The sequence below is a fragment of the Oreochromis aureus genome, linkage group 3 (assembly GCF_013358895.1).
Source record: "Oreochromis aureus strain Israel breed Guangdong linkage group 3, ZZ_aureus, whole genome shotgun sequence".
Lineage (NCBI taxonomy): Eukaryota > Metazoa > Chordata > Actinopteri > Cichliformes > Cichlidae > Oreochromis > Oreochromis aureus.
In genome coordinates, this window is record NC_052944.1 from 91,200,591 (window position 1) to 91,272,679 (window position 72,089).

Here is a 72,089-nt window from a genome sequence, read left to right on the forward strand (position 1 = left end):
CATGTTTTGAGTGCTTCCTTTACATGTGTGTGTTCCTTCTTTTTCCCTTCAGGCTTAGAGGGAACACGTTCTGCCGGGTGGTGTAGGGTCCTAATTACTCCAAGTTTGTGTTCCAGAGGGTGGTGGGAGTCAAAGAGGAGGTACTGGTCCGTGTGTGTGGGCTTCCGGTAAACTTCGATGTTGAGGTTGCCATTTTCTTCAATGTGCACCGCGCAGTCCAGGAAAGGCAAGCAGTTGTCCTTTGTGTCTTCCCTGGTGAACTTGATGTTTTTATCCACGGCGTTAATGTGCGCAGTGAAGGATTCCACTTCTTGTGTTGTCTTCAAGCAACTTAAAGAAGTCCAGACGCTTTTCTTTCTAAGCTCCTTAGACTACAATGACCTGGATGACTGAGAACCTCCACAGACATGTTACAGGTAGTGATTAGTGATGTGTCCTGTGTGTTGAAGCGTTGAATCGTGTGTCGGGTAATCTCGGGGGCGGCGTCGCTACCCGATCCGTACTGGAAACCCGATCGGTACCCCGCATGCGCAAATCTTACGTCACTTCCTCTCTTTGCCAACATTGCGACATTCAAAATATTTGAATGATACGGTTAGCACCCAGGTAGCTCCTAGCGTTTCTCAACAGCTCTGCCTCCTTTTTGACTACCGGGACATTTAAACAATGGATAATCTATTTACAAATTCATGCTTTTCTCCTCAACACAGAGCGTCCCCCGATTGAACAACAGTGCCGTAAAATAAGAAGAACGGCTAACGGCTAACATTAACTAATTACAGAGTTAATGTTAGTTAGTTAATGATAATAAATAACATTTGAGCAAAGTAGAACTCCTGGAGCACTTTCAAAATAAAAACTCAAAAGAAGCTACACCTGTGAGTTACACATTATTTTCTGAAATTCATAAAAGTTTTCAGGCAGTCACGTGTGCATGTCAAAATGAAGAAAACCCCTTTTTTTAACTCCTTTTCAGCTTCTGGCATGATGGCATTTCAACTATGTAATGAAACACACCTGAGTCAGAGGTGAGCAACAGTATTTATCAAAAGAGGTGTCATGACGCTCCACCTGACACAAACCACAAAAGAGGTTGTTTTTATTCTCACTAAAGAGAGACACACAGACGATCAGACTGAGCTCAGACCAAACTAGCAGCTTCCTCTGAATGAGTCCAGCTACACTTGAGCAGCAAGTTATTCAGTTTTTCAAAGACAAAGACATTATTTTGGATAGCAAAAACATAGCTGCATGTCATACTATTCCACAAAAACATACCAAGATGCCAACTATCATACTACAAGTTGTGAACAGGAAATATAAAGTTGAACTGTTAAAGAAGTTAAAGGGAACGACGTATATGTGAATGAGCATTTCACCAAGAGAAATGCTGAAATTGCACGACAGCCAAGACTATTGCAGAAGGAAAGGCACGTCCAAGATACCTGGACCAGGAACTGTAAGGTATTCATTAGACTTAATGGGACACCAGAACAAGCTAAAGTAATTGTTGTCAGAGACATTGCAGATCTTGAGAGATTTAAAAAGAAATAGAGTTGAGTGTAGAAAAGAATTGCGTTGCTGACTGTGATATGAACAATATCTGATAAGTGTGAGAAAAATAACTATGCATGTGAATGTGTGGACAAAAAAAGAAGGCAAAACATGGAATATTTTGGATCTCATCATTTTAAATTTTATGAGTTGGACAATAGTATTGATCCAGATATCCACCTCTATCAGAATGTTGATATGACATGTGAATATTATAATGGGGAAGAGTTGGATCCCAAGATAAAAGGTTTTTCATTAATCCACTTTAACAGTCGGAGTCTTAGTGGTAGCAATTTCAGAAACATGGTTGAATGACGACAAAGAATTGCAAGATGGACTAGAGGGCTATGAAATGTTTTGGCAAAATAGGAAGAATAGAAGAGGAGGAGGTGTTGCTATGTTTGTTTTTTCGTATCTTAAATGTAAAGTTACATGCACCTGCACAGTGCCTCAGAACTTGACTGCTGATGTTGTCAGGGCTGGGTGAGCTCCTCTCTCTGATCCTCCTGGCCACTAAACTTTCCTCCCGATTTCACCTGGATGATCAGCTAATCCTGTGGATATTGGACTTTTTGACCAACAGGAAGTTCAGGTCAAGAACTCTCTTCCCGGTCTCTGTTCCACCTCCACTGGCTCCCCTCAGGGCTGTGTGCTCTCCCCCCTGCTCTTCATCCTCTACACTGATGACTGCAGATCCACACAGCTCAACTGTCACCTGGTTAAATATGCTGACGACACAGTTCTCCTGTCACTGCTTTCAGGCCCCTCACAACACCACAGGCCCACTCTTCAGGAGTATGTAGAGTGGTGTGACAGCTCCAAACTTGAACTGAACGTGAGCAAAACCAAAGAGATGGTGGTGACCTTCTCCAGTAGGCAGAGGGATCTGGCTGCTTCTGTCACCACCACCATCCACGGGAAGCCAGTGGAGGTAGTTGAGGACTACAAATGCCTGGGAACCATCTTTGACAACCTCCTGAAATTCTCTGCAACACAGAGGAGATTCTCTGGAGGTGCCACCAACGGTTATACCTCCTTAGGAAACTCAACTCCTTTGGAGTCAGCACAGCCATCATGATGACTTTTTACTATGCCTTCCTGGAAAGCATAATGACCTTCTTCATCACCTGCTGGTTCCACTCCCTCAGCCTTCAGAACAGGAAAAGACTGCAGCACACTGCATCAGTGTGCTCTAAAATCATTGGCCTGTCTGTCAGAACTCTGGCACAGGTTTTCAGCCAACAGGCCCTTAGACAGGCAGCCAAAATCATCAACGACCCCTCTCACATTCTTCACCCCGCATTTCAATGGCTCCCCTCTGGGCGACGCCTCCTACAGACTGAGAGGAGGAGAGCCACCTTTGTCCCCATTTTAACTCCAGCCGATAAGAACATTTCCCACACCAGAAACATAAACTACACTTTATACTGCCAACACTTAACTAACTTTTGCTCACTTACAGTTCTTTATTCACCGTGTATTTATTATCTCACTCTTATTGCCTGTTTATGCCCTGCTATATGTTAATTGCCACTTGGGGATAAATAAAGTCTTTCTGATTCTGATGGTGCAGGGCATGCAATTCAAACACAAAGGATGTTCAAGCTCACTTTCATGTGTTACACAAGCTATGACAAAAAGATTATGTTCAATATACTCAAAAATTAAGTTAAGTAGTGTTTTTTTGTGTGTTCATTAATATTTTTTTTAAGTATACTTGACAAAAATGAATTACCTCGTAATAAATTGCCCTGAATGATAAAGACAAATGACAAGCACAGACTTCATATATCTTCCCCGCTTGTTACTAACACCCATGTTGTCTGTTTCTTAGAAACATGTCTGAGCTTATTTGTGTGTGTGTGTTTTTCCTGATTTAACAGCTTGACTTCCATAATGATTTGAATATTGTTAAAGAGTATTCACCTTTCTGTAACCTTGCAGAGGCTTTTCATTTGGTGCCACTGCCAAACCTTTTGTAGACTGTCTAGACTGACAAGTGTTACATTTTCAAAAATTACAGATAAGCCTGAGTACGGAAGGTAAGGTGATAATCAATACACTGGTTTATACTGTAATAGTTTAGAAAAGTGTGTTTACAGCATTAGCTTAACAACATGAATGCAATAATATTATTAATTAACATTTATTAAAACATTACCATAACATTACCATAACATTACCACATTACCTTCACTTTAGTTCACTCCCTCCTGATGTCCTCATTTGACAGTAAAATATACAAAGAACTCAAACAAAAACCTTGTTAAAAGTCAGTCCCAGTCAGCAGATGATAAGATGAGCTGCCCGGTAAGTTACGCATCATTAATTTATTAATGACAAAACATATAAAATTATGATTGATGATTGAAACCATTTAAAGACACAATAGACTTTTAGATATTCAAAAGGTATAATTATTTTGGATATACACACTAAACTCTATATTAAGCAACTTATCAGACTGAAGATAACAAACCTACACCTCCAGGACACTGGGGCATGCAGCTCGGATCACAGCTGACCCTTTCCACCTTGGACACAGTCTGTTTGACCTGCTCCCCTCAGGCAGGAGGCTCCGGTCCACTCAGACCAGAACCTCTCGCCATAAGAACAGTTTCTTCCCCTCTGCTGTTGGACTCATGAACAATAACCATATGACTGGTCCCACCAGAAACACATGACCTATATTGTGTTCGCCGTATCTGTTCCATTTTTGCACCGATCATCACCCGCATTAATGTATATATCAATCTGCTTAGCACTTTTCATATTTTTATATATTTTTATTTTTTAATCTAAGTGTCTGTCTTATAGTATGTTTCCCACTAAGTACTGCAGCAATTTCCTAATGTTGTAAATCTGTTCAATATCTGACAAACCCTTTTCTGATTCTGATTCTAAATGATAAAAATGGGTGATAAAAATGACAAAAATAATCATGATGACTATATTTGTTCTACAGAAGCAAAGAATGGAAGAAACCCGTTTAGTGCTCATCCTGCTGCTCTCAGGTCAGTAATATTAAATATTAAACATTGAAATATAGTTTATAAACTTACTGAGACAGATTGATGTCATTTGGGTAATCAGATTAATTTTTTTTTTTAAATGAATGTATTTATTAACACATTTACAACAATGACAGAGAGAAAATCTTTACCTCCTTATACCACAATACCTGAATTCATATTGAATTGTGTTACTTTTGCAGCTATTTCTATGATAGCTATTAAACTAAATAGTTACTGTGGATTACAGTTATTAACAACAGCCAATGTATCCTGTATTGTGCCAGTCCTAAGCCCAGATAAAATAAGAAGACTTGTACCAGGAATGGCACCTGACATAAAGTCACAGTCAAATATGTGGATAAGAAGTACATTTCCATACTGGGTTCTTAGCGCTCTGAGTTAACATTTCCCAGCACCAGTGCTGTTGATAAGCTCAGTGCCATTACAAACTGCTGGGCTTTGACAAAGGAGGTAAAGGCAGTATGGTGTGAAGAGTAGAGATTTTGAATGTAGGGACTAAGACTGTAAAGGGAAAGCACTGGCTGATATGTTGCAGAGAATGAAGGTGCATATGGTCCTGATCAAAAGTTTAAGACAACTTAAAAAATACCTGCTTAAAATACCTTAAAAACTTAGTTTAATTTCACATATTTATCTCAGTTATATCGCAGCCATCTTTAGAATGTTTTGATTTGTGGGGTCAATTTGACCACAAACATAAAAGAGGGTTTTTTTTATGTCTTTTTGATAAAAGACCTTGTCTATTATCAGTCACAGGTTCTTGCACTAACATTATGCACACTGTTTAACAAATTGTTTTTATTTCTGTTTTGAAACATCACATGACTTTTTTTTATAAAAATATATGACAAAAATTAGGCATTTACTGTAATGAATTTATGATTAAAAAAAAGCCTATATCATCTGCAAGCTGTAAAAAGAGTCAGCTAGCTGTTGTATTTAGCGTTTTAATGCTTTGAATGTATTTCTTCCAAGAAAAAGTCAACTTGTGAGATAATTTCGTGTCATGCATGGAGTTTCGCCCACTTTTTTTTGCAGTTGTTTGCTTTGAAATATGAGATTGAGTGGAGATTCATTGAAAGCCCAGGAACACCGGCTAGTGTTGACCATTACCTATGGAAGAAATATAGTATCATCAGAATCCAACTATTTTTAGACATTGAATTTATAACACTGAATTTTTATCCTCCAAATTTCCCTGCAAAAATATTCACCTGCAAAATTCACCTGCAAAAATTCACCTGAAAAATTCACCTGCAAAATTCACCTGCAAAAATTCACCTGCAAAATTCACCTGCAAAAATTCACCTGCAAAATTCACCTGCAAAATTCACCTGAAAAAAATTCACCATCAAATATTCACCTGCAAAAAATTCACCTGAAAAAAATTCACCATCAAATATTCACCTGCAAAAAATTCACCTGCAAAAATTCGCCTGCAAAAATTCAACTGCAAAAGTGTTGAACTTAAATGACCCAAGCCAGAGCAATCAGCACTAGATCGAGTCGAGCGGCTCTCAGCCAATTAAATTACGCTGTTTGATCACATGACACCGTTAGCCAGCAGTGTGTCTCCTGAAAAGAGAGCTGTTTAGAGGTGAGTGATTAAGGCTGTATCCCAATTCAGGGCTGTATCCCAATTCAGGGTCTGCAGCATTAAAGTACGCAGCCTCAACGATCCTCAAGGGCCGCGTACTCAAAGACCGCTAAGGCCGGAAGTGCGAGGCTCGTGAAATGGGACGGTCTAGCCTCCGTCGCGCTTCCCAGGTTGCCTAGCAACCATAACACCAACCGCTGGAAACGTTTCGTACAGCTTTGTTTGACAGAAATGAAGGAGAACATATTTTTGTTCGTGTGTTTGTTTCTACACGAGCTTTGTGTGATTTAATAAGTATCTGATGCTGAGACCACAGGACTGTAAAACATGATTGTTGGCCTTCATTTCTGTACTGAACAGTCATTTAAGATTAGCTAGTAAATAACAATTAGCTAATGTTGTTCATGAGACTAAAGTCAGTGTAAATATGATATGGCCAATATCATAGTTATTATATTAATCATAAGTTATTGCAGCAGTGAGTTTGAACTCTCAAATCAAATCACTTCTATTGTCACATCACATGTGCAGGTACACTGGTACAGTACATGTGATGTGACAATCATGTGAATGAACTCTGAGTCAAATACGGAGCTTCAGTAAAGATTCAAGTTCCAGTTATTTATAAGTCCTGTCACCTTAAATCTTCACTCAAAGACAAATATCTTTGACAGTGTATATGTAGATGTATTATATATGAGACAAATGTTTGTTTAATATGTTGGCATTATTACATTTGGCTCAATGCTTGCATATATGTGTAAAAAGAAAACGTACGAGCTGTGAAAACTGTTTCTGATACAATGAAGATCAGACTGATATATTAAATATTCCTTTATTGGGTGAGAAAATCAGACCATGTCATAACTGCTTTAAGTCATACAGAATAGATATCAGAGCCTTAAACAGGCTGACTTCTGCAAAATGGGTCAAACTGGGCAGAAAGTCTACAAACACATAACATCCTTATAGAATATGATGTAACACTATAGATCAACTTACCTCAGAATATATAAAGCATATAAACAATTACAGCAATATGATGCAACAAACACAGCAGTGCTACTAATCCAAAATACTCAAAGCTTCATAGAACTGAAACAAACATTTATTTTTGCTCCATTCTGCTGCTGATACATACTTTAGGTTTCTGAATATTAAACTTGTTGCTGCCTTTCATAGTGTGTAACTTGAAGGCCCTGAGTACTTTCTCCCACACTGAAAACACTGGGATGATAACATTATTTGAACATTACCTAATAAGACTGATTCAGGACAGACAATTAGTTATGTTAAACTTTCCTAGCAGTCCTTCACAAACAGGGAACAGTCTGTCTATTCTCTCCATCTGTCAGCTGCTGCTGCCTCTTCCTCCTCCTCTTCCTCACACACTGCTGAGTTTGTCCTGGTGGATCATCAGGGGTGCAAAGCCTCACAGATGATGTGCAGCAGTGGGTCCCTCAGTCTGTCCTCACTCTGGACACTTGCAGTCGTCACACATGGAAATCAAATGTGTGATAAGCTGCAGGATTCAAACACAAGTGTAACTTATAAATACATGTTCATACTTTTATTCCACAATCAGAGAGAAAGAAACAGAGAGAGTGCAGGACAGACAGACAGGTGACAGTCTCAGGTGTATACACTGCTACAAAACAGCACAAGAGAAGGAGGATTTAGTGTTTGTGTTATTACGAGTGCTAAACAAGAAGAGTTCCAGATGGTCCAGTGGACACATGTGTGACTCCTGTGATTAAAGCATCTTTCTTTCAGCTTAACGAGTGAACCGTCAGCTCGTTCAAACACACGTTAAAGTCCGTTTGGCTCGACACCACCGAACAGAGGCAGCAATATAACATAGCTAACATTAACAGTGCAGTGAATCCTGCTTGTGCCGTGATATTCAGGACTGCAAACAGAGCAGCATCACTGACTTTCAGCTTGTTGTGTTTGTGGATTTATGACTGACTTTAATTATCCATAAAATCATCACATTCTCTGTAAGAAAATCAATGAGTACTAAAAATGTGCACCTTTACCTGTGTGTTTTCTGGAACAGGAACAGGGTGATATCTGTGACCCAACTCCCACAGCTGGTTGGGACTCATGTTGTTTTCTGTTCGCAGTGGATGGTTGTCCCATCCACTGCAAAATGTATTAAAATCATCCTCCAGTCGAGGAAGAAAGACGTAATGGCAGCAAAAGAGGTGTGCAGCATTTGAAATGTCAAGAAGGTCTTCTTCCTCAAGGTTGTGAAGAACATCGTAGTAAAGCATGTAATGGCCACCCAGAGGTCTCTCCACAGTCGCTCTATTCTGAAATAATATATAAAAATATTTAATTAGGTATGGCCTTTCTTTGGTGTGTATGAGAAATTCCTGCTTGTTTCTAACCCTACATGAAATGTGTGCATGACAACAGTAATAATACATTATCAGGGCATGTAGGAAGGACCCAGGCATATCACTTAAAAGGTGCCAAAAGGGTTGTAATGATCAGTGGCAACAAATGAGATGACAACCAGACCATTAACACAGAATGAACATTCAGGGAAGGAAGTAACAGACTGGAAAAGGTGTGTGAATAACTAAAAATAGGGCAGAGTCCTGAAGGCTCTTTGGGGTTTGTAGGACCTGTCCAATATTTTCTTCCTTGAGGGTAAATAATGGAAATTGAAAGAAACAACAACAACAAAAACACCTGACACATATCAGACAATATATCCTGCTGGATAGGGCACTGTTCTCTAAAGACATTTTACTATAAAACTTTTTTCATAAAGCTATACCCTTTAAATGTTTATGTATTTTAAATAATGGAAATAAAGCTGCAACACCTTCCATCTTATGTCAGAAACATTGGAGGTTGACAGTATTTTATGAGAACAAACCTTTGATTGTGCTCACTCATTCCTGAAATAAAACTGCCTCTTCCTGTGCCATGAACAGTAAACATCAGCCGTGCAACCTCCACATTTTCCCCATCCGTGGTTGCCACGAACCCTGAAAACAAAGAAAAGTACCCCAAAACATTCGAAGCTTTAAACAAACTTAGATCTGACAATAAAGAACAACATATGCCTTAATCAAAGTGTTTAAAAAATGTAAAAGAATCCTTAAAATCTTTGATTGCTACTGCTCTAGAAGGCATAAAAAAAAAGTCTCATGAATGCACTTTCCAGCATGTGTCAGTATGAAGTTTAACACAGCTGTTAAAACATTTTTCAGGATTTAACAGGATAGTAACAATTATTTAGATTTATTGAATTTGTAGGAAATTACACAAGTGCCATCTTGTATCATTATGATCTGTGTAAAGAGACAATTTTAAGAATATATTTGCAAAAATACGTTAAAGTTGGAAGTAACTGGCCAATGTTCCACTCTTGAAGATCAGCTGTGCCCATTTGTTGCACATTGTGGGAATGGAGAAGTTGAGGCCCTTGCAGGCTACCCACAATTTTCCCAAACTGAGCGACCCAGCTAATTCAACACCTTTACCAAGCAGTGCTGTTATGTAATTGGATACAAGGGGTGAGATAGTAATATTTTCCTCCTTGGTTGTAGCTCCCTGACATTACAAGGGTAATCATTTTATGATGTCGGGTTCAGTGTTACACCAGGATTTCAAATACAATATCATCATCAATAAGAATTAGTATTATCATTTCAGAATTGTAGGTAACCACTTTTAAATGCCATAGACTACTTATTTGTTTAATTTGATGTATTCTCTCTAGGAGAATGCAGAGGAATATCCTGTTTAACTTATGCTATCTGTTTAAGTTTAGATAGTATTTGTAAAGATATTGACCATATCCTTTTCTGAAAGTGTGGATATAATGGATGGGGTAAGGTACTGGCATGCCACAACTTTATAGTTGTTAAATTCTGGGTACAAGTATACATGCCCATCTTGTACATGTTTTTAATATTATTATTATCATCATCATCATCATCATCATCATCACCATCCTACCCAATTACATGTTTCTTTTACTCAGGTTATGCTGTTTTAATGACTTTACAGTATAATTTACACTGTATTCCTTCAATTTTCCCTAATTGTATGTTATATTAATCCTATATTTCCGTTTTAATATTTCTAATGTTTGCCTTGTTTTCTTCACTGCCTGGTCTGCCTCTGTCTCGCCTGTATGGATGCATTTACACCTAAATTTCCCCAACAAAGGATGTTTTAATTCACCACTATTTCAGTGAAACACGAGTCACCCATCTTCCTGATACCGGTCTCGAGTTTTTGGTCACCAAAGCACACACCAACTTCATACTGACGGACATATCACTGCCCTATTCCCGCCTTGTCTGACCGTGTTTTGTGGCTTTGGTTCACTTCACCTCACTCTTCCCCATTCTTGTCATTAAATCAAGCCGTTCTGCAACCATGGCAGCCATTCACTCTATGGCTTTATTCATGGTGTATTTTACCCTTCACCAAATGCCGTTCTCGTTTCCCACATTATATTTGCAGTGTTCGTCTATCTATCAATATCTGCGGAGTATGGTTTTGTACCGAGTATCCTATTTTGTAGAGCACAGCATGTAAAGGTTAGCTCGGTTAGCAGGATGCTAGCATGTAGCGCTTAGTGAGACACGCCTCAGACGAGTTGAGCAAAGACCCGTCTGTGTACTTTATACGTGACCAACGGATTTAAATAAAATTAACGTTTCAAAAGACAAACTTGAAGATAAAACACAATATACTTACCGGAGAACCGCCAGGGTTTGCCGCTGCCATCTTGCCACTCCTAAATTCAAAACTGCCTCTGCAGACAGGCAGGGAGGCGCGGAAATGTTCGTTGAGTTAGTCAAATGTTTTCCTCAGTTCGAGTAGATGATAAAATAAAAGAAAAATGAATGGGATTTTAAGTAGGACTAGGCGTTCTGTAATGATCTCTATTTAGGAGAAAACTTAATCACTCACCTCTAATCAGCTCTCTTTTCAGGAGACACACTGCTGGCTAACGGTGTCATGTGATCAAACAGCGTAATTTAATTGGCTGAGAGCCGCTCGACTCGATCTAGTGCTGATTGCTCTGGCTTGGGTCATTTAAGTTCAACACTTTTGCAGTTGAATTTTGCAGGCGAATTTTGCAGGTGAATTTTTGCAGGTGAATATTTGATGGTGAATTTTTTCAGGTGAATTTTTGCAGGTGAATATTTGATGGTGAATTTTTTCAGGTGAATTTTGCAGGTGAATTTTGCAGGTGAATTTTTGCAGTGAATTTTGCAGGTGAATTTTTGCAGGTGAATTTTGCAGGTGAATTTTTTCAGGTGAATTTTTGCAGGTGAATTTTGCAGGTGAATATTTTTGCAGGAAATTTGGAGGATAAAAATTCAGTGTTATAAATTCAATGTCTAAAAATAGTTGGATTCTGATGATACTATATTTCTTCCATAATTACCAGTATTATTTGTATCACAGTAAGTATGCTACTTTTCTTTAGATTTCTATGTTTTCCAAGTCATTTTTATTGACATGCCAGCAAACCAATTCTCAGTGGCACCAGTACTTAATAAGCTAACAGCTATTAAGCTAACACAGCCACTTCACTAAGATAGTGGACTGAGTTCACAGCAGTAGCTGTGATAGACAGATAGATATGCTAAGTTTTTAGTGTGATATTTTCAGGAATTTGATTTTTTGTTTGTTTTTTTTTTTCATTTTTTGATACAATGCCTATTATGGTGTACAGACATTATAATGAAATCTAATCTTTTAAAATGTAAGGTGAAGGATTTACTGAAGAATTCAGAACTGATTAAAAAAGGGCCAAGAGTTATTGGTAGGTAAGTGACATGAGATGGTTAAAGTAAAGTCAAGTTAACCTTTAGTGATATGGCCATGTACAGAAATGGCTGAACTTTTTGGGAGGAATATGTTGCTGGTCTGCTCAGTTAAAGCTAAAGTTAATACAAACCCATGATATTATTTAACAAAACCCATTGTATGGAGAAGCGCTATAACTTTTAAACTGAGTAAGTAGTTTTGCTGTACAGTGGAACCCCGACTTACGAATACCCCATTTTACGAAAAGGCACTGAACAGCAACATTTCTGCCTGTGTTACGGCAAAATGCCCGGTAAACAAAATCCGGTGGCTCTGATTGGCTGAGCCTACAATGCCCACAATGCCTTCCGAATCATGTGACAACCCCTTGGCTTCCGTACTTGCGCTTTGCTGTTCCACTTGAACAACGTATTGTTGTTCTAGTTAGCAATTAACCTATAGCCTATCAATAAGCATCGCCTCACTCAAAAAAGTTTTAGAGCTACGAAAGACCCTCGGGAACAAATTAATTTCGTAAGTCGGGGTTCCACTGTATTTCATTTTTGCTCTACTTTCATTGTAGGTGTACTCAGAGGTCCAATCTTCGAAGGGGGTTTAAGCAGAGAATACACCAAAACTACGTGTTATTCAACCATTGACCAATGAGCCTGGTTGTGCCGGAGGTTTCTTCCTGTTAAAAGGGAGTTTTTCCTTTCCACTGTCGCCAAAGTGCTTGCTCATAGGGGGTCATATGATAGTTGGGTTTTTGTCTGTATGTATTTTATGGTCTACATTACAGTATAAAGCACCTTCAAGCCATTGTTGTAGTGATTTGTTGCTGTGTAAATAAAATTTAAATTAAAAGTGACAAGTCTTATGAACCAGATGTGAGATGATTCAGCGACCCTTGTTATAATAATCCATGACAACGACCCAGTTACCAGCCTGTGATAATCATTCAAAATGACTTTTTGGATGTATGCAAAGAAATGCTGATAGACTTTCACTCTTTGTTGCAATTACTGGACTACAAGAAATGTCTACAAGTTATTGTTTTGAATATGAATGTTAGCCATGCAGGTACCAAAACAGTGGTAAAGTACATGTACAATGGGATGCAAAGGTTTGGGCGACCTTGTTAATAGACATTCTTTTCCTGTATAAATTGTTGGTTGTTACAATAAAAAATGTCAGTTAAATATACCATATAGGACAGCGGTCCCCAACCCCAGGGCCTTGGACCGGTACCGGTCCGTGAGTCGTTTGGTACCGGGCCGCGAGAGCTGAGGCTCAGGTATGAAATGTATGGTTTTCAGGGTTTTTATCGGTTTTCAGCGTTATTTTGTTATCGTTTTTATCGTTAACTCGGTTTTCCTGGGTCTTTTCACGTGTGTTATGAATAAATCTTCTTTTTTTTCGGTACCAGTACTAGTTTTATTTTGTTGTATTTATCTGCGACATCTTAAAGGCCGGTCCGTGAAAATATTGTCGGGCATAAACCGGTCCGTGGCGCAAAATATTTTGGGGACCGCTGGTATAGGAGACACACACAGTGATAATTGAGAAGTGAAAAGAAGGTTATTGGATTTACAGAAAGTGTGCAATAATTGTTTAAACAAAATCAGGCAGGTGCATTAATTTGGGCACCACAAAAAAAGAAATGAAATCAATATTTAGTAGATCCGCCTTTTGCAGAAATTACAGCCTCTAAATGCTTCCTGTAGGTTCCAATGACAGTCTGGATTGTGGTTGAAGGTATTTTCAATCATTCCTCTTTACAAAGCATCTAAAGTTCATTCAGGTTTGATGGCTTCCGAGCATGGGCAGCTCTCTTTAACTCACACCACAGATTTTCAATAACATTCAGGTCTGGGGACTGAGATGGCCGTGATAATCATTTTGAAATATTGATTTCAGAGGAACGTTGTACTTGTTCCTCTGCATGAATGCCTTAGTGGATTTTGAGCAGTGTTCCGGGTCGTTGTCTTGTTGAAAGATCCAGCCCCGGCGCATCTTCAGCTTTGTCACTGATTCCTGGACATTGGTCTCCAGAATCTGCTGATACTGAGTGGAATCCATGTGTCCCTCGACTTTGACACGATTCCCAGTCCCTGCACTGGCCACACAGCCCCACAGCATGATGGAACCACCACCATATTTTACTGTAGGTAGCAGGTGTTTTTTTTTTAATGCTGTGTTCTTTTTCCTCCATGCATAACACCCCTTGTTATGCCCAAATAACTGAACTTTAGTTTCATCAGTCCACAGCACCTTATTCCAGAATGAAGCTGGCTTGTCCAAATGTGCTTTAGCGTCTCTATTTGTGCTGTGGGTGGAGAAAAGGCTTCCTCTGCATCACTCTCGCATACAGCATCTCCTTGTGTAAAGTGCACCGAATGGTTGAACGATGCACAGTGACTCCATCTGCTGCAAGATGATGTTGTAGGTCTTTGGTGCTGGTCTGTGGGTTGACTCTGACTGTTCTCACCATTCGTCGCTTCTGTCTATCCGTGATTTTTCTTGGTCTGCCACTTCGAGCCTTAACTTGAACTGAGCCTGTGGTCTTCCATTTTCTCAATATGTTCCTAACTGTGGAAACAGACAGCTTAAATCTCTGAGACAGCTTTCTGTATCCTTCCCCTAAACCATGATGGTGGACAATCTTTGTCTTCAGGTCATTTGAGTTGTTTTGAGATCCTCATGTTGCTACTCTTCAGAGAAAATTAAAAGAGGAGGGAAACTTACAATTGTCCCCCTTAAATACTCTTTCTCATTATTGGATTCACCTGTGTATGTAGGTAGGGATCGCTGAGCTTACCAAGACAATTTGAGCTCCAATAATTAGTTCTAAAGGTTTTGGAATCAATAAAATGTTTAAACAGTTATTGCACACTTTCTGTAAATCCAATAAACTTCATTACACTTCTCAAACATCACTGTGTGTGTCTCCTATATTATATATTTTTTATTGTAACAACAAACAATTTATACACAGGAAAATAATGACTATTAACAAGGTTGCCCAGATCTTTGACATTTGTGTAATTAAAAAGGATTAAAAAAGTGAACAAGAGACATTCAATTTTGTACTCCCTCCTCTTAAATTATGTTCCAAAAATGTTGTAATACATGTATTATTAGTTGTACTATATTAGTTGTACATGGCTGCACTACACATACTTGTTGCGGTTTGACTACAGAGAAGAGAAAAATAAATAAAATAAAAAATATAGCTCATTCACCAGTTGGACTTTGTTTTATGTGTTATCATTTCCTCCATTTGGACTCAAACAAGTTTGAACTTTGAAGGTGTGCAGTGATGTAAAATAAAAAACTTCAATAAAACAGTTTTAAACAAGAAATGTGGTAAACCAAACATTATAAAAATAAATAAATAAAATGACTTAAGTATTTGTAAAAATGTGAGATTAAGTATTTCACAATAAAACCTTTTCATTTTTCTCAGGAGGACTTTCCACTCTTCCTCCCCACTCCAGAGAATACCACTTTGTGAACCAGCTGATGACCTGGACTGAAGCTCAGAGTTACTGCAGAGAACACTTCACTGACTTGGTCACCATCTACAACAGCAACATCAACCAACTGCTTTTCTCAATGTCACCAAGGATCAGTACTGGGGCTTGGATAGGTCTCTATAATGATCGTTACAGCTGGAAGTGGTCCATGGAGGGAAACCTATTTTATGTTGGCAGTACACATGAATTTCTGATCTGGGCTAACGGCCAACCAGACTGTGTAAATGCAAAGGAATACTGTGTGGCTCTTCAGGGACAAACACAGATGAATGATAGACCCTGTGGAGATTCTTACCCTTTCCTGTGTTACAATGGTAGGAAAAAAGATTTGTTACCATAGTTTTCCTACAATTCTATGAGACTAGGCATGTTTCAAAATTACTCATTTTTTGAACCTTTTACAGCCAGCAGTACAAGTTACATCTTAGTGATGGAGACACACACCTGGGCAGCGGCTCAGTCGTACTGCAGGACATACCACACAGACCTGACCAGTATAAGAAGCAAAGAGGAGAAATCCAACATCACGCTCACTTTGAATGGATCAGGGGTTCAGTATGTGTGGATTGGCCTCTACAGGGATCCCTGGGCCTTCTGGTCTGACAACACAACCTCCACATTCACTAACTGGATCCCTTCTGAGCCTAATAACTACAATTCAATTGAGTACTGTGGAGCATTTAGATTAACGACAGGGGAATGGGGAGATGTCAACTGTGGGGTCAGATTTAATTTTTTCTGTTTCACAGGTGAGGTCCAGAATGCAAACACTGTAAGATCCTGTCATCATGTAAAACACTAATGTTTGTGTTTTATATGTGGTTCATTTTTAGCAGTGACAAAGCAAACAGTGGTGAAAATGAAGCTTCAGTCAGAGGCAGACATGCACAGCACAGAGATCCAGCAGCAGGTTTCACAGCAGGTCAGCAGTTCAGTCACCAACACAAACTTGACACAAGTTCAAACTATGCTTCATGTTTTTCATCATCTGCACATTTTGTCCAGCTGTCAGGCCTCATGCTGTCAGAAGGACTGACAGACTTCAGGATTCGTTGGAGGAAAGTCCAGAGTTACCGTGACGACCAGTTGAAGAAGCAGGGTGGGGACGGTGACTGCAAAACTATCAAAATCGTCGACAACTAATTTAATAGTCGACACGTCGTTTGAAGCTTTGTAAGATCCCAAAAGACGCAGGAATAAGTAGTAAGATTTAAGAGTGTAATAACAGACTAAAACAGAAGATGGCAGCACTTTATGTACAAGGATACCAGCTGCCGTTAATACCCGAAGAAGAAGTAGCTCTGTCCCAGAATTCATAGCGCAGCCCAGCTCAGTTTCCAACAATGGCGACAGCTAGTTAGTTTTAATATTACTCTTATTATTCTTCCTGGGTCACAAAATAAACATTAAACATATTTTCAGGCGAGAATGTAGCTGTGTAAACCTCAAATATCTGCTCAGTTTATCAAGACACCACATATTTTCAAAAGCGCTCCGATGTTTTCGGAAACGTCTGTTACCCACCAACTTGATAGCTAGCCGGGGGCAAGGCTCACTAGCGCTGGTGAGAACACCGGACTCCCGGCAGCTGAATAAACGTCAAGCAGACAACTGATTATCAGATGTGTGAGATGCTCGAGAATATACTCCGATCTCCTGTTATATTTTTGATAGCAAGGAGTTTATTAAACTCCACCGAAAGAATTTGCAAATTTCATTTAAATTCAATAAACTTTCATCTTGTCTTTATTTTTAGTTAGCACATATCTTAAACACTTAAAGCTGTAAGCCAATGATAGTTATATAAGAGCAGATGCATGTTGGTGCAGTAAGCTGTACATTTTACGTCCAATGGATGCATGATCTGATTAGTCGACTAATCGTAAAAATAATCGGTGACTAGTCGACTATCAAAATAATCACCTGTGGCAGCCCTTTTGATGTGTGAAGTTAATAGCATGCTGTGCTGAGCTGTCTCATCATTTAAATCTTTCAATATTTCAGAGTGTAAAGTTCCACCAACAGCTCATTTGTTCAGCTGCAGTTGTAGTTTGGTAGAAATTCTTTAATCAGAGGTCCACTCACTAGTTTTCCTGATAGGCTCTAGTCTCTTGTTTTTGTTTTTCAGTATGGCTTCCAACACCTTAGACACTGTCAGTCTGTGGACGTCACTGCACAGGCTTTGTCTGTATGCAGTTTGTTAAGATCCATAGTTCTGCTTCATTGTGACAGCAACATCTGCTGACTTACACAAATGCATCACATAGGCAAGTATAAGAGAAGCAATATTTAATGAAACACGTAAATTAAAATGCTAAGTTAGACTCAAGTCCTGATAATTTCACTTGTTTTCTTTTGATCTTAATGTGTTTTCTTAGTGATTTGAGCTAATTTTTCTATTAATAAAAAAATGAGTCCTTTGTGGGTTTTTACAGAGTAATAAATCAGGTAACATTGTTACAGATCTGTGAACATAAAAACTCTTGATACTAAAGTTTTCTGTTTCTTTAGTTTTTTCCTCTCTGTGTAAGTTTGAGGCCCATGTTAAATTCAGCGGTTTTTGAACGTAAAAGACCTGAATGTGATTTCTACAATCTAAACAAGAGCAGCTCAAGTGGAAACAGGAAGGTTGGGAAAAGAGACCGGACTGTAAACTCCAGAGAAATTTATATATGTTTAGTTAAACTGGTGTTGGGAAGTATGTTATATAGTAGAATTGTGTTTAGTATATCTATGCACATATAAAATATATAACTTTCTATCAATAACAAGTCTTTGAGAAAAACTTTCTGTGAGTCCTTATGTCTGCAGACTTTGACTTAAGGCATGACCTGCAGTTTATAGCGCTGTGATGTTAACCATGAAAAGCGTTAAAGCACAAGACAAAAAACTAAATTTAAATAAGCACGAGAGAAGGAACTAACTCTTAAATCTTAGAGTCGACTTAGGATGACTTGGGATTGGGCTGAATCCCACTAAAACTAAAGACATGATTATTGATTTGGGAAGTCCTCTTGTTTACTATTACTTTACTATTATTAAAACTGCTGATATTGGGATTGTGCAGAGTAATGTCTCATCTGAGATGTTGTCTTTGTTTTATAGAAGGTTTATTTAATCCACTATGTCTTTTCGTATCGCTGCCTGGTTCAATATGTGAAGAATAAGAATCAGTTGGGACTTCTGGTAAAAACTGCTAGAAAAATTTCAGGGCACTGGCAAGATGGAAATTCAGCCACTTATAACAGAAATGTGCTTAGGAAGGCTCATTCTATTGTTAATTGTTTGAAAAATCCTAATTTCCCCTTGTGGGACAATAAAAAATTTGAAATTGAAATTTAGTGTCTGTTTCTCATATTTCTTGTCCTCAAAAGATTAGTACTAACCTTGTTGTCTCTGTCCCTAGTCAACTCAATGCAACATAATCTGAGTCAGCCTGCAGACATAACTGGTCTCTCCTGCCGTTATCCTGCCTTGATCCATGCCCTCACCCTCCTCTTGCAAACCTCTGCCTGCCGACAAAGTAAGGTCAAAGTACTCCTGATTGGAAACCATTGGGCTGAGGAGAAGGCTACCTATGGGGATCCGACCAGAGTGTCAGTTCCTGTCTAAAAGGATTGCAGCGAGTCAATCCAATCTAAAATCATAAACATTTGGGGGGGGTTTTGTTATAAAAATGATGACATGATTTTGCTGGTGATGGAAACTGGAATAGGTTGCGCGTGAGTCTCCACTATCAGCAATATCTTGTGTGAATGCGGGTGAGTGAATGTGTGACTGGACTGAGGATGGGGACTAAAGTCTTGACTGACTTGACACTGAGACAAAGACTGGACCAAGGTTAGGATGAGTAAATGTTGACAAACAATTCACCACACCTGTAAGGAAAGGGGGGATGTTTTGCTTTGCTTTGTTTTGCTTTTGGCAGGAGTAGGAGGATAAGAGAGACCTGAGGGGGAGACTGTAGGTTCACATGAGAGTGTGGAGCTGCAGACTGAACCCTTTGGCTGCTAATTTTGAGTTGCTGATGTTTGCTTTAGGAAAATTTTTGATATCACTCATATTACCATTAACAATAGCAGGCCACTGTAGAAGTCAATCAAATTATATAGAAAAAAATAGTCAGAACCAAAACAATATTTATCAATGGGGAATGGTAGACTTGTCACATTCAAAATACAGATATGGAATAACAAACACTGGTCCAAGTGACTGAGGTTTTTCCCTTTAAAATAGTAAAATTATTAAATTATTAAAAAAGAGAGAGAGACATCACAGCCAGTAGGGGCATGCGGAAGGACGTGGTACTGCAGAAAAACAAGAGCAAAATAGATAAAACTAATAAAAAAAAAAAAAAATTGGGTTTTCAAATTTGAAGTTAATGTTAACACACAGGTTTTGTTTTGAGGTAGAAACTCTGGGTGGAGCCAGGAGTTCAACAGATTTGAGGATTCGTTTGGATGAACGTCCAGAGTTACCAATGTTGGGGAGTAACGGAATACATGTACCGCCGTTACGTATTCAGAATACAAAATATGAGTAACTGTATTCCGTTACACTTACCGTTTAAAAAGCTGGTATTCAGAATACAGTTACTTTGTTGAAATAAACGGATTACACGGCGGTACTTCCCTGTTTCATATTGTCGTGGGTCAGGATTGTTTGGGTTTGTTTGACAGCTGTTCTGTTGTTCCAGGCGGCAATGTTACGGTTGCCATGGTTACAGGGTGATGCGCTCTCTCTCTGCGTGTTTCCTGGGTGAGAGAGCGCCTTTTTGTTGTTGTTGTTGTGCTAAGCTAATAGGCAGAATGCTACAGGCATGGCTCTAAAGAATGTAGCATCATGGGCAGTGTAGTCCGTGCTGCAGGGAGAATGGACTGCCATACACGTTATGTGTCTGTGAGCGAGGGAGGGAGAGAAAGGAAAAGTCCGAGCTGTCACGGAGCAAAAACGGGAGCTGGAAGCATGTAAATATAATAATAACCACAGCAGCCAAGAAGAGTGCCTGACGAGCCCAGTTGTAAGTAAGCTATTAAGACTCAACTATACAAAGTGTTCGTGTTTTCCTCCGGAAAAAATAAGTTCAGTTGGAGCAGCCTTTCAACGCCTCTCTCTGTCTCTGGCAAGCAAAGTTGACCCAGACAACAAAGTAAAGCTATTCTTCGGCTACCAGCCCAACACGGAACCTGACGTATTAGCCTTTACTACAGTTCGGAGGCGCGGAACTTCAGTAACAGTAATAAATCACAGCAATAGTACATTCACGTAGTTGTAAACAGCATGATAATATATTAAGTATTCCAAAGTATTCAGAATACGTTACTCTCATTGAGTAACGTAACGGAATACGTTACAGAATACATTTTGGGGCATGTATTCAGTATTCTGTAATGGAATACATTTTAAAAGTAACCTTCCCAACACTGAGAGTTTCCATGACGACCAGTTGAAGAAGCAGGATGTGGACGGTGGATGCAAAACAGAAGTCTGACTGGACTGAACCACTTCATGTGTGAAGTTAATAACACATGAAGTTGTCTCATCCTTTAAATCAGTGGTTCCCAAACTTTTTTTGCTGGGCCCCCCTTTGCTTTACAAGAAAAATGTTCACGCCCCCCCGCGTGCACGCACACACACACGCACAAACACATCCTCCAACCACACACACCCATATTTTGCTCCATTGCGGTTTATTTCACACCTCAAACATTTAGTAAACAATTAAGCAAATATAAGTAATCTGCAATAAATTACAGGTAGTAATAAAATACACTACTAACTCTTTTACGCTACGTCCGCACCTACACGGGTATTTGTAAAAACGCAGCTGTTTCGTCCACACATAAACAGCGTTTCGAATCACCGAAAACTGAGATTTTTTTTAAAATTCCTTTTTCGCGTTTACATGTGGACGAGGAATACAGAGTTCGTCACGCAACGCCAAAGGTATGTGCTTTTTTCACGTCATGCTGTGCGTCACGTTATTGTTTACATGAGATAAATTGCAGAATGGCAGATAGAGACAAAATACTGTTACTGTTAATCTGACTATCCTCAGGTTTTACACGCTTACATTTACACACGCAGTTACTGTCCCTCCATTTACAAAGGCAGAGGCGTCACGGTGTGATTATTTTACGTGTAGTTGTTTTTTTTCCTGTGTAATAATATTCAACATTGCTATCAATACATTTTTCAAAAAATGCCTCTCTGTGCAAAATGAGTGTAAAAACATAAACAACTGTGGGATACTGTTTGTCTGGGATTTGAACCCAGGGAACAAATTGGCAGGATCAGCCTGACATTATTTGTATCCCGCTGTAACTTTACTGTATAAAGTATAGTATAGTATGTATATCTCCAAAATGTCAGGAGTAGTTAGTCATTACAAGAAGTGTTTGTGAACTAAAAATCACAAATGTGGGAGACTGTTTGTCTGTGATTTGAACAGCCCAGCGCTGCTCCCGACTCAGGGAAAACCAATTCTGTAGGGGAGACCTACCTTGGCACTTGTGCAGGTGAAACCAAAGGGAAGATTAGCTTCACCATATTTTCTAGTCTTTGGCTTAGAATCAAGTTGGTTTGGAAACATATTCAGCTATGCTTCATCTCCTGCTTTGCGTTTCTGTATGCGCCCGTACTAACAGTGTCCAAGCGTTTTGACCCGCACCTTTTCATCCCGCGCCCCCCCTGCCATGGGGGCGGGCTTTGGGAGGGTCTGTTCTACAAGGAGCTGAACCAGACTTCCTGTATAGCGGGTTCATGGGCCTACCAATTGACAGTAGCTTAAAAGGTGACTGCAAAGGTCACCTCAGCTATGCTAGCAACCTTACTCTTCTCTCAACATCATGGCAGGTGTTGAGAAAAGTGGAATAGAGAGAGATTCAGCTTTGATCTTTGTGTAAATAATAAACAGACTGGTTCTTATATAGCGCTTTTCTGATTACTCAGATAGAGTGGGTGAATGAAGTAATTACACAACTTGCCTTATTCACCCATTCACACACGCACTTTTTCTAGGCTTTTATTTCTATATAAATGCTGGTTATCTTACATTCACTCACATTCATATTCCGATAGCTATAAGGCTGCCCCCTGCTGGATGATCCACAGCTGCCCTCACGGGCTCTGATAGACCAGGCCAAACACCTGGGCAACCTGACCTCTGTTAGTGTTCTTTGTTTTTTTCTTTCTTTTGGGAAGTACAGGACAATGACTACCTTTTAAAAGATTTAATTCATTTCAGCAGTTGAAATTAGAAGTCCCAGCATGCTGGACCTCAATGTGAATCAGTGGTCTCCTTCACAAACATGATGACCCTGTAAGTGGGCAATACAGTATAATACCACCACAAAACAAGTACTATTATGACTCTTTTCTGGGAAACAAACAACTGGTCCTGCCATCTCCTGACTGGATCTTCTTCTGCACTTCATCCACGTCTGCACTCGTCTGCATCTGCTCCTTCCCCTTGAAAGAGGTTGAGAAAGAAAAACACCTTCCTCTCTAACCTTTCCAAAATAATATTATCTAGCAATTCTCAGCCTGTTGTTTTCTACTTATTATCCAAGTTTGTGTAACCTTCTGCTTCACCCTGCTGTAACATTTCGGCCCAAAAAGACTCCTTGACTGTGGTGGTATATATTCTGTACTTCTAAATCAAGATTTGTATGTGTAAAAAGGTTTTGTGTGTGGACTTAGCCAAAAGATACATGTCAAATTCTGCACTCAAGTTTCAAGTTACAAGTATGAATTTTGACCCTATTTTTCTTCCTTTCATCTGATTGGCCAATGTCTTGTCAATCACAAATTTAACTATCCAATCAGAGAACAGATGGGTTTGGAGGGGTTAAAGGGTTTAGGATTAGGGTTAGGGTTAGGGTTTGAGGGGTGATTTGATCTGATCACACTGACATAGAACTGAACTGAAAGTGTTATTATTTGAACTATTGACTCATGTAATCATGCTAATGATTATTATTATTTTTTTGTTTTTAGCCAAATTAGATTTTTCTATAGGAACTCTGTGTTTAAGCATTAATGCACCAAATTGGGTCCGTTACCAAATAAATAGATATTTCTTAATGTGTATCTGCTCATTAGATTGCCTTATGTATAAAAGAAGGCCAGCTTTGAGACTAGGTCACATTCTGACAGGAAACTGGATGTTTTTTTTGTAGAGCATGAGCAACAAGTTCAGACAGGTTGCCCTCGCAACAGACCTTAGAAAGGGGAAGTTATTGCAAGCTGCACAGGAAGTTTTAGTGCACAGGGATATTATATATTAGATATAATAAATTAGACACAGAAAAGAGGAACTGAGTAGAAGGAGTTTGTTTGTAATGAAACTGTGTGTGACATGTGCGATGTCTGGAGTACAGAAATAACACCATATAAGACACATGTTGAGCTAAAAATGTCAGAGATCCTGCAACTGGCTTTTGAGCTGTGCAGGGGTCTCTCTCTTCCAGAAGATGATTGAATAAAAAGGAATATAAAATGTTTTGACCACTATGAGTAGGGTTTTTTCTGTTCTATCATGGGGACAAAAGAATCGGGGTCTGAGAACAATTTAGAATTCATGCAAGCAAAGACAGAAACTGCTCATCGTGATCAGTAGTGGGCATAAATGAGCTCATAGCACTAAGTTGGCTTAGCCCTGCAGGACATTGAAACTAAAACCTTCAGCTTCACAATCTTATTAGCAGTGATGGGAATAACGGCGTTACAAGTAACGGCGTTACTAACGGCGTTACTTTTTTCAGTAACGAGTAATCTAACTAATTACTATTCCTATCGTTACAACGGCGTTACAGTTACTAACAAGGAAACGCGGTCCGTTACTATTTTTCAACAAACAGACGGTTGAAGCTGTGTTCAGCTTACCGCATCTTCTGGGCGCTACAGCTTTAAGCAGCTGTGCGCTCCCGCGGACGGTAATCACGAGCACTGTCCAGCACAACACCTGGAGCTCAGGAGGCAAAACAATCGCATGAGTGCTGCTGTTTGACTGAGGAAGAATAAAGTAGTCGTGGTAAGTCAATCACATGACCACTTCAAGACAAAGCAACAAGGTGATATATACCAGTTTATAAACTGTGTCGATAGGCCACGTAAAACCAGAGTCTTGATAAACAATATATACGCGGCGTTTTTTCCTCAATAGTTTCGCCACGTTAGCGCTAGCAAGCACTCTGCTTATGAGCAAAACAAAAAAAAAGTTTTAGGAGTGACGGCGAGAGAGAGAGAGAGAGAGAGCAGGAAAAGAGAGAGAGAGCGAGTTTTGAGATTTGTGTCGTTTAGCGTGTTTGGAGTGTGTAGTTAATGTGTTGTCTTGTGTAGTTAGTGTGTAGTGTTGTGTATAGTTTTGTGTTGTGTGTCAGAACAATGAGGCGACTGCTGTCTCCAGGTAGAAACAGGAGTGATACACCTGCTGCTGTCAGACCTGCAGGTATCAGGCTGTGATGTTCTCCTTTGTAGTGGACAGAAATTATGTTTTTGGAGTGGCACAAATAATTTGTGTGGCATCTTATTGAATACAGAACAGCTGATTGTTCTGTAAATAGTCTGAAATGGTTATTTTAAAAAAGGGTAAAAGGTAAATGGATGCAAATAACTTTGTTGTTTGCAAAACTTGTGCATAGGATTTTAAAATTGACAATTAATATTTGCATTTGAAGTTATGAAATATGATTCATTAAACATGTTTATGGTTGTTACAGTTAAAAATATAACTTTTTCTACTGTGATTTTATGTTTTTTGTTTGATTTTAGATCAATTCTGGTTATACAGTATGACAAAATGAGAACATAACTGTAAATTCAGGCACATGAGGTTATTCTGATGATACCAAACAAGGCAAAGTAAATAGTTTTTAAAGGTAAAATGTAGGGATGGGTACCGGTGTCCGGTGCCATGATGGCACCGGTTCTAACATAAACGGTAGTAACCAGACCGAAAAGCAGCGCACATTTCGGTGCTTTATTTCGGTGCTTTTTTTTTTTTCCTGAGCCAATTCTAGCCAATCATTTTACGTTTCCGAGGAAAGTAGGCGGGCTCAGGTACGTACATTCTTTTAGAGCAGAGCTACACATTAAAAATGCCCAAGGTGAAGCGGTCAAAAGTCTGGCTGTACTTCACAGCAAAGCATGCAAACTCAGCTGCCTGCAACAAGTGCTTTAAGCTGATACTGTGATACTGTCAAAGGAGGTAACATCTCGAATCCGATGAAACACCTGGCGACGCATAGCGGTTTTTTTAAAGCCGAGAAATGCGCCGTGTTTAGCTTGCTGCGAGACCTCACACCGAGCACATCTACTGCGGGTGTGGTGCCTGTTATCGGACCCGGAGTTAGCAACATCCCCCAAAAACCCGAAGAGTAGAGTCCTGGCCCCTAGCCCTGCCAGTGTAGCAGAAATGATGATGATGATGATGGCAGCAGCAGCCGTTCTTCTCTGAGTGAGTAGCTTAGTGTTATTCGTGTGTAATTCACATTGAGTAGGCTAACCACGTTATTACATTAATGCATGCACGGTGAACTAGCAAACATCATCATAGTTACATGCGGCTGTCTTCTTGTTTGATGGCAGATACTCCCTTCACCGTGGCCAAAATAGCTAAAATGACCAAAGAAAAAGTGGAAAACATTTAAACATGAGAGGTTTTTGGCTTTTTTTCCATCGTTTAAGCACTGCTTCCAGCCAAGAGTGATACCATTATTGCCCTACAGCTGCAGAAAAGGCTTACATTGTTATCTTTTTACAAAAAACAGCTAAACATGAGAGGTTTTTGGACCAATTTTGTGTTCTCCATTCTTTAAGCACCGGTTTGAGCACCGTTTAAGCACCGGCACCGTTTCAAAAGTACCGGTTTGGCACCGGTATCGGATAAAAACTAAACGATACCCATCCCTAGTAAAATGTGGAGGGAAAATCAAGAGTAGTAAAAAAATGGCCAATTATACTCTGGACGCCAGAGGGTTAAACGTTCTTTGTTTTTTTTTAAAGTAACGCAATAGTTACTTTTCCAAGTAATTAATTACTTTTAGAATATTGTAACTGAGTTACTAACTCAGTTACTTTTTGAAGAAGTAACTAGTAACTATAATTGAATTACTATTTCAAAGTAACTTGCCCAACACTGCTTATTAGTAAATCAAGAACTAAAGCTTAAAGAATAACCTCGGTGTGTCATTTAGAACAAAGCTGGGTTAAGTAAAATGATCTTGATCCATGGAAGATTAAGCATGACCTACTCAACTGTCACTGATTTGGTTTTGTTTCTCTGTTTGTGTTTTATTAAAGATGCCGGCTTTTCATTTAAAGGTTTCCAGTTCTGGTCTTTTCACTGTGCTTTGCTCCTCCACTCCTGCCAACCTAGAACTGGTCCAGTAGCTTTCAGTTTTGTCTTACAGTACTGCAGGTAGTTCCAGGACACACACAGACACACACATTACAGTGTTACCTTCAGTTCAATTTTATTCTTATAGCACAGCAGTCAGCTAAAGGTGCTTTATATTTACATCTTATATTGTAAGGTAAAGACAATAATACAGTAACTCATAATTAAAGGCAGAGAGTTGTATCTACAAACATGGTGAATGAAGAAGAAACACTGAGTGCCCGGCAGCCTACGTCTATTGCAACATAACTATTTTGGGTCCTAATTTATCTCCACACGGCTTTCCCCGGCAAACCGTGACATACATATTATTATAATTTTGGTTGTAATGCTTGTATTGATGTATAGCAACTTGAAATGCTCCCAAAAATGGCACTACAACATGTAAAAATATAAGTTCTGGTGGACTTGGTTCTATGGTAGGTCTTAAAGGGTTAAGTAATCCGAAGTATTCAGAATACGTTACTCTCAATGAGTAACGTAACGGAATATGTTACAAAATACATTTTGGGGCATGTATTCTGTAATCTGTAGTTTTAAAAGTAACCTTCCCAACACTGCCAAAAGCATTACTGAAGTGACACTTTAATGTACTGCTGATGGTTCACATCAGCAGTACATTCAATCTTTCCGATAGAAAAACAAGTTCTCTCGTTAACAGATGTTTGTGCTCTCACTTGCCATTAAAATGGATGTAGCCTGGGTTCAAGCCTCCTCTCCTTCCTTCCTCTTTATTAATGACCAAATATGATAATCTCTTGCTTTAACCATCTTCTTATATCTTTCTAAAGGTTTTATTGCCTCCAGCGCTGTGCAAGGTCGAACACAGTCAGTGTTGTATGAGTCATCTGAACTGAATTTCACTCTAAACTGATTTCCATGTGGATCCTACAGGAAATCAGAGTGGGAAAAATGAAAGTTAGAAACTTTTAATATACCAAAAAGAAATGTAATGCATTTTGTTCATAATCTCTCTATTTTTTCTTTTTCTTTTCTTTTTTTTTGCTTTCACTTAGTCAAAGATACATGATTACACATTCATACAATAAACAAGGCTTCTATAAAAATTACATACAGAGTAAGAAAAACATTAACATGTTCATGTTCTTTGATGATCATATTACATTTGTCACATTTGAAAAAACATAATATACTTGGAAAAGTGTTCACAAAACAGTTTTAGAGAACTTACACACCTTTGCTTTTCCACAGTGCCTGTATGCCTCTTCCAAAACGTTGTGCTTTTCATAATCAGACACAATAACGCACAATTATCTAAGACCTGCTATCAAATGCCCGTCGCTTCTTCACAATCGTTTGTGTCCGCTGTTGTCCTCAGATCCACAGGCAGAGTCTTCTGTACTGTAAAAATGACTCTTTGGGAGTTCATCAAAAAAATATCTGAAAGAGTGAAGCAGACAAACACCTGAATGTGGTGAGGGGACCTAAAACACTGAGTTGCAGGGCAGCTGGTAAGGACTCGTGTATTTGCGGAGAGTCTGCAAAGCTGTCTTGTTGCTTTCAAAAACTTCACTCGTTAAAAGACCATACATTCAATTGCTCGGATCAAAACCGTCCCCTGGTCTCTCGGTGGCTGGAGCAAGAGCCTGCCTGGCTGAAATAATGGGTCTGAGAGGAGTTGAAGATCTCGGGCGGGGTTTACAGTCAGGGGGATATTTCCAGTAGATGAAAGTCAAGTAGGCTGGCTTTTCTTATTCTGCAGGTGTGCTACATATTACAAATATGCCGTTTTGCATGACTGCAAAAGGCAAACTACCTACTGTGATCATTCTGTCTCTATACAGCCATACGTGCTTTGACTGGAGGTTTTTTTTTTTTTTTTTTTTGCCTGTCCCGTTTGGTTCTTTGGCAATGAAGGCCAAGAAAGATGCCCAATAGATTTACTTTACCAAGTAGATCGTCACAGCCTTGCTGTATTGGTTCATTTGATTGACCTTTGTTATTATTATTTATTTATTTATTTTATTTTATTTTCAGTTGTTACAGACAGGACAGACATGACTGGGGGATAAGAAAGGGAGAAATAAAGAAGGAAAGGGAGAGAAAGAAAAACAGAGGGGCAGAGGGACAGTGAGAGAAGAAACTAAAAAAAATCTGCTGGATCACCTGTTGAAAGAAAACTGGAGATTCTGATGCATCACTGATCTCCACTGGCTCCTCAGAATCTGCTGGTATGCCTTGTTCTGACCCCACAATAATGTTTCTAGGTGTGAATTTCTCTTTGCCTTCTCCTCCATGCTCTTCATAATTCGTCACGCTTCTCACTTCTGGGACGCTTCCAGAAAGGTCAAAGGGAATGTCCCGAACACAAGGTCAAAGGTCACCATCAACCATTCTCACATTTCTGACATACATGAGGTATACACCTATTTGTCTACTATGACATTAATTTAAGCTGACATAATTTATAACCAGCTGTTGTTGTTTAGCCAGCTGTTGTAGGCTGTTCAGAAACATCCAGAGATCGTCTTCCTCAAATGCAACAGTTTCAAATGGGGACAGCTTTAATGTGTCACTCTGTGAGTAATAACATTATGTCATTGCAACATGCCAAAGTGCATCAATAACATGTTTTTCATATATCTTTTAGCATGTAAACTATAAGCTGAAAAGATTCAAAGGTTTAAAAAAAAAAATCAAGCTCTTTATCTCATTTTATTGATTATCAGTGATGTACATCAATGACTTTTTAATCTGTTACAGTTTATTTTCCTACAGGTGTGGCATTTGGCCAAAGCCCAATCAACCCTCAGATTTAAGAGTTAGTTTCTTTTTTCGTGCTTATTTAAGTTTAGTTTTTATTTCTTGTGCTTTCATGATTGCCCTGGTTAACCTGTGGTTAACATCACAGTGCTGTGGGTGATGCCTTTAGTCAAAGTCTGCAGACATACAGACGCACAGAAAATATTCAAGAGATTTTTTGTGAGACCTCAGGCTCCTCCAGTTTCACTCTGAGACAGCGTTCGGCCTTCATATCTGAGCAGGAACATTGGGATTGGACTTTTTACTGTAATTTATAAAAAGTTATATATTAAACACAATTCTAGTATAAAGCATAACTGCAACATGCGTATAACATACTTCCCAACAACAGGTAACTAAACATGTATAAGTTTCTTTGCAGTTTTAAGTCAGCTCTCTTTTTCAAACTTCCTGTTTCCACTACAGCTCCTCTTTTTTTTAGATTGTAGAAATCACATTCAGGCCTTTTACATTTGAAAACCATCATAAACCTCAAACTTACAGAGAGAAAAAAAAACCTAAAAAAAATCATTGTCAAACTAGCTTTAATTTCATGGAACTGTAACAGTGTTACCTGATTTATCACTCAGTGTAAAAACCCACAAAGTACTCATTCATTTACTAATAGAAAAATAGTCTTTATTTATTTATTATTTTCACGAGTTCACTCCAGCTAAGCTAATGAAACAAACAAAATGGTGAGTATTGGCAAGACGTAAGTGTTCTATAGTTGAATTTTTATTAAATGAGAAAAGTAGCTGCACAAGGCAATAAAAACTGATAAACCTGCATGCTTCCATATTTTTTTAATATGTATCTCTTTTTTTGTATCACTTTTTGTGTACCTGCCTACATGGATGCATCACTTTTAATTGAAATAGCTGTTGACTATTTGTAATACAAAAAACATGAATTAAACTTCAGAACACATAAAAACCTTTTAAATTATAACATGAAGAAAGCTGGAAGCTACAAAAACAAAAACAGACAAACATGTCAACACAGGAGAAAATACAAGTCAAAAACTAAGATCACAACAGTAACTATGGCAACACCAGCACAAACTTTACCCACCACCTGCTCTACTTACTACAGTTAGGTCTCTGTGACTTTGTCTGCGCCTCCAAAGTGACAGTCAAGTTAAAGTGTCAAATAAGAGGACATCCAGCATGTATTGAAACTGCCCTCCACTGAAAATGATGACCCTAATTTATATCAGGTAAGGTTTGGGACTGTTATTTATGGCTGTTACAGTTATCAAACAGTAGAAGTAGAAACAGGACATAAACAGTACAATGTTTTCTTGTCCACCCTGACCTCCTCAAGCAGATCTCTGGCTCGCCTCACTTTCGTCTCTATCATTTGTGTAAGTCAGCATAGGTTGCTGTCACAATGTATCACAACTATGGATCCTAATAAACTGCACACAGACAAAGCCTGTGCAGTGACGTCCACAGAAGGACAGTATCTAAAGTGTTGAAAGAGACACTGCAAAACGAAACAAGAGACTAGAGCCTATCAGGAAAACTAGTGAGTGGACCTCTGACTAAAGAATTTCTACCAAACTACAACTGCAGCTGAACAAATGAGCTGTTGGTGGAACTTTACACTCTGAAATATTTAAAGGTTTAAAGGATGAGACAGCTCAGCACAGCATGTTATTAACTTCACACATGAAGTGGTTCAGTCCAGTCAGACTTCAGTTTTGCAGTCACCGTCCACATCCTGCTTCTTTGACTGGTCGTCATGGTAACTCTGGACTTTCCTCCAACGAATCCTGAAGTCTGTCAGTCCTTCTGACAGCATGAGGCCTGACAGCTGGACAAAATGTGCAGATGATGAAAAACATGAAGCATAGTTTGAACTTGTGTCAAGTTTGTGTTGGTGACTGAACTGCTGACCTGCTGTGAAACCTGCTGCTGGATCTCTGTGCTGTGCATGTCTGCCTCTGACTGAAGCTTCATTTTCACCACTGTTTGCTTTGTCACTGCTAAACATGAACCACATATAAAAACACAAACATTAGTGTTTTACATGATGACAGGATCTTACAGTGTTTGCATTCTGGACCTCACCTGTGAAACAGAAAAAATAGTTTTTGTAGTTACAGAAGCCATCAGCCCATATCCCTGACATTAAATTTAGTGCTCCACAGTATTCAACTGAAGCGTAGTTATTAGGCTCAGTAGGGATCCAGTTAGTGAATGTGGAGGTTGTGTTGTCAGACCAGGAGGACCAGGGATCCCTGTAGAGGCCAATCCACACATACTGAACCCCTGATCCATTCAAAGTGAGCGTGATGTTGGATTTCTCCTCTTTGCTTCTTATACTGGTCAGGTCTGTGTGGTATGTCCTGCAGTACGACTGAGCCGCTGACCAGGAGCGGCTCTCCTTCACTAAGATGTAACTTGTATTTTTGGCTGCGAAAGATTAAAAGAAACAAAGAATTTTGAAACACACGTTATGAATCTCATAAAATTGTAGGATAACTAGGGCAACAAATCTATTTTCCTACCATTGTAACACAGGAAAGGGTAAGAATCTCCACAGGGTCTATCATCCATCTGTGTTTGTCCCTGAAGAGCCACACAGTATTCATTTGCATTTAGACAGTCTGGTTGGCCGTTAGCCCAGATCAAAAATTCATGTGTACTGCCTAAATAAAAAAGTTTTCCCTCCATGGACCACTTCCAGCTGTAAGGATCATTATAGAGCCCTGTCCAAGCCCAAGCATTAATTCTTGGTCCTATTGAAACAAGCAGTTGGTTGATGTTGCTGTTGTAGATGGTGACCAAGTCAGTGAAGTGTTCTCTGCAGTAACTCTGAGCTTCAGTCCAGGTCATCAGCTGGTTCACAAAGTGGTATTCTGTGGAGTGGGGAGGAAGAGTGGAAAGTCCTTATCGAGAATAGAAATATTTTACTGCTATTATTTGTTGCTATTTTATAATCGTCATTACCATTTCATGTGATGTTGCATTCAGATGCATTCAGATGTTCAAATATATTGGTATTATATTAGTTTTTATTACAGGTTCAGTTATGATTTATATTACAGGGGTTATCATAATCAAATATTAACAGGTTTATTACAGGTTGTTCTAAAATTTAAAGGTTTTCGAATGTTTTATATTCTTACATATAGTCTTCCGTGGGTGAGAAAACTGAGTTGCAGGCTGACAGGAAACGGCGTGCTTTTGCAAAAGTGAAACCAAAACCAGAGTCTGGGTTTGTATAATGAGTTTATACATTTTACATAGAAGTTAAGATCATCACAACACAGGATGGCCTTAGCCTGGTTGCCTCACGTGAGGTCAACTAAGGTGCAGAGAGCAGATGCACACTCTGTGCACGCCAGAGACATACACACACACACTGTTAGGGTGTAGGTGAGAGTTGACTGATGAAGCAGTAGATGCACGATGCGAGAGCTGAGCTGGCTTACGGAAACCACCGGGAGAAGATGGAAGCCAGTGTACTTTTAATTGTGCCTTGAGTTGTCAAATAGAACATTTGTGGTTTTGAAGCTGATGTATGTGATGACGCAATGAGGGGGCGTCACTAAATATACTCTGATGCATATAAAACTGTATTTTGATGTTAGGAGGATGAGATTGTGGGGCTGTCTGCTTACAGAGTCCGCTCATTCTCCCACGCGTGTCATTTCATTAAAATCATCGTCTTTACCCTTTGGACCAGTGTGGTTACTTGCATTCCTCCTGTGTTTCCTTCCCTATATTTTTGAACCTTAACATTTGGGGGCTTCGTCCGAGGGGAAGTGAGACAGGACGGAGAAAGGTCCGAGGCGTCAGGCGCTCAGGCATTGGTCAGTGGTCAAAGTGAGTGACAAGCCGGCATATAACAAAAAGGTAGGCACCACCTGTTGATCTTATGAACCAAAGTGTGTCAAATTGGGCTGTGTAAATTGAAAGTCTACTCACTGAAACTACTGGTAGATGTCTGCTTTGATTTTGGTGAAAAGTTGAAGGTTGAAGTAATGATAATGATAAGGAAGTATAAGTGACAGTACTGAGTAATGAGAATAAAGGAATGAAAAGAGAATTAAAGCAGTTGGACTGCGAAGTGAACTTTAGAATGATAGGGAATTTGGTTATTGTGTGGGTTCAAGTCCCATTGGTTATGCAACCCTTAAGAACTTTCTCGGAGGTGACGCTCCTGCTGGATAGAGAAATCTATCCTTCACCTAGCGATGACTAGGGATAGTTTCGGGCAACATCCGAAGAGGACTGGGGAATCTCTAAAACTGTTGAGGGTTGTCCTCAATCTTAATCCTGTGTTGGGTGTAGATTGTTGTTTCAAATTATTCTAAATTTGTCTAGGGGCGACAGCGGCGTCTGTTAAGAAGCGCATAGCCCGGACGTTGCGATCCTCCTCGATGCGGACGCCGCATTGTTGACCTACCGGGTAGGGTTAGCTCGGTTTGGCTTGACCGTGGGGTACAGGGCATCCTGAGATAAGCTAGGGGTTCAAGTCCCTATTCTTGCGCTTTTTGGCTACCGGTAAATTAAGTTAGGGCTAGAAATCTGGACAGAGCAGTTCGAGTCTGGTCTGTTAAATTGGTCGCAAAAAACCTGAAGGTTTGCCCGTTCGAGTCGGTTATGGAAAATTTTCGAAATTTGTAGGAGCGACAAGGCCTAAAAAATCTGTGCAGTTGTAATTTAAGACGTCTGTAATATAAAATATGAGATCTATGAGTGAGATCAGTCTTTGTGTTAGTCATGCACAGCCGGATGTGCACTGATTGTGTGTGTAAATGCAAATGAGCAGCAGTGACGCCGCAGAGAGGGTGGTTTCAGTTTTCGAGAGGACTGAGCTTTTTGCTAAATGCCTGTATATAAGAGGTTGGTTTTGATGATTATGAGAGTGTAAATACAGTGTGAATATATTAGTGTGGATGTATAGTAAATGACTGAATTTTGATAGATGTATATTTCGTGAGCCATAAAGGTTGGTGTGTTTTATTTTCAGTTATGTGTGTGTGGGGAGAAGCGGTGAGACGATGAGAGGTTTCAGTTTTCTTTTTCTTTTTCTTTTGACTTGCTCTTTCTGATCATGGAAGGCATGTCCAAAATACTCGTATGAAAGCGTATTTTGCGTGATTTTAACTGTGTGAAGGCTGTCAGTATTTGATTTGAGTGACTCTGCATGATTTGTCTGAGTGAGTGGAAAATGGAAGTTTGAGAGAGAGAAGGCAGGGTGTGTGAGACGAGTCATGGCGTCTGAAAGAGGTTAGAACCTTTAAAAGTGTGTATGAAAGAAAGGGTATGAAATATATTTCTTTTGTGATAAAAAGTAGGATGTTTTAAAGTTTGACAGGTTGAGTTTATTTTTTCTGATTGAAAACACATAAGTATATACACTTGGGAAGCCCAGTTAAGAGATTATTGGGTGACTGATGCTATAAAACTGACCTAAAGAATGGTCCTGTGCGTGGAGAAGTGTTAGTTGTCCTGATGTTTGGAAGAGCTCTATTTAAAAGTGTGTGTGAGAGGAAGGTGTGTGTGTGACTGATGATGTCAGGGGAGCTCCCAGAGAAATAGACAGATGAGTTAAACTCTAAGAAGATGAAGCGGATGCATGTTTTAAGAAAAAGTAATAAGGTAATAAAATTATATTAATTACAGGTTTTAGAAAAGAGACAGACTGAGAGAAATAAATACAGGAACTAACAATTACATTAATGAATTGAAAACGCACGTACACAAACTGTTACATGTGAAATTATTGTTGGAAAGTTTAATAAAGAAAGCAGTTTACACTCCTTTAATTTCCAGAACCAGTGTGTCCCCTAGATCTGATAACACCCTTGCCCAGTTGGCTCCTGTAGTAGGCGGGCATGGAAGGCTGGACAGCCCATGACGGGTAAGATCCCACCTCGAAACCCTGGGACAACCTAAGGCAAGGCGCAGTCACGATTGCTCGAACCTAAGTCCCGGAGTGACCTTGGAGTCACTGGAGGAGACGGGATTTAACAGGTAAGGCCACTGGGCACAGGCGGAGGGGAAATGTCATTAACAATGACCAGTGATGAACCAGAGAGAGAAAATACACCCTGTCAAAAGGAGTTTGGAACACTGGAAAAGAAACATTTACAAGATCACAAAGATCATAAAGAAACATTTATAAGAATCACACATACAAACAGAAAATGCACTAACCTTACAGAGACAAGCTCATGAAGATTAATGAACAGATAATGACTTAAAACCTGGCTAAGAACACAAACATACGTAATTAAATCAGCCTGCTAATTTCATGAGGGTTAAAATGGTGTGAATGGTTAATACAATTGATGGAAAGATTTAAAAAGATGGAAAAACAAAAGAAAAGTCTCTATAAGAGTGACTCAGGAGTGCTCTCGCACTGATTTATCAAAGTAAGTGATTAGTATAGAAAGAAAATGAAAATAATTCAATAATGTGATAAGGTTTAAACATGTATTCCTCTTGTTGAGTTGGCTGTTGAGCTGTGGGTTTATGCAAATTAGCTGGAGTGAGTGAGTGACAAAGACACTTCCTGTGTGCGTGTGTGTCGGAGGCTTTCAGTTCAAGAGAGATCGGGGCTGATGAAGAGTATTGGGAGAAATATATAATGGTAAAGTATCAGGATATTTGATTACGGTGGTCAGGTCTGTTCAGAGGGGCAGATTTGGACAGGAAATTTATAATTTAAGGATGATACGTTGTTGAAATTGGTTTTTATCTTGTGCTGAATGAAAACGGTCTTTGATCTTTTGACGAGGTTTTCGGTGTGTTGAATGGGTGAAATTTAAGATTGTTTTAGATTTTTGAGGCTGTTGTTTCTATTTCAAGAGAGGGAGTTTTGATAAACATGGACATGTCTAAAAGGGCCCATAGTTTTTGTAACAGTGCACTTAGAGAAAAAACCTGTCAGGTGATTTTGTTTTGTACTTTGATGAGCTAATAATTAGCTCTCTTTTTCATTTTTGTTCTAAGCAGGCCTGGAAGAGAGTGAACCGACGACGCTGACAAAGTTACCAAGTACGAAAATCAGGTGGGCAGTACGGATTATAATTGATTACAATCAGAGACTGATTGGCGGCGAGTCTCTGTCTAAAAATGGGTTGTATCGATTCAATCCAGTCAAAAGTATAGAGAACTATTTTCCTAAAAGGAAAACGAAACGAAACAAATGCAAATGATTGAGCTCATTTTGCTGATGTGGAGCATCTGATGACGTCTTGGGAGGCTGCAGATCAGCAAAAATATCATGTGTGAATGCATGTGAGTGAATGTGAGTGGTTGGACCAAGGGGAAATAAATAAAGGTTGACAAACAGGAGAAGTGGAAGACTTAAATCTGGGGATGCTGATGTTCCTTTGGGTGAATTTTTGCTTTGTTGATTTGGGTTAGACCATATTGATACATTATAAAATGCTAAAAGGAAACATTGATGTAACTTAAGTTACCATTAACTGAGGTAACACATGATTAATAACTGTTCTGTTTAAGTTTATTTTGTGTCATGACACAGATTGGATCATATAGGGGGAGAGTTGAGTAAAGGTTTTGTTTCCAGGAAATTCCAAGGATCCAGACTTTGCATGGAGCAACGATTTTGAGGAGATTTGACATGATGATTAAATTGATTTTGTTCCTTAAACACAGGTTTTCAGGGCTGAAGCAAAACACCGGAGAGGAGAATTGCTGAGCTGTTCTGAGAAATGAAATGACTAACCTTTTTTCCTTTTGATTTGTTAAGCTTGGGTGAAGCATGTTGAGTTTTTTGCCACATGAGATGTGTCAAAAAAAAGAGAGGGATTTAAGATTTAATTTGTTTAATTTGAAAGGGGTTTTACTAGGATTTTATAATGATCGGGGTTGTTTGATAATTTAGAGATGGTAAAACTGAGGCAGAGATTGTTAATTCTAAAGAAAGGAGTAAAATGAACCGAATTCTGTTTAGAAGATAAATTGCTGGGGTTAATAAGAAGTTGTACACCAAATTTAAAGGGGAAACTGTGGGAATAAAGGATATGCTTTGGGGGAAAATAGTGAACATTTTATGAGTAGAAAATGTGGGATTTCTTTTTTATTTTTAGGGTAGAGGAGAGCTTTTATGAGGGATGTTAAGAGTGGTATGGACTCGAATGAATAATATTGGAGATTATATATGTAGAAATGATTTTTCATACACATTGCATTTTTGTGCCTTTGACGGAGTTGTGGCTCAGAGAGTCGTCTCTTGAGGGTCATAAACTTTTGGTTAACGTTATGATTAGCCAATCTACTGTGAGAATGACCTGAGTTATTGAAGGATTGCACACGCTTACAGACATATAGAGTTCATTAAGACCTGACAGTATTGATTCCAGGCAAAAGGCCTGAAATCCATTTAGCATTTAACTGAATAGGAGTTTCGTTTGTAACTAAATTGGGTGACATGTAAATATGGAGATAACACATGCAGTTCTAAATTAGTCCTCTTATATAAAATGCAGTTACAGAATAACAAATACTTGTTGAAGGGATCAAGTTTTTGCTTTAAACCAGGTCCAAGGGGAAAAGCTTATGTATTTTGGTTAAAACTGATAAAATATAATGACTGATAAAATATAATTAGAATGTACCATTACATTAAAAGCAGCAAAATGAAATAAAATGATAGATTCAAACAGGTTATCACCTAGGAAATGGGAGTTCAAAATACAGTTAGAGTTCAGCTTTTAGCTATGATGAAGTTTATTTAGGAGCAATTAACTATGTGTTTACATGTAATGATTAAAGTGGTTGTTTTTATCCTTTTAGTAGAATAAGCCGTTATGATGATTTCCTTGATACATTTTCTTGTGATAGGTGACTTTAGGTGAGGGAACTTGCAGCAGCAGCGACAGTTTGTGCACAGGATGTTGATGATCAGATAAGGAGCAATAGGAAGCACATGCAGAGACGTGCTTCCTTTGATCCTCTTAAAGACAACGCTTTCAGAGGTTCACAAATGCTGAGTACGGTTGAGTGAGATATAAAACAAAAAGTCAAAAACCAAATACAAAATTAGGTTCATGCTTTGAGTAATATTAGCTGGAATCAGGTTTGAATGAAGTAGGGGAAAGTGTTTTCTATCCTTTACAGGAGAAGATTTCCACGAGAGAGGGACCAAGGACAACCTGACTTTACCCATGGAGTGTTCTTAGGGGAGCTGGCATTTCTAGAGAGGGTCAGAGTAATGTTATAAGTGTATGGTGACCCTTTTAAGGGTCACCAAGAGAGGGAGTATCGAGAATAGAAATATTTTACTGCTATTATTTGTTGCTATTTTATAATCGTCATTACCATTTCATGTGATGTTGCATTCAGATGCATTCAGATGTTCAAATATATTGGTATTATATTAGTTTTATTACAGGTTCAGTTATGATTTATATTACAGGGGTTATCATAATCAAATATTAACAGGTTTATTACAGGTTGTTCTAAAATTTAAAGGTTTTCGAATGTTTTATATTCTTACATATAGTCTTCCGTGGGTGAGAAAACTGAGTTGCAGGCTGACAGGAAACGGCGTGCTTTTGCAAAAGTGAAACCAAAACCAGAGTCTGGGTTTGTATAATGAGTTTATACATTTTACATAGAAGTTAAGATCATCACAACACAGGATGGCCTTAGCCTGGTTGCCTACGTGAGGTCAACTAAGGTGCAGAGAGCAGATGCACACTCTGTGCACGCCAAGAGAGACATACACACACACACACTGTTAGGGTGTAGGTGAGAGTTGACTGATGAAGCAGTAGATGCACGATCACGAGAGCTGAGCTGGCTTACGGAAACCACCGGGAGAAGATGGAAGCCAGTGTACTTTTAATTGTGCCTTGAGTTGTCAAATAGAACATTTGTGGTTTTGAAGCTGATGTATGTGATGACGCAATGAGGGGCGTCACTAAATATACTCTGATGCATATAAAACTGTATTTTGATGTTAGGAGGATGAGATTGTGGGGCTGTCTGCTTACAGAGTCCGCTCATTCTCCCACGCGTGTCATTTCATTAAAATCATCGTCTTTACCCTTTGGACCAGTGTGGTTACTTGCATTCCTCCTGTGTTTCCTTCCCTATATTTTTGAACCTTAACATCCTCCTGAGAAAAATAAACAGTTTTTATTGTGGAAACTGGGCTGTTAGACAAACCACTGAAAAAGACTGAAAAGACAATATAAATAGTCATACTAAATGGAGATTTATCAGAGGCAGGAAGTAACAAAGCATACAAATTTTGTTGTACTTAAGTAGATTTTTTACATATTTTACTTTCTTATCTTACATTTTTACATAGATTTCTGTACTTTAATTTTTATAATATTTAGTTTATAACATTTCTTGGTTCAACACATTTGAGGGAATTTTTTTTTTTATTTCACATCACTGCATAAAAGAAAGTCATGCTGGTGAATGAGCTATATTTTTAATTCTATTTCTTTTTCTCTTCTCTGTTGTCAAACTGCAAAATCTATGTGTATGCAGTCATGTGCAACTAATATAGTACAACTAATAGTACATGTAATACAACATTTTTGGAATCTCTTTTTTTGTTTAGCAAAACTCAATATTTATTTTTCACTTTTGTAATCTTTCTTAATTACACAAAAGTCAAAGATCTAGACATTAAAACTAAAAAAAAAACATGTCAGACAAACATAAAAATATTGATGAAATGATTGACTCAATCGCACTGAGTACTGCTAAATTTATCAACTTAAGTACATGTCATAAGTTCAACAGTATTTTCTTGGCCTACATCACCCATATGGAAAAGAAATAGAAAAAACATATAAAAGACTTTCATCAGATGTGGCCTACTTCATATAGTGAATCATATAAGGCTTATATGATTTACTCATGAAAGTGGCCACTTTCATATATTGTTTTAGTAAGTATCCAAAACATACAAGTTTCATTTACAGTGGCTTGCAAAAGTATTCGGCCCCCTTGAACTTTCCCACATTTTGTCACATTACAGCCACAAACATGAATCAATTTTAGTGGAATTCCACGTGAAAGACTAATACAAAGTGGTGTACACGTGAGAAGTGGAACGAAAATCATACATGATTCCAAACATTTTTTACAAATAAATAACTGCAAAGTGGGGTGTGCGTAATTATTCAGCCCCCTTTGGTCTGAGTGCAGTCAGTTGCCCATAGACGTTGCCTGATGAGTGCTAATGACTAAATAGAGTGCACCTGTGTGTAATCTAATGTCAGTACAAATACTGCTGCTCTGTGACGGCCTCAGGGGTTGTCTAAGAGAATATTGGGAGCAACAACACCATGAAGTCCAAAGAACACACCAGGCAGGTCAGGGATAAAGTTATTGAGAAATTTGAAGCAGGCTTAGGCTACAAAACGATTTCCCAAGCCTTGAACATCCCACGGAGCACTGTTCAAGCCATCATTCAGAAATGGAAGGAGTGCGGCACAGCTGTAAACCTACCAGGACAAGGCCGTCCACCTAAACTCACAGGCCGAACAAGGAGAGCGCTGATCAGAAATGCAGCCGAGAGGCCCATGGTGACTCTGGACGAGCTGCAGAGATCTACAGCTCACGTGGGGGAATCTGTCCATAGGACAATTATTAGTCATGCACTGCACAAAGTTGGCCCTTATGGAAGAGTGGCAAGAAGAAAGCCATTGTTAACAGAAAACCATAAAAATCCCGTTTGCAGTTTGCCACAAGCCATGTGGGGGACACAGCAAACATGTGGAAGAAGGTGGTCTGGTCAGATGAGACCAAAATGGAACTTTTTGGCCAAAATGCAAAACGCTATGTGTGGCGGAAAACTAACACTGCACATCACTCTGAACACACCATCCCCACTGTCAAATATGGTGGTGGCAGCATCATGCTCTGGGGGTGCTTCTCTTCAGCAGGGACAGGGAAGCTGGTCAGAGTTGATGGGAAGATGGATGGAGCCAAATACAGGGCAATCTTGGAAGAAAACCTCTTGGAGTCTGCAAAAGACTGGAGACTGGGGTGGAGGTTCACTTTCCAGCAGGACAACGACCCTAAACATAAAGCCAGGGCAACAATGGAATGGTTTAAAACAAAACATACCCATGTGTTAGAATGGCCCAGTCATACCCTAAAAGACTGGCAGCTGTAATTGCAGCAAAAGGTGGTTCTACAAAGTATTGACTCAGGGGGCTGAATAATTACGCACACCCACTTTGCAGTTATTTATTTGAAAAAAATGTTTGGAATCATGTATGATTTTCGCTCCACTTCTCACGTGTACACCACTTTGTATTGGTCTTTCATGTGGAATTCCAATAAAAGTGATTCATGTTTGTGGCTGTAATGTGACAAAATGTGGAAAAGTTCAAGGGGGCCGAATACTTTTATAAGCCACTGTATATCATTTTTCTAGGGCTCTTATATCTGTTTTCACTTTTTTATACTTTTCATACAAGTTTCACACAAGACAGATACAAACTTTATAAGATTTGTATATCTTTTCCATATGGGCAAGGCCAAGAAAATACCACACTGGTGATCTTTGACCTGCATCAACCATTTCAAATACAGAAAAACATGATATGTAGTGTTGAATATCTGAATAGCAGATTTGACTAAGAAAACTATTAAAACTCTAATATGTGCATATACTATACCACTGTTTTGGTTTTCTTATTATTCAATACCTGCTTGGTTAACATTCATATTCAAAACAATAACTTGTAGTCCAGTGTTTGTAGCAACAAGTTAAATTAAAAAACAAAAAATAAATAAACAGGACACTGTGCTCTGATACACTGATCCAGACTCGAGTCTTTAAGTTCATGAACAGCATACAGGTTACTGTACTCCAAATGAATACAGTGTCATTTAACCCCTTGGTCATAACTGTAGTAATAGATGTAGTGCATAGATCCAAAGACCGTTATATCATATCATACATCATTACAGCCAATAAAACTTTCTTCCTATCTTTCAGAAAAAACATCTCTGATTACCTTAGAGCAGTGGTTCTCAAACTGTGGTGCGCGTACTACTGCTGGTACTTGGGCTCTCTCTAGTGGTACACGGGAAATCTCCCAAAATTTTTTAAGATTAAATAGTATACCATTGTGGAGGTATGCAAAGATGACACAAGAGTGCCTGAGGTTCTTCTGGGAGCTGGAGTCAAACAGAAAACGTTTCCCCATACCCGAGTGCTCTATGAAGAGCAGCCTTTCCTTATCGACAGCAGTCACGGCTGCTACAGAGTGATGGTGGGATCATTTCCCTAGGCCTTAAAACTTCAAGGCGGCAGACATCACCGTGCAGTGACGCCTAAACCTGATGGTGAATAAACACAGCCCTTTTCCGTGGTGCCGCGATCGCAGCCACCATCGATGAGTCGGAGGCCCCCAGGAGAATTAGTGGGGTCGAGGGAGATGCTGTTGGTGAGTTGGGAACTATCGCCTGGATGCTGAAGCTCCTGGCAGCCAGGAGAATGTTATCCGCTTCTTCTGCGTGTAAGCGGTAATCCTTCGCGGCCAGCAGCGGGGAGTTGGCGAGGCAATCTCACTCTGGAGGAGGCAACTCTCGGAGGAAGAGGTGAGTGAAGAGGAATCTGCTGTCATCTGTTCCAAGCAAGGATAGCGTGCTCTCCGTTAGCTTGAGAGCAGTACCATCACCCAGGCCAGAGAGTGAGGAGTTTTTCGTCCCGCGCAGCGTCGCAGAGGGAGTAGCGTCTCAGCAGCAGCGCCTTGAGAGCTGTGTATGTCCCTCAGGTTGGGGAATCCCAGAGGAGGGTCATCACACTGCAGGTGGACAGCGGATCCAGCGAGGCCACCACATGATGGTATTTCGTGTTGTCAGCTGAAATGTCACGAAGAGCGAACTGAGCTTTGACATGCACAAACCATGAAGGAGGGTTGTGAATCCAAAAATTTGGCAGCTTAACCGCCACAGCAAAAATTTTAACATACAAATCTGCTATCACTTCCAACATAAATGAAGACACACAACTAAACTGCAGTGGCGTTTGTAGGGTTACTGAAGTTGGGCTAGCTGGTATATAATGATGTGCTTTTTTAGGGGCACATCATTTTTTAGGGGCTTGCTCAGATTAAATAGAACAAGATACAAAGCATTAAAACATCTTAAAAACGCACAACAGCCCTAATAAACTCAGAGTAGTTTGGACCTGGAATCAGGTTTAATCACATCATTACCTAAAGACCTATTCACAACAAACACAGCTTGGGCTATTTGCTTTTCTTCCCAGCATCTCTCTCCTCATTAGCCCAGGAACAAAGGCTGTGAAATTGAACGTTCTAGCCTCTGTCGCGCTCAGGTTACCTAGCAACCATGATACTAACTGCTGGAAATGTTTCATACAGCATTGTTTGACAGAAATGAAGGAAAAATTTCTGTTGTTCATCTGTTTGTTTGACTGTAAAACATGATTGTTGGGCTTCATTTCTGTACTGAACAGTCATTTTAAGATTAGTTAGTAAATAACAATTAGCTAATGTTGTTCATGAGGCTTATTTACATTTGAGCAAATCTGTTTGGCTTAGCTTAAAGTTTCATAACTGCATAGTTTTACTGTCTCACTTGAGCACATGTTAGACTGAACCATTTGCTTTTCTTTATTATCTGATGTTCATATGTGTTGTTTTTTTTAATTAAAACTAACATTATACATCTTTTTTGTACAAGGAGGAAAGAGTAATCGCATTTCCACCAAGAGGAGCAGCGTCTCATCCAGCATACTGTTTGTGGATGCTGGAAGAGTCCAACCTGTCTAGAAATATTAAATCGTCTGTTTTTAAACAGCTGTCAGAGTTTTACTAATTTACTAAAATAAAAATAAAATTAGAGTAACATCTGATTTGTGTGGGGTGGCTGTATTTTGGTTTTTATGTTGGTATTTTGGTCGTATTACGTTTAACTGCCAAAGGCTTGTTAGAAACTGTGAAACACATGCAGACTTTTGGATAGAAGAAAACTAATAATGCTCATGAAGGAGACCAAAGGCAGGAAGGTGTTCTTTATACCTAAATATGTTAATACCACCTCAAGATTTGTATTATAGTTTATTATATAGCACGTGTATTCACTAATCGCCTATTTATCTCAGTGTAGTGGTGTACCGTACATGCAAGTTCAGATTTTTGAGGACATAGCTCACATGGGCGTTATCTATGAAACTCCTAAGCTATAATTTATCCAAGTTAACTTCAGTTAACCAAGTCAGACAGTTCTTTTGCAAAACATGAAAAACATTCTGAAAAACATAAACACTCATATCGCTGGTAAGTTACCGCAGTGTCAGCTGTTTAAATTACAGCTGCTTATGCAGTAACCATGGTAAGCACAGACTTTGAGCGGCTGGATCGATGCAGGCCAGACAACAATTTTACATATATGACCTTAAAACAGGATATAGACACTGTAATTGCTGACCTCATACCAAATGTGTACGTAGATTGAGTTCATGGTTGACGCATGTTTTTATGTCTAATCTTTGCTCTCAAACCTTTAAGCAGCAGCGAGTCTGCAGCTGAGAAAATACAAACTCAAACTGTTGGAGCAGGTTTGGTCATTTTGATTATAAATCAGCTGGAAGCACCACGTTTTCATTCAGTCTTTCATTTACAGCATGTTTTGTGTTTAAAACAGGGGAATGATGGAGGAATGTGTTTTAAACATGCAGGGACATGCGTGTATTCATTTGGTGATTTCTTAAATGTATAAATGCTATTATACTTGTTTCCAATCTGCTTCTGAGTCTCTTAATGCTGCTGGAAATGCTCATAATGCAGAACACACGAGCACCTGTTCAACCAGTCACATTCATTCCACTTTGATCTGCCACAAACTGAAGCATTTATCTCTTTTATAACAGTGTTGTAAGATATCCTGGATATGCTGACCTCACTCCGTGTATACAGTTCTCTGAGGCAGCAGCTGGACTACCTGTTTACCCTCCTGATTAATATTTACAATGAAAACATTAGTCAATAGTCTGTATGTGTTTCATAGTGTCTAACAAGCTTTGTACAGTTAAACCAAACAGTTACTATATTGGAAACACCAATGTTGTCTCTTTTTATAAAGATCATACGTGTATGCACAGGTCACGCTGATTATTGAAAAAATCCACAAAGATCAGATGTTAATCGAATTTATTTGCTCTCTCTCTCTTCCTTAAACATGTTTTTATTGTTATTATTCAGACTTGCGGACTGAAACAAGTATGACTCAAAGGAACATCAGGAGATAAAGACCGATAGATATAACTTTAGTAAATGATAAAATTAATTCATGAAAAGAGCCGCAGGGTTAGGACTGCCAAAATGAATTAAATAGATACACATGTAATTAATTATTTATTGATGATTTATTGAATTCATTTTGGCAGTCCTGAAAGAAAGAAATAATAAATGAGTAAATGTGTCAATAAATAATTAATTCAATATACAATTAATTGATTAAATGTGTAATTAATTAAATAATATGTCAAATAAATACATAAATAATTTTTTCAATTATTAAATGAAATGAATGGGCATTTAATTAATTACTTAATGTTGTTTTTAATTCATTCATTTTGTCACTCCTAGCCCTCCATGGGAGTGTTTATTAATGACATTTGAAATCATTAATAGTTTGATGTATGATGAATTCATCAAATCCCAGCCTCTAACACAGTGTGCTGACTCTTTGCATTGAATGTCTATTGTATTCTTATCAATACAATTCAAGCATTCACTGAACTACAGTATCTACACGTGTAGAAGTGTGAAGTAAAGATACAGATAATGAAATATAATTATTAATAAAATATAAGTAATGAAAATAAAGCTGATTCAGTTCAGTACTTTTCTCTGTGTGCTTTGGGCTTATAGAGGCCTTGAATTCTGTGATATATACTGTAAATGATGTGAAAATCATTTTCACAGAGGTCTTAAAGTGGATAAATCACTGCTGATAGTCTGGATCTTTATATTTTCAAATGTTTTTGATTGCCTGTAGGTCTGTTAGATTACAATTTGTACTCCTCTGGGAGATGAGGAAACCCACATTTGTGCCATACCACAGCCATGGATGGTGTTACGGCTCTGAGTCAGTTTTGTGGCATCAGGCACCCATATAGGAAAACCTGTACCTGGACTTCATGCAGGAGAGACTGCCTCAGTATTGATCAACCATGCATTCTCTACTTTACCTATTGTAAAAGGACTGTGAACCGACACACTGTTTCTGTGGTTGCTTAATGGTTTTTATTGACTTTGCACCCATATACAGTTTCCTGGTTCGGCACACACTTCCGCCAGCTTTCCAGCTGTCTGCACACTCTCCTTTTTCTGTCTCCGACCTCACAAAAACATGGGAGAAATCATGTCAAATGAATTATCTCCACCTGTCCCTCCAGTTCCCCTGGCACCGCCCCTTGAGCTCACTGCACCACCCCTCCCCTGCAGCTGAGCTAAAGACCACACCCACACCGCTCGACTGGGCAATAATTTGCAGCAGCACTATGGGATATTCGTGGATGTACCGATGTACACACCTAACCAGGGTTTGGTGAACCAGGGTCTGTGTGCAGCTTGTATGCACCAAGGCTTTGCTTATACCCCCTTGGCACCTTACTGGTGCGCTGCACATCCCTCTCGGCCCGAGGGAGGGGGTTGGAGGGCAGGCGATAGAGAAAACTTGTCCCACTTCAATCTGGTGGCACTCCCGGCGGACATGTCCCTCCAGCGTGAGGCCCAAGCTGTCCACTATCACTCAGAGGGAGCAAAAGCAGCCTCAGTGCCCACCCCTCCTCCGGCCAAAGGCAGGTCTGTGCCATGGCCCAGAAGATCTCGAGGAAAGTGTGAGGGTCATCACACATCGACCTCCTTTCATGTCGTGGAGGGACACTGCTGAGAGCGAAGGCGGTGATGGCGGGGAACCAGTCCAAGCGACCAGACATTCCAACACCTTCAGCTGGTCCAGCAGCCGTTCCAACACTGCCACCTACTCCTACTGCATAGCCGCAAGCTTGGTCACCATCCATGCATGGTCCACAGCTGGCATGGTACTCATTTTGAAAAGTTTGAGAACCACTGCCTTACGGTGCGTTCACACCGAACGCGATAGAGGCGGTCAGAGCGTCAGGTTTACATGTAAAGTCAATGGAAAGAGGGTGATGACACGCGATTGCGCGTCCGGCGAAAATTCTGAAGCAGATTTGCGTCGCGAAAACGCCAAAACGCCTGAAACGCGCGTCAGTGTACCGCGTCTGGCGCGTTTGACTCGCGGAAAAAACCACGCGCGTGAGTTTTTGTGTTGCATTTTGTGCATACGCGTCTTTCGCCTCTACCGCTCGAGTTGGAAAAATTTGAACTCCAGCGTCAAATCGCGCCGCGTCAACCAATCAGGAGCCTGGTGACGTGGCTGTAACCAGGTCAAAGGGGCAGATTCAGCCAAAGCCCTTCATTCTTCAATGGAGGGAAGGCTAATCAACACCGTAGCAAACAACCCGGAGCTGTACGACACCAGCTGCTTTGTGTACCGAGACAGGAATATAAAGGACCGAGTTTGGAGGAAGAAATGTGAACAGTTCGGGCAACCTGGTAAGTTCATTCATTTCTCTTTTTACATTTTTCACTGACCCGGGGAAGCCGCACAAAAGCTAGCAAGCCACCGCTATTTTCCCACTGATGTACAAATACCGTTCTGCTTTTATGCATGCTGTCATGTTCAAGCGCTAGCTCGACAGCTGCCATCTAGCAAAGATACCGTCTGGCACAACTTCCTCCCACATCCCTCCCACATTTCCGGTTCACGCGCGTCAAAATATGCAATTTTGAGGCGCGGTGGATTTCTGTTGGACACGCGTCGAGGTGCGAATGTGCAGGCGTCAAATTAGGGGCGTTTGGGGCGTTTTCGCTCGCGCCTATCGCGTTCGGTGTGAACACACCGTTAGAGTACTAACAAGTAAGGAAATAAAAAAGATAATACATCACTTAAAAGGAACATTTAGCTAACAGCTAGCTTGCTGTACTAACACAGTTAGTCAACTCACCGGAGATTCACAGGAATAATAGGAACAGAGGGACATTGGCACTAAACAAAAAGTGTCCTCATTTACCAACAAGCAGAAGAGTAAAACCCAACTTTGCATCTTCAACCATAACTTCTTAGTCAGGTCTAAGGAAGTTAGTTCTGAATTCTTTATTAACTCTTTCCCCTTTAATTGGACAAGATTGTACTTGGTTAATGTCCAGGATAAGCACTGTATCAATTGTACAAGAATAGTAGAGTGAAATTAGTGAGTTAACTTAGTGAAGTTGCTGCGTTAGCTTAACAGTTTTAAGTGTTAGCTACCGTTTCTGTGACACCTACAAGTGTATGGTCTCGATCATAATCGGTTTTAAATATTTAGCGATGTAAAAGGCGTTCTGTTATTGCAATTTCCAGTTGAAGTTATGAGAATGTAATTGCATGGCATCGCCACAAGGGGTGAGTGTGATAGGCCGATAGGCAACACTTCTGTACCTCAGACGAGGAAGAGCCTGTAGACCAAACGCAAATCATGTCTCCTGTTACTACTTTTCTGTATAAAACAGGATGGTAGTTTGAGTTGGCTAAATGTGATGCACATATAAAGGCAAGAAACCTTTTCTATCTTAGTTTAAAGACCACAAATGTTTTGAGAAAGTGTGTTTTCATAGAAAGAAAGAAAGCGAACTTTCCCACTATTTGTGATGGAAGCCGCGACTCCACCTGTTGTGTAAAGAGGTAGATCTTATTACATATGTTTTATTTTGTAACAAATGTAACTCCATGACACACCTCTTTTATCCTCATGTTAATGGAAGGTTTACAGTTAGTAAAGATTGTTTCAACATAACCCATTTCTTACTTATTGTTTTGTTAAAAGTAAATAGTCGGATTTATGCTGTTTTGTGGACAATTGCAGAATGTTTGTTTATTGTTTGCCAGTGTAATATATTTTTGAATCTGTTAAGATATAAAGAATTTACAAGGTAAGAAGCAGGTTAATTGCAGTGTTAACATTACTGCACAGGAATATTGCTGATGCTGAACAGCAGCAGAACCTAATTAAAGATTTATTGTAAGTAAGGAGACTGGGTTAGGGTTAGGGGGAGAAACCTTTTGAATACAAGTGCAGATCTGATGCACACAGATCTGCACACAGATGTGGACACAGGTGTGCATACAGATGTGAACGCACGGATGCCCAGTGTTCATAGACATAAACTACATCTTTCTTGGCTGCTACCTCAAAGCACATTGTGCACTGTCAGTCCTGCGTGCTACACAATAACGTTCAATATTTAGTATTTACTGTTATTTACACTTAGCTAGATTAATACAATGGTGTTGCATTTCTTATGTTGCTCTGTTTTTTGCTTGTTTACTCCTGTTTATCTTTTTCTTCTCTCAACAGGTGATCCAGGAGATTGTTTTTCTTTCCCTCCATCTCTTTCGTTTTTTCTCCCTTTCCTTTCTCCCAGTCATGTCTGTCCTGTCTTTAACAACTGAAAAATAAAATAAAAAAAAATAATAACAAAGGTAAATAAAATGGACCAATACGGCAAGGCCGTGACGATCAACTTGTATGATCCAAAGTAAATCTGTTGGGTATCTTTGTGGGCCTTCAGACATCAATTCTAATGGCTAAAGAACCAAACAGGGCATGCAAAAAAGAAAAAAAAAGCAAATAAGGAGACTGAAATAAAACAATTATTTTGTAGATTTATGCTTGCAAGAAAAGCAAGATAACCAGTGGGGTTAACTGGTGAACCTGATTGAATGTGATGTGTTAGTTGTTACAAGAGGAATGTGTGTGCCCAAATGAAAAGAAAAGAACGCTGTGAAATTCTATTTAATAAAACAGATGAAGAAGAGCCTGCCGACCAAACGCAACTTATGTCTTCTGTCTCTACTGTTCTGCATAAAAACAGACCCCATAGAAGGCCTGTAACAGTTCCACTTACAATTGGTTTGCTGGCATCTCAATAAAATGGTGTCGCAAACTTAGCAATCTACAGAAAATTAGCATGCGTACTGTGATACAAATAATACTGGTAATGGTCAAGACTTTATGTGTTCTTGGGCTTTCAATGAGTCTTTGCTCATTCACATTTCAAAAGTAAACAACTGCAAAAAAGTGTGTGGACCTCCATATGTGACAGAAAATTACCTCACTAGTTGAGTTTTTATAAGACATTTAAAGCATTAAAAAACTAAATTAAAAAGTCAGCTGACCCTGGTCTTTTTAATGCTTGAGTAAGTTCATTAATTTTTTTGTAGTAATTTTTTAAAAATGTTTATGTAATGCTTCAAAAGAGAAAAAAAACAAAACAAAACAAAAACTATTTGTTAAACTTTGTGCATAATGTTAGTGCAAGAACCTGCAAGTCCTTATATTAAAAATCCTTACTCCCACACATCGTACTGCCTTTAAATCTCTCTATTTACACACCTTCCCCTATCGTCCTCCTTTGTCTAAGCCCAGCAGCTTGTAATGGAACCAGTCTTATCAGTAGCACTGGTGTTGGTGCCATTCCTGAAGCAAGTAATCCCATTTTATCTGGCCTTAGGATCGGCACCAGGAATACACTGGCTTCTTGTTAATAATAGTGATAATAAGAATGAGGAGGAAAGAAGTGAAGAAAAAAATATCTTATTTATTCACAAAGCTGGAGAAAATGTATCAGCAGCCAAAACATTAAAAACTATTTAGTTCAATAGATACCATAAAAATAGCTGCAAAGAGTCATTCAATAAATCTAAATTTAATAATTTAAAAAAAGTAACAATTTAAAACTAATAGAGATATTGTGGTATGAGGAAGTAAAGAATTTCTCCCAGTGTATGTGGTTGATGTGTTTTGTTTTTTTTTTTTGTAAATGTGCATGTAATCTGATTACCCAAATGACATGAGTCTGTCTCATTGTGTTTATAGGCTATATTTGAAATGTTTAAGATATTAATATCACTGACCTGAGAGCAGTAGGATGAGCAGTAAACAGATTTCTTCCATTCTTTGCTTCTGTATAACAGATATAGTTAACATATTTTTATTGTACTATAATTATTATCAAAGATTTCTATCATGTTTCTTATCTCCAGTCTAATAAGCTGCTTAGTATTAAGTTTATATGCATATCCAAAATAATTATATCCAATACTTTTTAAGCATGTAAACTTGTGTCTTTAAACAATGGTTTAAATAATCATTTAGTTTAGAAGAGTTTTAGAATAATTTTTAGAATATAAACATATACAAGAATATAAGTTTAGAATTAATGATGGATAAGTTACCTGACAGCTTATCTTCTCCTCTGTTGACTGAAGCTGACTTTTAAGAAGGTCTTTGTTTGATCTTCTCATTTATTTTACTGTCAAATTAGGAAACCAGAAGGGAGTGACCTCTCTTTAGAAACATAAATTCTCAACTATTATTGTATGCTCTGAGCTTTGATCAAAGGCAAACCCAGTTTACTCATTATCACCTTTCCTTCTCTAATTGGTGATCTTACAAAAAATTGCTGAACATAAAAATGTTTCAATTTAATGCTTCAAACTGAATATCCTCTCTGAGATTCAGAGGTAGTCTTTCCCTTTTCACATAAATGGCCTCCTTGACTCCATGCTCGAACCAGCATCGACAGAGTGTTCACTGGACTGTAGGTGTAAATAGACTGCAGAGTCAAAGACCATCTCTGAATCGAGGAGGGGGCCTGAGGGTTCATCTTTCACCATCTTATAATGCTGTGATTTCAGCCATTCCCTAACTCTCTGTGAATGGTACTCATGGCCATTAATCAGTGGTTGTTGATCAATGGTCATGACAATTTGCATATTAATGATCAAAGAACTGACTTCACAGCCCATTGTTCCTTCAGTGGGCTGGTTTCAGTCATTATGCAAATGTACTGTTTATAAGATTGGGGAAACCTGCAGTCAGCTGAGAAGAAAAGAAACATAAACAAGGTTAAGTGTAGGTGATTCTACATCACCAACATGCAAATCATTAGGAAAATCAAGCTGTTAAATAGGGAAAAAGCAAATAAGCTCAGGCATGGTTCTCAGAACAGACATAGCTGTTAGGAGAAACAAGTGCGGAAGGATTATGGAGTCTGTGTTTGTCGTTTGTCTCCATGATTCAGGGCACTGTATCTTCATACAAACCGGATTCCAAAAAAGTTAGGACACTAAACAAATTGTGAATGAAAACTGAATGCAATGATGTGGAGATGGCAAATGTCAACATTTTATTCAGAATAGAACATAAATCACGCAACAAAAGTTGAAACTGAGAAAATTTATCATCTGAAGGGAAAAATATGGTGATTCAAAATGTCATGGTGTCAACAAATCCCCAAAAAGTTGGGACAAGGCCATTTTCACCACTGTGTGGCATCTCCCCTTCTTCTTACAACACTCAACAGACGTCTGGGGACCGAGGAGACCAGTTTCTCAAGCTTAGCAATAGGAATGCTCTCCCATTCGTGTCTTATACAGGCCTCTAACTGTTCAATCGTCTTGGGCCTTCTTTGTCGCACATTCCTCTTTATGATGCGCCAAATGTTCTCTATAGGTGAAAGATCTGGACTGCAGACTGGCCATTTCAGTACCCAGGTCCTTCTCCTACGCAGCCATGATGTTGTGATTGATGCAGAATGTGGTCTGGCATTATCTTGTTGAAAAATGCAGGGTCTTCCCTGAAAGAGATGCCGTCTGGATAGGAGCATATGTTGTTCTAGAACCTGAATATATTTTTCTGCATTGATGGTGCCTTTCCAGACATGCAAGCTGCCCATGCCACACACACTCATGCAACCCCATACCATCAGAGACGCAGGCTTTTGAACTGAGCGTTGATAACAACTTGGGTTGTCCTTGTCCTCTTTCGGATGACATGGCGTCCCACATTTCCAAAAAAGAACTTTGAATCGTGACTCGTCTGACCACAGAACAGTCTTCTATTTTGCCACACTCCATTTGACATGATCCCTGGCCCAGTGGAAACGCCTGAGCTTGTGGATCTTGCTTAGAAATGGCTTCTTCTTTGCACTGTAGAGTTTCAGCTGGCAACGGCCAATGGCATGGTGGATTGTGTTCACTGACAATGGTTTCTGGAAGTATTCCTGAGCCCATTCTGTGATTTTCTTTACAGTAGCATTTCTGTTTGTGGTGCAGTGTCGTTTAAGGGCCCGGAGATCACAGGCGTCCAGTATGGGTTTACGCCCTTGACCCTTATGCACAGAGATTGTTCCAGATTCTCTGAATCTTCGGATGATGTTATGCACAGTTGATGATGATAACTGCAAAGTCTTTGCAATTTTTCGCTGCGTAACAGCTTTCTGATATTGCTCCACTATCTTTCTGCGTAACATTGTGGGAATTGGTGATACTCTACCCATCTTGGCTTCTGAGAGATACTGCCACTCTGAGAAACTCTTTTTATACCCAATCATGTTGCTAATTAACCTAATTAGTGTTAATTGGTCTTCCAGCTCTTCGTTATGCTCAAATTTACTTTTTCCAGCCTCTTATTGCTACTTGTCTCAACTGTTTTGGAATTTGTTGATACCATGACATTTGAAATCAACATATTTTTCCTTTAAAATGATACATTTTCTCGGAATAAACTTTTGATCTGTCACCTACGTTCTATTCTGAATGGAATATTGACATTTGCCATCTCCACATCATTGCATTCAGTTTTTCACAATTTGTTTAGTGTCCCAACTTTTTTGGAATCCGGTTTGTAATAAACGTCATAATATTTGGGAATCGCACATATTCTGCTAACAGTAAACTGACAATAAATGACACTGAATTAGACAGAGTATCTGAAATAAATTCCTTGGTGTGATAATACATCACAAACTAACCTGGATTCCCCACATTACTCATATCAAAGGCAAAATATCGTCTCTGGCAATTCTCTATAAGGTCAAGGATCTCATAAATCAAACATCATTATATACTCTCTGTTGTTCTATTATACTGCCGTACATGACATACTTTGTGGAAGTGTGGGGAAACACATATAAGACACACACTTATCCAATATACATTCTGCAAAAAAAGCAATAAGGATAATAAATAAAGCTACTTCAAGAGAACCATCAAATCCACTTTTTATCAAATTAAATATTCTCAAATTTAAAGATTTGATTGACCTCAGAACTGCGCAAACAATGTACAAAGCAGCAAATAAATCTTTGCCCCACAACATTCAGAACTTGTTCCAAATAAGACCAAATACTCATGACCTGAGAGGAATCCTTATGTTCAGCAAGCCAGTAGTAAGGACAAATGTAAAATATCAGAGCATTACAGTCAGAGGAGTTAGTGTGTGGAACACCTGTACAGATGAAATCAAGACAAGTACATCAATACAAAAATTCACAGTTTGTTCAAAAATAATAAATTGCATGAATATAGGAAATCTTCCTCTCAGTGACTGAGTTGTCTCATTGTGTCCTCATTTTTTTATAGATCAAGGCCTGAGTAACCCAACCTTAAGTGTTCATTAAGGTGTTTGTCACATAGATATAAAATAAGCTCACAGATTAAGCGGGTGCTATAGACAGGGTGATTAGTTTATGTAAAAATGTAGTTTGTTGTTGTTCTGGTTTACGTGCCGAAAATGGTTTCATTTGTGTATGTTCAATGTGTTAGACTTGTACATAGTTAAACATATATGATCAAATAATGTTGTATCCTGGATATGAATTTGGAACAAGAAAATTGGGAAAAACTTCATCCTACTGTAACCCAGTGTTAAAAACGGGATTAAAAGCATAAATATGAATACTCTTTTGATTAAAATGCTAATTTCATAATGGTAATAAATATTGATAAAAAGAACTTAAATATAATAAATACTGATAAAAAGCGTGTAAACATAAGTTTAATTAATATGTACGTATGTATATGTAATATATAGATGGTGTGGGGGCAGGACTTAGTTCTGTGGAGTGTGTTTGTTAGATCCACTGAGCGACCAATCATTGGCCGGTCTGACCCCTCCCCCAGTCTGTGTGCGCTGCTCAGACACCTGTGCGTGCCTGCGTGTGCCAGCCAGAAAGCGCCAGAGACACAGACGGTGAACGGTCCGGTTACCCGTGCGGTGAAGAAGCTAGCTGGATAGTAAAAGTCCTGTTTTCAGTGAGAATAATAAGAGTGATACTGTACTCCAGAGGCCGTGAGCCAGCGTGAGCACTGTGAAGCCCCGTGTAGCATTTGTTGCTTCACATGGTAAGTCCCAGGCAGTGCACGTGCGCTAGCATAGCATGCTACTTGCCGCTAGCTCCGATGCTAACTTCCGCTAGCCATTTTGCAATGAAAGTGCCCTTTCGGAGGCTAAAGCAATTAGCACTGAGTCTGCTGCACTTTATACGAAATGTTCTTTAAAGGTTCATGTCACATTACTGTGGTATTGATGTATAATGTATGGTTTTGTGCGAAGTTATGTTAGCACATGTTCCTGTTCTCATGGTGCTAATTATAGTTCTGCACACTGAGTATTAGCAACGTGAAATTAAGTGCCTTCACCTGCACTTTACTTAGCTGAAACTTGATAAGTCTCAAGCCAATGTGTATTTTAATGCACTGCTGAGCTATTTTGTATTATTTTAAATGTGTGTTTCCTATGCACTTTTTCCTTTTGAAATTAGAATAACTTGTTGTACAACATATTTTGAAAGAAAATTAGAAACACTACAAGCAACTACTGGTAGTAAAAAGTTACAGATATCATAGCTTAAATGTTTAACTACTGTGTTCTGGCCTGGTCCCCAGGTCAGGTTTTTTTCCTTTGCTTATTTGGATTGGATTGGTTTGGAGGACCTGAGAAGAATCGAGGATCCCTTTTCCAGTACTGGATGGCGAGCCCAGCCCAAAGAGCCGGATGAACTGGTAGATTGTAACCCGACTGGTTACAAACACACTGAGTGACTGTTGAACATTGACAGACTGAAATTGACTTTAAAAAAGGACACAAAAGACAATATATCCTTGGGTCGACCATTTGTGGGGTTTATTTTTATTTTATTTTGTTTTCAAAAGCGCGCTCTACTTTTGTTAAATGTGCACAACCTGCTAAATTTTAATAATTGCTAATAAATGCAATTGTGTTTTCTACACCTACTGTGTGCAAGTCCTCTGTTGTCATACACCCTTGGCTCCTACGAATCTAGAACCTGTCTGATCTGGCCCATATTTCCCTTCTGTCCTCGTACTGTGATTAAAGGTAACTACACTGCCGTAGTACATGCAAAGAAGGCAAGAAGTAGCACCACCAGTGTTACATTAGTTACAAAAGTGGCGAGCCAGCCAGGAGCCTAGAGTGTTGTGTGACAACATTGGAATCCTCTTTGACCTTTGATCAGACGCTCACATACGGTGAAAATGGATTTTGTTGAGAAGTATGCCGTTAAAGTACCAAATGCCATTATTGTTAGCGGTGTTACAGGTAGAGAGGAAGACAAAGAGGTATTTGAGTTTCTGGAGCAACATGGTACTATTCGTAGAGTGCTTGCTGTCGATGATGACTCTTCTGCATTCCACAAAAGTCAGATTGTAGAGTTTGAGTCCGGTGCATCCATTGAAATATTAGCACCTAAGCTGCCTTACCTCTTACAGTCCACTGACAATCCAGATGTCAGTTACCGCATTCGAGCCTTAACGGACGTCTATACTAAAACCGTAGGGAGCAGTGTTACTGAGGCTTACATTAGCAACCTGAAGGGTTTAGCCAAGTTAAGTGGGAAGGATTTCGAAGAAGTGTTGCGGGAGGCCATGTCCACAATGGGGAAGACCATCGAAGCTGCTGAGACAGCTGAGATAAACCCCGAAAATGATACTGCTGATCAGACTTGCCCTGTGGTAGGATCCACACAACTTGGAGCCTCACCTTCAGTCTTAACTGAACTGCCTCACCCTCCTGAACCCATTCAGGGCACATTCCAACGCCCCATGAGACCAAACTTGACACCTCAAATGTTGAGCCCAACTGACCTCAACCCACCAGAGGTTCAGAAAATAGTAGTTGAGCATGTTGTCAAGAGTGTTGAGAAGACATCACATGCTCACTCCACATTAAGACTCAGAGCTTTCTCTGGCAAGATGCCCAGACCTTACAGCGAAGCTGACTATGAAACATGGCGTTCTCACGTTGACTTGTTGATGGGAGATGCTTCTTTGTCTGAGTTGGAAAAAACTCGTAGGATTCTTGAAAGTCTCCTTGCTCCCGCTTCTGATGTCATCCGCCCTCTTGGGCCAGAAGCCACTCCTGCAGACTATCTTAAACTTCTGGATTCAGCTTTTGGCACCGTCGAAGACGGTGAGGAGCTGTTTGTACGCTTTATGAACACCCTCCAAGATCACGGTGAAAAGCCCTCTGCTTATCTGCTTCGGTTGCAGGTGGCACTCAATCACACCGTGCGCAGAGGTGGGCTTGAACCACATGAAGTAAACAAGCAGCTTCTTAAACAGTTTTACAGAGGCTGCTGGGATGATAACTTGCTAACGGAGTTGCAGTTGGAGCTAAAGCATAAGGAGCCACCTACTTATGCAGAGCTATTGCTTGTCCTGCGTATTGCAGAAAACCGACAAGAAGTTAAAAGCACACGAATGAAGAAACACTTTAGTGCCACAAAACCAAAAGCAGTGTCTCATGAACAGACGGTCACTCAAACAAATGCAGATATTCGTCAAGCAGAGTCAGATAGTCTAGAAGAGCTCAAAAAACAAGTTGCCGATCTAAAAAGCCAATTAGCTGCCGTCGTGAAGCCAAAGAAACAAGCAACAATGAAGACAGTTCGAACAAGGAAACCTGAAAATAAAAAACCTGACCATGCCAAACCTGAAAACTCACCTCCAACCAGCCGCCCCAGTACTAGGCCCAAGCCCTGGTATTGCTTCCGCTGTGGGGAGGATGGACATATAGTAGCCACTTGTGAATCGGAGCCCAATCCTGCCCTTGTAGTTGCAAAACGAAAGGAACTAAGAGTGAGAAGGCAGATATGGGACCGGCAGAATGACCAGCTTTCTTTAAACTAAATTCTGCCTCCGTTGCGGGACAAATGGAGGCTGATGCTTTGTTAACCCGTCCCACCCAGGTTAAACAAAAAGCTTCACCTAAAAAGCGCGCCAGCCTAAAGTCACACACAAGAACAGATTCCTTTGACCTTCCTAAAGGTCTAATTGGTACAAAGAGTACTGCACAAGTGAAAGTTAATGGTCACACAGTGAGTTGTTTGCTAGATACTGGTTCCCAGGTGACTACAGTCCCCGAGTCCTACTATCGTCAGCATTTGTCCTCTCATGAGATTAAGCCATTGTTTGAACTTTTAGAAGTTGAGGGTGCCAACGGTCAGTCTGTGCCTTACTTAGGCTACATTGAACTGCATGTCACTTTCCCAAAAGAATTCCTTGGCATTGAAGCTGAAGTGCCGACACTTGCCTTAGTTGTCCCCGATGTGCGCACAGCTTCTCAGTCCTTAGTGCTAATTGGGACAAACACATTAGATGTACTTTATGAGCTGTACTCTGATGCATGCCATGAACTGCAGCTGAACCTGCCATATGGCTATAGGGCAGTTCTAAAAGTTCTTGAGTCACGTCACAAACAGTCCAAAGACAGTAGTCTTGGTTTAGTGACGATGCACAACAAACAGCCACAGTCGATTCCAGCAGGCCAAACTGTTGTTCTAGATGGTGCTGTAGCTGTGTCAGCCGGTAACGGTGAAAAGTCAGTCTTGTTAGAGTATCCACGAATGTCAGCCTTACCTGGTGACATCCTTGTGAAACCTTGTCTCATAGACCTACCTGAACGAGCACCTTACCTTGTCCCAGTTGTACTTACCAATGAATCCGAACATGATGTGACGATCCCTCTAAATTGTGTCATCGGAGAAGTCAGTGCATATCAAAGAGTTCTATCTCACGAACACTCAGTGAGAACTCCAAGATCCCGAACTGAGCAGAAGTCAAATGTAACATTTAACTTTGACTCTTCCCCTCTTAGCACTGAATGGAAGGAGCGCATAACCGAAAAGCTAAGCCAAATGCCCGAAGTGTTCGCACAAAATGATCTCGACTTTGGAAAGACAGGTCAAGTGAAACACACAATCAGATTGTCAGATGAAACACCGTTCAAGCATAGAGCGCGTCCCATCCATCCGAACGACCTGGAAGCAGTCCGTAAGCACCTCAAAGAACTGCAAGAAGCTGGTGTGATCAGGGAATCTACCTCCCCTTTCTCTTCACCCATTGTAGTCGTGCGGAAGAAAAATGGTGAAGTCCACCTCTGTATCGACTACAGAAAGCTTAACGCGCAGACTATAAAAGATGCTTACGCTCTCCCCAATTTGGAGGAAACGTTTTCCACCTTGATCGGGTCACAATGGTTCTCTGTCCTGGATTTAAAATCGGGGTACTACCAAATTGAGATGGAGGAGCTGGACAAGCCCAAGAGGCGTTCAGTATGCCCCATCGGCTTTTGGGAATTTAATAGAATGCCCCAAGGCATTACAAACGCCCCCAGCACGTTCCAGCGACTCATGGAAAAATGTATGGGCGACATGAACCTGCGTGAAGTGATCGTGTTTCTTGATGACATCATTGTATTTTCCAAGACGCTCGAAGAACATGAGGCTCGCTTAATGAAAGTTCTTGATCGCCTGAAAGAATATGGGCTCAAACTCTCACCCGAGAAATGCAAGTTTTTCCAAACTTCTGTCAGATATCTCGGGCACATTGTGTCCAGCAAGGGAGTGGAGACTGACCCTGAAAAGGTGGAAGCCTTAAGTACCTGGCCTGTGCCTCGTGATCTTAAACAGCTCCGCTCATTCTTAGGTTTTTCAGGGTACTACAGGCGGTTCATTAAGAACTATTCGAGTATCGTTAAGCCCCTCACTGACTTAACATCAGGCTACCCTCCTTTGCGCAAAAGCACAAAGCCTAAGGCTAAGTCTGTAAAGTACCATGACCCCAAGACACCTTTCGGCGAGCGATGGACTCCCTCTTGTGATCTTGCTTTCAAAACCATCATTGAAAAGCTCAGTACTGCGCCTGTGTTGGGTTTTGCTGACCCTAAACTGCCATACACGCTCCATACCGACGCCAGCACTACAGGGCTTGGCGCCGCGCTCTATCAAGAGCAGAATGGCCAGACCAGGGTGATAGCTTATGCAAGCCGTGGGTTGTCCAGGAGTGAATCTCGTTATCCCGCCCATAAGCTAGAGTTCTTAGCCTTGAAGTGGGCAGTGACGGAAAAGTTTGCAGATTACTTATATGGAAATCAGTTTACTGTCGTGACAGACAGTAATCCTCTGACGTACATATTAACTACTGCAAAGATGGATGCCATGAGTTACAGATGGCTAGCTGCCCTGTCAACGTTTAGCTTTAAGCTCCAGTACAGAGCAGGCAAGCTTAACTCGGATGCAGATGGCCTTTCTAGACGGCCACATGGCGAGTTGCTTAACGATGCAGTGTCCCAAAAAGAGTTCGACCGCATACAGCAGTTCACACAGACTCACCTGTCCCTACCTGACAGCAGTTTGAGTCCTGAAGTAGTGTCTGCTATTTGTGAGAAACACCTTGTATGCAGCTCTCAAAATGACACCATCCCTTTGGTTCACTCGCTAGCCATTTCTGCAGCTGCCATTCCAGGTGACTTTGTCAATGAAGATGACTGTGGTGGTCTTCCTGTTATACCCCATATGTCCCCTGAACAGATCACAAAAGAACAAAGAACAGACCCTTGTCTGAGGGAAGTCATTGCACAAATTGACACTGGAGAGAAAGTCCCACCAACTGTGCGAGCCGAACTTCCTGACATCAACCTTCTACTCCGAGAGCTCAATCGATTGGCGATGCACAATAACATCCTGTACCGAACTCGCCAAGATGGAGGAGATGTTACTTACCAGCTTGTCTTACCTGAACAGCTCTGTGACTCAGTCTTCCAAAGCCTCCACTGTGACATGGGCCATTTAGGCACTGAGCGTACCTTAGATCTCGCCCGAACAAGGTTCTATTGGCCTCGCATGGCAGCATATATAGAACACAAGATCAAAACATGCAACCGCTGTGTAAGACGCAAAACTCCTCCAGAAAAAGCAGCTCCACTTGTGAATATCAAATCCAGCAGACCCCTCGAATTAGTCTGCATGGACTTCCTGTCCATTGAGCCTGATCGAAGTAATGTAAAGGATGTGCTTGTATTAACTGATCATTTCACGAAATATTCATTAGCCATCCCTACCAGCAATCAGAAAGCTCAGACCGTTGCAAAAGCCCTTTGGGACAACTTCATAGTCCACTACGGGATACCCGAACGATTGCATAGCGATCAAGGTCCCGACTTCGAGTCCCACCTTATCCAAGAGCTTTGCAAGATCATGGGCATTCGCAAAATTCGGACAACACCCTATCACCCCAGAGGGAACCCGGTAGAACGTTTCAATAGAACGTTACTAGGTATGCTAGGTACTCTTGAGGAAAAGGACAAAACTCAGTGGCACAACTATGTCAAACCACTCGTTCATGCGTACAATTGTACGAAAAATGATACAACTGGTTTTGCCCCATATGAGTTGATGTTTGGCCGTCAGCCAAGATTGCCAGTCGATCTAGCATTTGGGCTGCCCTTTAACAACAAAAGCTTCAAGTCGCATTCTCAGTACATAACAAAACTAAAGGCAACCCTACAAGAGACCTACAAACTAGCAACAGACCATGCTAACAAAATAGCAGAAAGAAACAAAACAAGGTTTGATATGCGAGTGAAACCCTCAAAACTAGAGCCAGGTGACAGAGTTTTGGTGCGTGCAGTCCGTCTCAGAGGCAAGCACAAGCTAGCTGACAAGTGGGAGACTGATATTCACGTTGTGGTGAACCAAGCAGGTGACTTGCCTGTCTACAGTATAAAACCCCTAACGAAAGAGGGCCCAGTCCGCACAGTCCACCGCGATCTCTTGCTCCCTTGTGGTTTTCTTGCCCCTGTTGAGGAGAAACCTGTCCAACCAACTCATGTACGCAAACCAAAAACAAGGCAATCACCTAAACAACATGAGGAATGTGATCATTCGGAACTGGAGGATGAGGATGTCTGTTGGTTCAGAGAGGAACCTATTCAAGAGCCCATAAAGGTCACTCGAGTCTATGAGATTCCCCAGCCAAAGACACACCCTAATGATCACAATATTGCTGACACTCACTTTCCTGGAGGAGACAACTTACATGAACATGACAACTTGCCTGGACGTGACAACTTACATGAACATGACAACTTGCCTGGAGGAGACAATTTACATGAACGTGACAACTCTTCTGGAGGTGACAATTTAACCGGATGTGACAACTTACCTGAAAGTGGAAATCCACTTGGATGTGGAAGCCTAGAGGAGAGTGAAACCATGGTGGAACACTCAAACACCGACAATGAAAGCGAGAGTGACTCTAACTTACCCGATGGACCTACCTGTGATGGGCCAGTGGAAGAAGACAACTCAAGTGATAATCAAGCCAACTCAAGTCAGTCAAATACTGAGAGTGAAGCCGCAGCGGCTGTAAGGCGCTCAGAGAGAACAAGAACCCAACCAGAACGACTACAATATAGTCAGTTGGGAAATCCCCTCGTTTCCATTGCTCAGTCCCTGTTTCAAGGTCTAAGCCTGGCTTTTACCAATGCCTTGACAGAACAAGATTCTGTGGTCATCCCCATTAATGCGGGTTCCCCTGTCATTACTGTTTAGCTATCCCATGCAAAGGGACTTGCATGATTCTAAGGGGGGATAGTGTAACCCAGTGTTAAAAACGGGATTAAAAGCATAAATATGAATACTCTTTTGATTAAAATGCTAATTTCATAATGGTAATAAATATTGATAAAAAGAACTTAAATATAATAAATACTGATAAAAAAGCGTGTAAACATAAGTTTAATTAATATGTACGTATGTATATGTAATATATAGATGGTGTGGGGGCAGGACTTAGTTCTGTGGAGTGTGTTTGTTAGATCCACTGAGCGACCAATCATTGGCGGTCTGACCCCTCCCCAGTCTGTGTGCGCTGCTCAGACACCTGTGCGTGCCTGCGTGTGCCAGCCAGAAAGCGCCAGAGACACAGACGGTGAACGGTCCGGTTACCCGTGCGGTGAAGAAGCTAGCTGGATAGTAAAAGTCCTGTTTTCAGTGAGAATAATAAGAGTGATACTGTACTCCAGAGGCCGTGAGCCAGCGTGAGCACTGTGAAGCCCGTGTAGCATTTGTTGCTTCACATGGTAAGTCCCAGGCAGTGCACGTGCGCTAGCATAGCATGCTACTTGCCGCTAGCTCCGATGCTAACTTCCGCTAGCCATTTTGCAATGAAAGTGCCCTTTCGGAGGCTAAAGCAATTAGCACTGAGTCTGCTGCACTTTATACGAAATGTTCTTTAAAGGTTCATGTCACATTACTGTGGTATTGATGTATAATGTATGGTTTTGTGCGAAGTTATGTTAGCACATGTTCCCTGTTCTCATGGTGCTAATTATAGTTCTGCACACTGAGTATTAGCAACGTGAAATTAAGTGCCTTCACCTGCACTTTACTTAGCTGAAACTTGATAAGTCTCAAGCCAATGTGTATTTTTAATGCACTGCTGAGCTATTTTGTATTATTTTAAATGTGTGTTTCCTATGCACTTTTTCCCTTTTGAAATTAGAATAACTTGTTGTACAACATATTTTGAAAGAAAATTAGAAACACTACAAGCAACTACTGGTAGTAAAAAGTTACAGATATCATAGCTTAAATGTTTAACTACTGTGTTCTGGCCTGGTCCCCAGGTCAGGTTTTTTTCCTTTGCTTATTTGGATTGGATTGGTTTGGAGGACCTGAGAAGAATCGAGGATCCCTTTTCCAGTACTGGATGGCGAGCCCAGCCCAAAGAGCCGGATGAACTGGTAGATTGTAACCCGACTGGTTACAAACACACTGAGTGACTGTTGAACATTGACAGACTGAAATTGACTTTAAAAAAGGACACAAAAGACAATATATCCTTGGGTCGACCATTTGTGGGGTTTATTTTTATTTTATTTTGTTTTCAAAAGCGCGCTCTACTTTTGTTAAATGTGCACAACCTGCTAAATTTTAATAATTGCTAATAAATGCAATTGTGTTTTCTACACCTACTGTGTGCAAGTCCTCTGTTGTCATACACCCTTGGCTCCTACGAATCTAGAACCTGTCTGATCTGGCCCATATTTCCCTTCTGTCCTCGTACTGTGATTAAAGGTAACTACACTGCCGTAGTACATGCAAAGAAGGCAAGAAGTAGCACCACCAGTGTTACATTAGTTACACTACTCCTTTTCAAGCATTATGTAGACATAGATATGTATATTAAAACTTGATGATTTTTAAGTTTTGTTTTTTTTGTTTCTTTTCGTTGTTATTTCAATTATATTTGCATGTTCGAAATAAAATTATATCTATCTATCTGTCTACTGTACAGTTTGTTAGTGAATCTCAGTGGCGGGAATGCTTGAGCCTCAAAATCCTAACCAGTCCCTGGCTTTAGACAGGAATCATCCAACTGTTTTTAAACATCCTAAAAAAATCCAGTGGTTCCTGAAAACAGCGGCTCTGCCCTTTTCAGTGAGATCAGGGGGATTTCAGAAATCCCACACAGTGTCACAGCAGAACCACAAAGCTGAAAGTTGGTTGAGAGCAGAGTGAGATGCAGCCCTACAGAAAGCTGGCATTTTATTGGACATTTGGGCTATTTTTAGTCAGGTTTTTTGTTGTTTTGTTTTGTTTTTCTTTTTTGCTGTGTTGTTTTCTGGGATTTTTGCCTAGATTTGCATGTGGCACCCTCCCTCTGATTACCGTAATGGCCCTGATAATACTGAAGTCTTTACTTCCCAAGCAAAAACCTCTGCCTGTGAACACAGTTCCTAAATCCCAACAGACAAGACAGGATAGGAGAAATTTAAAAGTTTTCTTTTTGTTAAGAAAACTTAACAAAGCTAAAAGCTAAAATGCTAAAACTAAAAATAAAATGAATAAAAGTAGAATGTTTAATGTAGAAAATGACTTTAATAGATAGCTTCTCTGGATCATCACCATCTTGTCTGCTCATCCAGTTTCAGTCAGTGGAGTCTTGCTTTTCTTGGAGTTTCATCTACTAGCAAAAGAAACTGGTTGTAACACAGCCAAAAATAATTTTTGTATTCACTAAAATGTAAATTTTAAATCGTCCTAAACCTCAATCATGATCATCATTTAAACATGCCTGTGAAATATTCCTGTTGTCTGCTCAGTACATTGGGCGTCGCTGTAGCTCAGGAGGTTGGTGGTTCGATCCCTGGCTGCTCTGTCTCTGATGGATACTTCTGTGTCAATTTATGAAAGAAGAAATGTTGTAGTTGTGAAGTGATTGTATAGATGTGTGGAATGAGGCATGTTTAGTGGAGAGTAAAAAAGATGCTGCATACGAACAAGCCCGTTATTTTGGAACTTTACAGTGTTGTTCATTAGAGATTAACATCATTAATTTATTACTGAGACTAAGTGGAAGTTAGGGGGTGTTGTGCTCTCTTTTATGCTGGAGTGGTGGAATGGCAGAGAGGGACGGGGGAAACTTACAAAAACTGACAAGAAGGCGAGCTCTGTCCTGGACTGTCCGCTGAAATCCATCAAGCAGGTTGGGGAGGAGAGGATGTTGTCTAAGCTAACATGACCACACCTCCCACCCCTGCATGAGACTGTACGAGCACTGCGCAGCTCGTTTAGCAGTAGACTTTTACACCGACATTGTAGGAAGGAGCGCTACCGCAGGTCATTCTTACCAGCAGCTGTCAGACTCTATAACACAGTTTAACAATCTTTTGGTCATCTTACTCAACAGCTTGTTTGTTCACTGCGCATTTTATACATATCTATGTACAATGTTTCTATACATATTTCTGTATATTGTTATCTGTATATACTGTGGGATTGCAGAAATTATTTTACTGCTATAATATAACCATTAACTTTACATTAACAATTTAATCCACAGCATTTATACTGCATTAAGATGTTCATTAAAACGTGATTATCTCACATCATTCTTTTATTACAGGAGTAGCTATAATGATTGTATACACACATAGTATTAAGGTTAAAATTGCATACACGCTTATAAAACACATATAGTACATATAATTTAGGAGCAGGCTTGAGTGAAGGCCTGAATGTAATCAGCATTTTGTGTAGCCTGTTCTAGTGGAGTCTGCTTAACAACAGATGATAGGTGATGGGTCAACAGGAGGACAAGTTTACGGGGATCTTCAGGGTCCGAGATCATCACCATATTGGGAAAGAATATGCTAGAAAGGGGAACTTCTGTGTCTGCACTTAATTCTAAAAATTGATTATTGTCTGTACACGATGCAAATTATGTTCTTAGGATCCAAAGGATGTTCTTGGAACGCAACGTTATACTCCGATGCTATAAAAACCATTCTCTGTGTATTTTGGGAGAAGAACCTCGCAGATGTGATGCTGTGTGCTTCTTCCCACGCGTGTGTTGTCAATAAACTCTTCATCTGATTGCACTCTAATCGGCCTCCAGTGGTTTGTCTTGTGCCCCAATGTCAATTTCGGGACAATACAAACTTCAATTGCTTATGTATATGGGGCTTTGTAGCGTGATGTCACGGGAGGAGGCATGACCGCCGAGGCGCCATTTTAGCAGGCCAAACAAATGGTTAAAGGAGGGAAAGCATCAGTAATGGTTCGCACTTGCTGTGTTGTCAGTTGTTAGATTGCACGATCGGGAAGGGAATATGCTGGAAAATTGGCTCTCTTTTTATCGTTTCCCCACCTGGAAGCAACATGAGGGAGCTCATGTATCGGATGTTACCAAACGAAGGCATCTAGCCTTGATAGCAGCTGTGAGACGAGCTGATATCCAGTTCTCTACCATCCCTAGATATCTGTTGGTGTCCTCCAGACATTTTCATTCAAGTAAGATCTAAATAAGTTCATATTACTCTTTATAGCCTATTAGTTTTAGCTTCAAGTTAGAACAAACATCCGTTCTATTTATAGAGTTGCTAATTATTTTTCATTATTGCAGGCAAACCAGCCTATGAAATGGATGAAATAAATCCTGACTGGGTTTCAACACTACACATGGGGCACTAACATTGTGGGTTATTCAGAACAGAGTCAGTTGAGACAACTCCTCGATGGTAGCAGGTGGAATTTTTCTTTTCTGAGCACGGCTTTTTGTACCTGTCACTACGGATGGTCTGTTTATGTTTTGATTGAGAGCCTTTTATTGGGCAGCTGAAGAGGAGAAGCCAACCACTGGCTGTATCTTGGTCATATTACCCAGCAAAACCCAGTATGCAGGTTCATCTATAACAGTCCTTGTGCCACAGATCAGCACTGTTGCTTCTACTTTGAACAGAGGAGCAGCGACATGGGTGCAGGTCTCCACGACTCCGGCCATACAGGTGCAGTGCCTAAAGTATGTGATGCAAGGATGTAATCACTTTCAAGGGGAGAAGGCATAAAGTCCGACTTTTATGAATCACCTAATATGATAAGGAGATTCTGCAGGTCATTAATCAATGTATAAAACTGTACTTTTAGTGACACAGGACACAAACAATGAAGCAAGATGTGTAGTTAGGATTATTTATAATAAATGTGAATTAATTAGTGCAATTTCTTTAACCACAGAGAATGACTAAATCTTTCAGGACAATGTCACATCAATGCACTGAACTCACTATGTTATCCATGTAATAGAGCCTCCACATGTTCTCACTGTAATTTCCCCCTCATGAATGAATTTATGCTTGCACTAATTTGAATGTTCGGGGGGATCAAACGTATTTTACTCGCAGTACTAAAATTGACATACCTTTGTTTGAATGACAGCGAATTCACAATGTGGAGGCTTAAAAATAGCCAAATCTTGTACCCATCCTTGGTGAATTGGATGAAATAGCGGTTGGTCTTCTACTACTCCACTGCCTTATTTACGGGTCCACATTTCCAATGCACGCTAATTTTTGAAGGTACCGTCTCTTTGCATCCGGACGCAAAATGTCTCTATAACGTCCTTTTTCTTTTGAGCTGCTTTTAAGTATGGTTTGTAGCAATTTTCCTTCCACCACAGTGTGTTTGTTTTGATTCGTGGCCTGCTAAAATGGTGCCGCGCTCCCACAATGCATTGCGACGTGACGTCAACTCCAAAGCCCCATAGGACCACTTTGTGTCTTCCTTTTATATTCTATATTCCCCTTGCTATAAGAGCTGTGTAACACGCACATTTTTCATCCATGGGATAATAAAGGTTAATTCTATTCTATTCTAATATGAGTCTGAATGCAGCTTGTCCTGTACAGATATGTTCATGTATTTTGATTTAACAGCAGATTTCTCCACATGCAGGAGAAAGAAATTCCTGCCCAAAAAAGTGAACCATATATTTGTTTTGAATTTGAATATTTCATCTTTAAACTACGAAGCGGGAAATGTACTGACATCGTAGCACATCCTTGCACTATATCCTGGGTTATAATGACTTCATGAGTAATTGACTGATATTCCACATGGACATCTACACTATATTCTCCAACCTCTATATCTGTGCCATTGTTGAAGGACTGTGGCTGTGATGCATTACAGCTAAGTGGATAATACAGATATATCATCTCTAAAGCAGTTATAGGTGTATTGTTTATGACTTTTCCATTTGTCCATATGGAGTTTGCTTTATACTCTTTAATGTCGCTGCTCTCCATCAGCGGTCTGTTCTTCCCCTCCTACTCTCCTATAGCCACCGTCAGCACTTTATGTCCATCACTGGTAACTCACTGGTGTCTTATGCTTTCTGTTCAGTCTCCTCTCTCAGTCACTCACAGTCTTCTAACATCTCAGAAAGTAATGAGCACCATGACATACTCCCAGATGCAATGATAATATTACTAGAGTTGGATGTCTCGAGACCACTTTTATGTGGTCTTAGTCTTGTCTTGGTCTCGCTATCTCGGTCTTGCTTTCTCAGATCGACATATTTTTCAGAAGATATGGAGTCAACCATCGGCGGAGCAGGGGGTGTCTTACCGGGCTTAAACCTGGGTCATTTTTTCAGAAGCCCAGGGTCTTTTGGAGTGTAATTTGTTTCATTGTTAGATGCTTGACTGACAGCTGTATAAAACAAAAACTACACACAATATTCGAAGCACACAGCGCACGGTCGTAAATTCCCCCTAATGTTGGTATGATCCGAGCTCAGGTACTAGGCGACTAAGCACAGCTCTTACGCATGTGAGAGAGGGGGGAGAAGCTGCTGCCTGCGAGTTTGCTGCAGACAGAGGAGAGCTTAAATTTGACCAGGTACCAAAGCAAATCATTCGTACTGTACAAATGATGTAAATATGACGGTTTATCACGAAAGACACTGATCACTTGACCCATATTACGTTACTTGTTCTTCAAGTGAATCAACAAATGGTCAAATGAAAAGCCGAACAACAACAATGCTGGGTTTTTTTAGAGAGTCTTAGCTTACATGTGTATTTATTTCATATTTTCAGTTGTTACCCTCCACGGCTAAACAAACTCTCTAAATCGGTTTCAGTTAAGTACTGATGAATGCAAAAATGGACATAAGGAGCTTCTTTCAAAGAAAAAACTCAGGTAGATGTTATTTTATATATTATGCTTTGTGTGTTGTTCAGTATATTTCTATGAAAAACAAGAGGAATTTCAATACACAGCAGTATATTCACAGTTGAAACCAGATATTTACATACACTTTAGGAAGAAAACATAAAAATTCTTTTTTTTTACTGTTAAACATCAATTTAGAGTAAACTTTTGTTTTAGATAAATAAATATTGAAATATCTTTTGAATTAGTGAAATGTCAGAATAAAAAGAGGGAGCTGTCTATTTTTTATCACGAGTCTTTTTTTATCACGTTTTTATCACGATCATGAATCAAGGAGGGGGCCTAAGGGTACATCTTTCGCCATCTTACAATGCTGTGATTGCAGCCATTCCCCAACTCTCTGTGAATGGTACTCATGGCCATTGATCAATGTTCTTTGATCAGTGGGTTTTGGTCAGTGATTGTTGATCAATGGTCATGGGAATTTGCATAATTATGATTAAGGAACTGACCTCACAGCCCATTGTTCCTTCAGTGGGCTGGTTTCAGTCATTATGCAAATGTACTGTTTATAAGATTGGGGAAACCTGCAGTCAGCTGAGACTGAAGAAGTCACTTGGATGAGTGACGAAACGTTTCTCCCACAAAACGCTACGTCCAGATGAACAGATTCAACTTTTGGAGAGATACAGATAAGTGTGTTCAGCCCAACTAGTTTATCTCATTACAGCAGTTTGATGTTTCCCTTTGAATCCCCCTGAAGATACTGACAGTGAAGCACGTACATAATACTCCAGCCTTTCAACTCTGAGCTTATTTAGTTCTATTAATACACTGAAATCTCATTTGTGTCATGAAGAAAGTCTTTAATCAAACAGAATTCAAATATCAGAAACATTTCATATATGGAGTTAAACATGAATCATTGTTTCAACAATATATTTATTGTTGTCATAAACAGACAAGAAGACAACAACAAACTGCTCCTCCCATTCAACACATGTCAGTCCATATCCCAGCAAACTAACTCATCTCCATTTACACACATCAAATAGAAACATGAATCACTTGTAATGATTAGAAACTTGATAGAATTTCAAATCTAGTTTGGGGAGTCATTCAGTGAGAAACAGTGAAATGATTTTCCATGTGAAAAGGTGGACAGCAGAAACAGAAAGAAACAGTGAGAACTAAAAGAGAAACAAAGAGCTTTGGAACAACGAGGCAGCAGGAGGACAGCTGCAGTTTAACAGCTTCAATTCACTGACAGGAAACAACATTAGAAACATCATCATCCTCAACTCATCTGCTCCACTGACACTGACACCTTCAACGGCAACACCTTCACTTTACCAACAGTGCGAATGAATGGAAACATCCTGTGAGTGAAAGTGTGTGTGAAGGTGTGTATGTGTGTGTTAGTATCAGGATCAGAGAACGACAGCTTTCCTCTGTTCCAGTCCAGATTCACTCTGATCCTCTGGAGCTTCTTCTGGACAGAGAGAACAGTGGCAGGAGCTGATGGTGAGCGTGCTGAGTATTTATCTTGATAGAACCATAATCTCCATAATCCAGACAGTTTGTCTCCCTTCCTCTGCACAGACTCTGCAAACACACCCAGTCCCCACACTGTACTGTCTCCAACTTCGACATCCCAGCTGTGAGTCCCTGAGTTAAAGCCCTCAGAGCCCAGGAGAGAGTAGTTATAGTCAAACCTCTCTGGATTATCAGGAAGCTG

At 39.9% G+C, this 72,089-nt stretch overlaps 1 protein-coding gene, 2 long non-coding RNA genes and 1 pseudogene across 3 annotated transcripts; 1 reads left to right on the plus strand and 3 right to left on the minus strand.

Annotated features, from left to right (window-relative positions):
• Positions 1-7,648: 7,648 nt before the first annotated feature.
• On the minus strand, positions 7,649-11,180 carry LOC120437800. The gene is made up of 5 exons (XR_005611411.1): positions 11,131-11,180; positions 10,915-10,972; positions 9,077-9,188; positions 8,226-8,501; positions 7,649-7,708 (listed from the first exon to the last, which is right to left on the minus strand). It is a non-coding gene; the product is annotated as an uncharacterized LOC120437800 (long non-coding RNA).
• A 20,052-nt stretch (positions 11,181-31,232) lies between these two features.
• LOC120439502 lies at positions 31,233-31,773 on the minus strand. The gene is made up of 3 exons (XR_005612669.1): positions 31,752-31,773; positions 31,578-31,666; positions 31,233-31,494 (listed from the first exon to the last, which is right to left on the minus strand). It is a non-coding gene; the product is annotated as an uncharacterized LOC120439502 (long non-coding RNA).
• A 23,799-nt stretch (positions 31,774-55,572) lies between these two features.
• Positions 55,573-60,118, plus strand: LOC120437801 (zinc finger CCHC domain-containing protein 12-like). Its single transcript, XM_039608351.1, has 2 exons — positions 55,573-55,934; positions 56,478-60,118. Exon 2 carries the CDS (start codon positions 57,087-57,089, stop codon positions 58,737-58,739), a length of 1,653 nt encoding a protein of 550 aa, XP_039464285.1. The 5' UTR covers positions 55,573-55,934; positions 56,478-57,086; the 3' UTR covers positions 58,740-60,118.
• Positions 60,119-71,048: 10,930 nt separating this feature from the next.
• Positions 71,049-72,089, minus strand: part of LOC120438941 — a 2,262-nt pseudogene continuing 1,221 nt past the window's right edge.

What these genes read in the sequence shown, in the direction of transcription:
- LOC120437801 (XM_039608351.1), top strand. Translation starts at nt 57,087, where the DNA reads ATGGATTTTGTTGAGAAGTATGCCGTTAAAGTACCAAATGCCATTATT.